Source organism: Hevea brasiliensis, chromosome 16, assembly GCF_030052815.1.
Source record: "Hevea brasiliensis isolate MT/VB/25A 57/8 chromosome 16, ASM3005281v1, whole genome shotgun sequence".
NCBI classification, from domain to species: domain Eukaryota; kingdom Viridiplantae; phylum Streptophyta; class Magnoliopsida; order Malpighiales; family Euphorbiaceae; genus Hevea; species Hevea brasiliensis.
Window position 1 is genome coordinate 9734708 of NC_079508.1, and position 72089 is coordinate 9806796.

Here is a 72089-nt window from a genome sequence, read left to right on the forward strand (position 1 = left end):
TTTTCTCATCAGAAACTCTTTTCTGAATAAATCTATCTTTCCTGGCCAGGAACTTGAAACATCAAGAACAATTAAATGAACATAGGATTTTATCTCTATTTACTTAGAGGAACAGATTCCATCTTGATCAACACCTACCTCCATATATAACTAGTAGGAGCCAACAGATGCCCATATACCCATACACAGTACAAGTATGAAAGCAGTATCAAACTCAAACTACCTATATACAAGATAACTGTGCTATCTCAGGTCTAAAGATTATATGCACTGATATGATTTATGACAAAACATTGACAAGAGTAAACTCCATGTGCTTGTCATAAGTGTCACTGGTTCGGCCTACTTATCATTTATAAGTGCCTATCATATTTGTTATATGGCATGAGACTCACCATTCCATCTTATTTATATCTCATATAAATAACTTGGGAACAAATATAAATACAATCTTTCTGGATAAGTCATGTCCTTATTATGAAGTATCCTCGATTATGAACCTATTTATGATACTTTGTACTAGAAATATTGTCACTCATATTCTTAACAACTTAAGAATAATATTTCTAACAAAATATCAATGGACCTTTTCTATTACACATAAATATATTATGTAAACGGAAAAGTGGAAATGCCTTTTATTAATAAAAATATGTACAAGATACATACTAAATGATATGCTCTAGGGCATACTACTAACAATCTCCCACTAGCACTAGAGCCATTCATTACAATATCTTAGACCTATCTTCTCAAGATGTCGGTCTAACTGAGTCTGTGACATAGGCTTAGTGAATGGATCAGCTGGATTTTCAGCTGATGCTATTTTTTGCATGGTTACATCGTTTCACCCAACTATTTCTCTGATAATGTGGTAGCGCCTTTCTATGTGTTTGGATTTCTGGTGAGACCTTGGTTCCTTAGCCTGTATGACTGCTCCATTGTTGTCACAGTGTAGTGGAACTGCTGACTCAATGGAAGGAACTACTGTAAGTTCTGTCACGAACTTCTTTATCCAAACAGCTTCCTTTGTAGCATCTGATGCAGCAATATACTCAGCCTCTGTAGTGGAATCTGCAGTCATGCTCTGTTTGGAACTCTTCCAACTGACTGCACCTCCATTACAAATGAACACATATCCAGAGGTAGACTTTCTATCATCGATATCTGATTGGAAGCCAGAATCAGTATAACCATCCAATTGCAAGTCTGCACCTTCATAAATTAAGAATAAATCCTTAGTTCTTCTCAAGTACTTAAGGATATTCTTGACAGCTATCCATTGTTCCAAACCTGGATTGGATTGATACATGCTAGTCAAACTAACAGCATATGCGATATCCGGCCTAGTACACAACATTGCATGCATTAATCTTCCAATAACCAAAGCATATGGAATCCTGGCCATCTTATCTCTTTCTTCAGGTGTCTTTGGAGACATCTCTTTAGAAAGGTGGATACCATGTCTCACTGGTAACAATCCTCTCTTGGAATCAAGCATGTTAAACCTCTTTAACACCTTTTCCAAGTATAGACTTTGGGATAAACCAATTATTCTTTTCACTCTATCTCTATAGATGCGAATCCCAAGAATATAGATTGCCTCCCCTAAGTCTTTCATGGAGAATGTGTTTGACAACCATACCTTTATAGTTGTCAACATACCTGTATCATTACCCATCAACAGTATGTCATCCACATATAAGACAAGGAAAGTGATAGCACTGTCACTAACCTTCTTATATACACATGACTCATCCTCATTTTTGATAAAACCAAAGGATTTAATGGCTTCATCAAAATGGATGTTCCAACTCCTCGAAGCTTGTTTCAACCCATAAATGGATCGCTTTAGCTTGCATACCTTGGAACCATCTTGGGATTCAAAACCCCTAGGCTGTTCCATGAAAATGTTTTCTTCAATGTATCCATTGAGAAAAGCTGTTTTGACATCCATCTACCAAATCTCATAATCATAATATGCAGCTATGGCTAATAAAATCCTAATTGATTTAAGTATGGCAACAGGCGAGAAAGTCTCCTCATAGTCGATTCCTAGCCTTTGACGAAACCTTTTCGCTACTAGCCTTGCCTTATAGGTCTCTACCTTTCCATCAGAACCAATTTTCTTCTTGAAAACCCATTTGTTCCCTATAGGTACAATACCTTCAAGTGGGTCAACAAGATCCCAAACTTGATTCTTATACATGGAATCAATCTCGGATTTCATAGCATCAATCCATTTTGAAGAGTCTATACTGATATAGCTTCTTCATAGGTAAGTGGATCATCTCCATGATCTACTTCTTCATGAGTAGACAACTCTTGTTCTTCTTCATGAAGAAAACCATATCTCACTGGTGGGTGAGATACCCTGGTTGTTCTACGAGGAACAGTTGTAGATGTTTCATCAAACGGTATAGGTTGACTAGACGGATCAATATCCATCTGATCTGTTGGTTGGTCAGAATTCTCCAATTCTAACTCTATTTGCCTTCCTTTGCCTCCTTCTTGAACAAACTGTTGTTCAAGAAATGTGGCATCTTTACTTATCACAACCTTTTGTGAAGTAGGCAAATAAAAATAATATCCAAAACTATCTTTTGGATATCCAACAAATCGACCTTTTACGATCCGTCTCCAATTTATCGTTGTTCACTTTTGATATGTCGGACAACCCCAAATCCTAACGTGCTTAAGACTTGATTTTCTTCCATGCCATATCTCATAAGGTGTGGAAGAAACTGATTTTGATGGAATCCTATTCAGAATATACAAAGCTGATTCTAATGCAAATCCCCAAAGGAAGATTGGTATATCAGTATAGCTCATCATACTACGTACCATATCCAATAGGGTACGATTTCTCCTTTCAGATACACCATTCAGCTGTGGCATTCCAGGAGGAGTCAGCTGAGAAACAATGCCATGCTCTCTCAAGTATTCATCAAATTCAGTACTCAAATATTCACCTCCATGATCAGATCGAAGAGCTTTAATACTCTTTCCTGTTCGATTTTCTACTTCAGATTTAAATTCTTTAAACTTTTCAAAGGATTCATGTTTGTATTTCATCAAATACAAATACCCAAATCTTGATTTATCATCAGTAAAGATAATAAAATAATGAAAGCCCCCTCTAGCCATTTCTTTAAATGGACCACATACATCACTATGTATTAGCTCCAAAATATTTTCAGCTCTTTGCCCTTGTCCAACAAAGAGTGACCTAGTCATTTTGCCCTGAAGGCAAGATTCACAAGTTGGAGTAGGCTCAGAGCCCAATGAGGATAGAATCCCCATTTTCTCCAGTTTTGCAATCCTATCTTCTGCAACATGACATAGCCTTAAGTGCCAAATATATTTTGAACTTGAGTTAGTTTTCACCATGGCATTGCATTCTTTTAGATCACTTGCATTCAATTTGTGTTTGTCATTATTATCCAAAGAATAAAGACCATCATTCATATAACCTGAACCAACATATTTATTTCCAAAATAAATATTGCAAACATCATCTGTGAACTGAAATTCATAGTCATTTCTAGTCAAACTAGATATAGAAATGATGTTCTAAAAAGCATCAAGTAACACCCCTAAGTTCGGTAGTGCGTTCTACTGTTCCGGTGACCAGTGTTGTCTGGACAGCTAGGATGCCTAGAACTACACTTCGTTATGATTGAGGAGACATAAAATAATGAAACACAAGAAAAGAAAATACAAGAAAAACAAAGGAAAAATAATAGCAAAGAAATGTAACCAAGTTAAGCGAGCTGAGAACCCTAGCGATGGGTGACCGCACCGGGAAGTCACTACAGATCGTTGACTAGCCTCGGATCATGAGAACCCTGGAAAACAATTTTAAGACTTATAGAGACATCAATTGAAGTATAAATGCCATTAGAAATACCAAAGAAAAATTAATTAATTAGTACAAAGAAAAGTGAGAAATCGAAAAACGGACAAAACCCGATGTTACCGAAAAATCGGGAATGCAACCCGAACAGGGGCATTGTGGTCATTTGACACCCCGAGTTGTCTTTTGACTTAAATTTTCATTAAAAATACATGATATTACACTTAGAAAACGTCATGAAAAATTAAATTGGTGGTACATAAATTAAATAGCAAAAATTAGGAGTTAAATGTGTAAATTGAAAACTTAGGATTATTTTAATGTTAATATAGATTAGTGGAGCACTAAGTGGAGTATAAAATGGTGCTAATGAACAAGAAAGTGCCACTTTCACTTCTTCTTCCTCATTTCCATCTTCAAACCAAATTCATTCTCAAGAAAAAACCTCCATTGCCGTCCATAAGGGAACCTCCATACATCCATGATCCAAGCTCCCAATGGTTAAGGTTTCTTTATTAAACTTGACCACCACACCATGGGCAGTAGATTGGCAGCAAGGAGACCAAGTTTTGGAGAGATTTTGAAAAGTTTCTAAAGTGGTAAGTTTGTGTTTTTGGTTAGTGCTTCATTAAAGTTAGTAAGGAGGTTATGGGTACTTGAATTGTGGAAAGAATTTTGGACTTTAATGTTCTAATGGAGATGTTTAGTTTTGGCAGCCATGGAAACTCCTTGAGGGCAGTTTATTCTTGCTTGTAAATGGTAGATTAAAGGGTTGATTATGTGTTTATATGTGTAGGAATAAATTGGGTGATGTATACTAAGTATATTGTGAATGTGTATTTGAATTTGGAAGCTTGGAAATTAATGGAGTGTGATGTATGAATTGGCAGCTTGCATTGTGAACCAAAAAAATGTTATTTCATGGGTTGGTTTATGAAATTACATGGTTGAATTATGGTACTTGCTATGGCAGATTGTATATGTGTACAAGGGTTTGAGTTTAGGCATGTAAATGAGCTTGTTATGTAGTTAAATTGTGTGTAAATTGAAGTTGGTAAATTCTGGACTATAATGTGCATATTGAATGTGATTGTAAGCTGCCAAAATGATCAACAATATGTGGTAAAATATGTTTAGGTTATGGTACAAACCAGATTGGGTAAGAATGTGTGAATTGGTAAATGCTAAAAGTGATCCTTGATGTGTATGAAAGAAATGCAATAAGGCAGTTTGAGTTTTAGGCCTAGAACCTTAAGAGTGTGGCTCCAATTGGTATGAGACCAATTGGAGGTGAAACTAGGCACAAAATGTGCCAACTTTAATGAAGAAAGCTTGCCAAAATTCTGCTTGCAAGGTAGCTTGAAAAATGACCAAATCCGGATTAAGTGCAATTGAGGCCTGAAAATTGACCATTTGGGCAGCAGTTAGTTTTTAGGCCATAACTCACTCAAAACAGGTCCAAATGACCTGAAATTTTGACCATGAATAGTTAAGACCCATATCGACAAGTCTTATGGAGACACCAAAGCTCAGAAATGACCATAAGCAAGTCAAACAGCTTGTACAAGTTCGGGTCCAAAAACTGGCCGAACCAAAATTAACCTAAAATGACCTAAAGTGACCAATTTTGATACAATTTGACCAGCAATAATAAAATGACCATAAGTTGGTCTAAATAACTCAGAATGACCTGAAATTTTGCCCCACGTTCCATAAGACATAGATATACAAGTTTGTAGTTTTGACCGAAATCCGAAAATTAAGGGAACTAGGTCATCCGGCTTGGTCAAACTAGTATCCCGGAAATTGCAAGAAAATGCAAGATACATGGAAATGAATTTGGTAACATGTACCAACCCTAAAAGACTATCGAATGTGACATGTTAGTAACATTAAAACCTAATTTACCTAGAATGCATCGAGGGTCGACATGTTAGGTTGACTAAGCAAATAATAGAATTCAGTGAATTAATTATCAAGCAGTATCTTTAGAGACAGTTTAAATGAGTACTGAAATACTTCAAATTGTGTTTCTTAGTTAGCAAAGACACAGGGAAAGGGAAGGAAACACTGAGTCAAGACCAGGAGACAGTTATCAGAGGTTTGTGCACAACAGTTATTTCTTTTGAATTTTTCAATTGAAATAAATTATGACTATTTGTATATTATTATTTTCAATTATGGAAATGTGTTTGAATGGATACTTATTGCTTGAAAAGCATTGTAAACGGTTTGAAACTGTCGAAAATTTGATTTAGTGTGATTTGTGAAAATTGAAGTTAATTATGAATTGTGTTGCCATTTTGTGAATGAAATTATGACTTTGAAAATTTATTGGATTCTCACGAATCATTTGAATAAAATGTTTGGAATTGATTTTGTGTTCACACTTAGCATGACAGTATCATATCATTCCTTCTCCATTTATGGGGTTGTGATCGTTTATTTTCCTTCTCCATTTATGGAGTCGTGATCGTTTATTTTTCTCCCTCTCTGGTTTACCAGTTGAGGTGATCGGATGAGTACTCATTATATAGCTAGCTCCCTTCCTCATTGATTTCAATTAGTGGGGTTGTGATTGCTTTGTCGTGGTGTACAACGTGGCATTGATCGAAAATTTTGTGTCATGGCTTAAGTTGTGTATGAATTGGCAACATTGTGTTCGTAAATTATTTGACTAAATTATGTTATTATGAGCTTCGATAATTTGTGAAATGGAGTTTAAATTCTTATTGACATTCACTGTCTTTTGAATTTAAATACGTTTTGATTACTGAGATTTATTGTGATATTGTGTTAAATTCCTTATGACGTTCATTGTCTTGAATTTAACTATGGTTTTACGTATCCATCATTTATATGATTTATGAACTGTGATTTAAAGTTGTATTTGGTTAATGTTGTGCACCACTGAGACATTGTCTCAGCGATAGCTTTTCATTGCTGTCGCAGGTAGACAGATGGACAGGGCAGCAGACTAGGCTGCTAGTACATCCAGCGAGAGATTATCGGGTATAATGAGTATACCACATTTTGCATTTTGTACTATAATATATGACCACTGTATGTACATAGTGTTCTTGGTTTTGAGCAGTTGTAAATTAAACTTGTATATTGAAGTTGTAAAATAAATTATGAGTTATTTTGGCTTGTAAAATTTGTACTATATTTCTTTTATCTCAGCCTTTGAAAAATTATTATGGATTTGAGTTGAAAAATATATTGTGTTGTTTAACTGTTGGAGTTGAGATTGGGAAATATATTTGAAGTGCTTTTTACAAGTTTTTCTGAAGAACTATTTTATCAAAAATACAGATGGCACTCTGCCAAAATTTTTACAGAAGTCATTAATAGTCCAAATGTGTTAGCTGTTTCACTTTAGTTCAAAAAGGTTTTTAACAACTGTAAATTGTGCTTACCACTGTAAAAAGAAGTAAGAAAAGTTTTAAAATCCCTCGTAGTGTATTTAATGGGTTATCAGTAGACGAAGTTGGTAATTCATTAGGTATACTACGGGATCATGTTATGCCTTACAGAGGGGTAGGGTGTGGCATGTTTTAGTGGTATCAGAGCTAGTTTTTAAATTTTGTTTTCACCTGTTATTTGAATATTCTTTCTTCATAGTACAACTGCTCAATATCATTGTTTGATACATACAGTACATTACATTCTAAATATACACTAACGGGAGGAAATCTCCTTGCGTTATTTGTTCAGGAGATCTAAAATCCTCGCATTAACTATGGAAGAGGGTGATCGTTCAGTCAATCAATCTATAGAGGCTGAGGTGCAAGGGGATGCCCCAGGCCTACACAATGTCAGTGGTTCAAGAAGACTAGCCCTCGCAGCATCGCAGCTTTCTCGCTCAATTCGGCCACAGATGGCTGCAATGTTCCAACCAATGGCTGGTAATGTGCCTACACAAGTCCCAATACAGACACCAGTGGTACAACCACAGTCTCCTACTAGGCGGTATGACAAATTGATGAAGTATGGGACTACAGAGTTCAAGGGGACAGTAGATCCTCTAGAGGCAGAACAGTGGTTAGAGAGAATGGATAGGGTATTCAAGAAATTGCATTGTACAGAGGAACATAAATTTGAATACTCAGTATCTTTGCTATAGGGGGATGCTTATGACTGGTGGAAAACCATTCCCCACAGTCTGGTAGAACCTGCAGTGCTAACATGGAATGACTTTCTCAGGGAATTTAGACAAAAATATGTCCCTGATGCTTATGTAGACCAGAAGCTACAAGAGTTTCTAAGTCTGAAATAGGGAAGTAGATAAGTGGCTGAGTATGAAAGAGAATTTTCCCGCCTGAGCCATTATGCAGTAAGTTTACTTGCTACCAGCAGGGAGAGATGCAAGAGGTTTGAAACCGGCTTGAAGCCCAGTATCAGATTACAAGTAGTCGGATTCAAGCACACTAACTTCTCTGAACTTGTTTCTCAAGCCCTAGAGTTGGAAATAATTGAGTCCAAGTCGCTCAAAGAAAAAATCGAGAAGACAGAGAAAGAGGAAAATCAAGAGAATGAGTTCCAGTAGTCCTACTGGAAAGAGGAAGAACTATGGGGGACACAGCAGAGGTGGCAAGAAGTCTGATAGGGGAAGACATTCAGGATAGAAACCTCCTCTATCTAGTCAGCAGAGTACCAGAGGTTCCTACCCTTCGCGCCAATGTGAAAATTGTGGAAGATATCATGGTGGGATATGCTATAAGGCTATTGGAGCCTGTTATAACTATGGAGGCACAGGACACTTTGCCAAGGACTGCACCAATGCTCGCAGAGTTGGACCACCTCCTACTACTGCAGAAGGGTCAGTTCAGAGTCCTGTCACCAGAAGTTCACAACCACCTAGCAGAGGTAGAGGCAGGGGTAGAGGTAGCCCAGCAGGCAGCCAAGGCACAGTGAAACATTCAGAGCAAGACAGTGCTCCGGTCAGAGTCTATGCAATGAGACAGAGGGAAGAGGCCGAGACATCTGATGTTGTGGCTGGTACCTTCTCAACTTTTAACCAAGATGTGTTTGTGTTATTTGATCCGGGTTCTACCCATTCTTATGTGAGTGCTAGCATCATTGATTGCATTGCTGTTCCATGTACACAAATGGACTTTAAGGTGCTAGTAACAAGTCCGCTAGGATAGGAGGTTAGGGTTAATAAAATGTATAGAGATAGTCCTTTAAGATAAGGATTGTGATAATAAGTGAAATTAGTTTTGGAAGAGGTTATCGGTGAAAAGTATTTTCTGACACACCATAAATTATAAAGCTAATTGGCGAGCCTACATAATGTAAGGCAAGAGGACGTAAAAGTAAGATGCAGTAATGGAATTGCCCTAGATGAGGGCAAGGATGTTACTGTTAGTAATTGCTAATGGATATTGTAATCAGAATAAGTTCGGATATCAGTGAATTCGAAAAGGATAAAAGATAGGAAAGTTTGATCTATTGGAATGTATCGTAGTAACTATGCAATGTTCTTGATGTTTATATTGTAAGCTGTAGATTACAGTACTAACTTGAGATTATTGTGTAAAGCTACGTACTACCCGATAGTACACCTAGATGAGAATAGTTGCCAACGGCATCTGTTTTGGTATAGTTATGCCAGGACAGAATTTAATTGTTAGGAATAAGTTTTAAAATCCTACTTAGGGATCTAAAACTCAAAAGTTAGAATATCGAAAGGTTATAATTCAGTACAAAAGGAAGTAAGTTATAGAATATTGACAGATAAAAAGAGTTATGGAAGTAGAGATTTGAACAGTTGATTCATATATAACAAAGAAATATTACGAATGTGAGGAAGACTATGGACTAGAATGGTCAGAGGACCAATGACTAGATAAATGATTCTAACATGACCTCAAGGGTCATTCAAAAAGGAACATGAACCGAAATATTAGACAGCACAACGGTAAGAGGAGATTGATACTATCCAAACAAATTAAACGTTGTATTAGATTGTTAAAAGTCTTATACAAATTTGAGGAAAAGAAGATTATACGATCATATAGAAAGGAGAAAATAAACGTATGACTATTGTAAGATGGCTATTGGGTAAAATTTCGTGGACAAAATTTATTTTAAGGGGGGGGGGGGGGGAGAATTGTAACACCCCTAAGTTTGGTAGTGCGTTCTACTGTTCCGGTGACCAGTGTTGTCTAGACAGCTAGGATGCCTAGAACTACACTTCGTTATGATTGAGGAGACATAAAATAATGAAATACAAGAAAAGAAAATACAAGAAAAACAAAGGAAAAATAATAGCAAAGAAATGTAACCAAGTTAAGCGAGCCGAGAACCCTAGCGGTGGGTGACCGCACCGGGAAGTCACGGCGTAGACTGTTGACTAGCCCTGGACTACGGGAAACCCTGAAAAATATTTTTAAGACTTATAAAGACATCAATTGAAGTATAAATGCCATTAGAAATATCAAAGAAAAATTAATTAATTAGTACAAAGAAAAGTGAGAAATCGAAAAACAAACAAAACCCGATGTTACCGAAAAATCGGGAATGCAACCCGAACAGGGGCATTGTGGTCATTTGACACCTCGAGTTGTCTTTTGACTTAAATGTCCATTAAAAATACATGATATTACACTTAGAAAATGTCATGAAAAATTAAATTGGTGGTACATAAATTAAATAGCAAAAATTAGGAGTTAAATGTGGAAATTGAAAACTTAGGATTATTTTAATGTTAATTTAGATTAGTGGCGCACTAAGTGGAGTATAAAATGGTGCTAATGGACAAGAAAGTGCCACTTTCAGTTCTTCTTCCTCATTTCCATCTTCAAACCGAATTCATTCTCAAGAAAAAACCTCCATTGCCGTCCATAAGGGAACCTCCATACATCCTTGATCCAAGCTCCCAATGGTTAAGGTTTCTTTATTAAACTTGACCACCACACCATGGGCAGTAGATTGGCAGAAAGGAGACCAAGTTTTGGAGAGATTTTGAAGAGTTTCTAAAGTGGTAAGTTTGTGTTTTTGGTTAGTGCTTTATTAAAGTTAGTAAGGAGGTTATGGGTACTTGAATTGTGGAAAGAATTTTGGAGTTTAATGTTCTAAGGGAGATGTTTATTTTTGGCAGCCATGGAAACTCCTTGAGGGCAGTTTATTCTTGCTTGTAAATGGTAGATTAAAGGGTTGATTATATGTTTATATGTGTAGGAATAAATTGGGTGATGTATACTAAGTATATTGTGAATGTGTATTTGAATTTGGAAGCTTGGAAATTAATGGAGTGTGATGTATGAATTGGCAGCTTGCATTGTGAACCAAAAAAATGTTATTTCATGGGTTTGTTTATGAAATTACATGGTTGAATTATGGTGCTTGCTATGGCAGATTGTATATGTGTACAAGGGTTTGAGTTTAGGCATGTAAATGAGCTTGTTTTGTAGTTAAATTGTGTGTAAATTAAAGTTGGTAAATTATGGACTATAATGTGCATATTGAATGTGATTGTAAGCTGCCAAAATGATCAACAATATGTGGTAAAATATGTTTAGGTTATGGTACAAACCAGATTGGGTAAGAATGTGTGAATTGGTAAATGCTAAAAGTGATCCTTGATGTGTATGAAAGAAATGCAATAAGGCAGTTTGAGTTTTAGGCCTAGAACCTTAAGAGTGTGGCTCCAATTGGTATGAGACCAATTGGAGGTGAAACTGAGCACAAAATGTGCCAACTTTCATGAAGAAAGCTTGCCAAAATTCTGCTTGCAAGGTAGCTTGAAAAATGACCAAATCCGTATTAAGTGCAATTGAGGCCTAAAAATTGACCATTTAGGCAGCAGTTAGTTTTTAGGCCATAACTCACTCAAAACAGGTCCAATTGACCTGAAATTTTGACCATGAATAGTAAAGACCCATATCTACAAGTCTTATGAAGACACTGAAACCTAGAAATGACCATAAGCAAGTCAAACAGCTTGCACAAGTTCGGGTCCAAAAACTGGCCGAACCAAAATTGACCTAAAATGACCTAAAGTGACCAATTTTGATACAATTTGACCAGCAATAATAAAATGACCATAACTTGGTCTAAATAACTCAGAATGACCTAAACTTTTGCCCCACATTCCATAAGACATAGATCTACAAGTATATAGTTTTGACCGAAACCCGAAAATCGAGGGAACTAGGTCGTCCGGCTAGGTCAAATTAGTATCCCGGAAATTGCAAGAAAATGTAAGATACATGGAAATGAATTTGGTAACATGTACCAACCCTAAAAGACTATCGAATGTGACATGTTAGTAACATTAAAACCTAATTTACCTAGAATGCATCGAGGGTCAACATATTATGTTGACTAAGCAAATAATAGAATTCAGTGAATTAATTATTAAGCAGTATCGTTAGAGACAGTTTAAATGAGTACTGAAATACTTCAAATTGTGTTTCTCAGTTAGCAAAGACTCAGGGAAAGGGAAGGAAACACTGAGTCAAGACCAGAAGACAATTATCAGAGGTTTGTGCACAACAGCTATTTCTTTGGAATTTTTCAATTGAAATAAATTATGACTATTTGTATATTATTATTTTCAATTATGGAAATGTCTTTGAATGGATACTTATTGCTTGAAAAGCATTGTAAACGGTTTGAAACTGTGGAAAATTTGATTTAGTGTGATTTGTGAAAATTGAAGTTAATTATGAATTGTGTTGCCATTTTGTGAATGAAATTATGACTTTGGAAATTTATTGGATTCTCACGAATCATTTGAATAAAATGTTTGGAATTGATTTTGTGTTCACACTTAGCATGATAGTATCATATCATTCCTTCTCCATTTATGGGGTTGTGATCGTTTATTTTCCTTCTCCATTTATGGAGTCGTGATCATTTATTTTTCTCCCTCTCTGGTTTACCATTGAGGTGATCGGATGAGTACTCATTATATAGCTAGCTCCCTTCCTCATTGATTTCGATTAGTGGGGTTGTGATTGCTTTGTCGTGGTGTACAACGCAGCATTGATCGGAAATTTTGTGTCATAGCTTAAGTTGTGTATGAATTGGCAACATTGTGTTCATAAATTATTTGACTAAATTGTGTTATTATGAGCTTCGATAATTTGTGAAATGGAGTTTAAATTCTTATTGACATTCACTGTCTTTTGAATTTAACTACGTTTTGATTACTGAGATTTATTGTGATATTGTGTTAAATTCCTTATGACGTTCATTGTCTTGAATTTAACTATGGTTTTACGTATCCATCATTTATATGATTTATGAACTGTGATTTAAAGTTGTATTTGGTTAATGTTGTGCACCATTAAGACATTGTCTCAGCGATAGCTTTTCATTGCTGTCGCAGGTAGACAGACGGACAGGGCAGCAGACTAGGCTGCTAGTACATCCAGCAAGAGATTATCGGGTATAATGAGTATACCACATTTTGCATTTTGTACTGTAATGTATGACCACTGTATGTACATAGTGTTCTTGGTTTTGAGCAGTTGTAAATTAAACTTGTACATTGAAGTTGTAAAATAAATTATGAGTTATTTTGGCTTGTAAAATTTGTACTATATTTCTTTTATCTCAGCCTTTGAAAAATTATTATGGATTTGAGTTGAAAAATATATTGTGTTGTTTAACTGTTGGAGTTGAGATTGGGAAATATATTTGAAGTGCCTTTTACAGGTTTTTCTGAAGAACTGTTTTATCAAAAATACAGATGGCACTCTGCCAAAATTTTTACAGAAGTCATTAATAGTCCAAATGTGTTAGTTGTTTCACTTCAGTTCAAAAAGGTTTTTAACACCTGTAAATTATGCTCACCACTGTAAAAATAAGTAAGAAAAGTTTTAAAATCCCTCGTAGTGTATTTAATGGGTTATTAGTAGACGAAGTTGGTAATTCATTAGGTATACTACGGGATCATGTTATGCCTTACAGAGGGGTAGGGTCTGACACATCAGGTACATATAAAATATTATCCAAACACAAAACATGTCCAAACATGTAAAAAGATTTAGATCCTATGGCTAAAGCTTCAACAGTTGAGCCATTGCTAATCCAGACTCTAATATCTTGAGAACGCAAGCTGCTACTATTTGCTAGTTCCTGCATATCATTAGAAATGTGAGAACTGGCACCAGTATCTAAAACCCAAGCTGTAGATGAACTATGAGTATCATCAGAATCTAAATAACAAGATATGGACATACCTTCCGAAGATGTATCCTTCTTGTCCTTCAGAGAAGCAAGATACTCTAGGCAGTTCCTTTTCCAGTGCCCATCCTTTTGGCAGTGGAAACACTTTCCTTTGCCTCCATCAGTTTTAGTCTTCCTTTTCTGTTTAGCTATTTTCTTGGAAGGACCAGGAATCTGAGGTTTCTTTTTCTTATTGCCCTTCTTCTTGTTGGACTTTCCAGCAGAAGAAGATGCAATCAAAGCTACCTCTTTTCCTTTATTGCCCGGCATATTCTTTTAGGCAATAACCAGCATGTTGAGTAAACCAGCTAAGGTGCATTCCTGTTTAGTCATATGGAAATTTGTCACAAAATTCCCAAAAAACTCAGGAAGGGACTGAAGGATCAAATCTATCTGTAGTTAGAAATCCATGTTGAAGTCAAGATGCTCCAACTGCTTAATCAGCCGAATCATCTTGTGGACATGATTCCCAACATTCTGTCCCTCAAACATCCTCATACGGAATAGCTGTCTAGATATCTCATACCTAGCATTCTTGCTGTGCTCACCATACAACTCTTGTAGGTGAAGGAGGATCTCACTTGCACTCTGCATGTTTTCATGCTGCTTCTGTAACTCATTACTCATGGAAGCAAGCATGAAACACTTAGCTCTCATATCATGCTCCTTCCACTTGTCCAAAGTTTCATGTTCCTCTTGAGTGGCCTCTTGAGGTAAGGGACCGGGAACATTTGAATCTAGAACATATCCTATATGTTCAAGGTTCAAAACAAGTTTTAAATTTCTTAGCCAATCAGAGAGATTAGGTCATGTCAACCTATTGCGATCAAGTATGCTTGCAAGGATATTGGATGGTGGTGGTTGTTCTGTGCTCATTTTTATCAGAAAATTAACTGCAGAAAATAACCAGATTAATTAGTAAATGTATTATGTAATTAACTAAAATGATTATGGTCTTTTAATCAAATTGGTCCTCCCACTAACTTAGCGAATCCTACACTTCCAAAGTAGAAAACGGAAATCCTAGTTAGATGGATTTCTAGTGGGTGATTGAATTCTTATAATTCTATTGATCATCCTCAGGTACATCCATTATTGGAATTACAATAAACTATAAGTGAGCAACTCCTTGCCCATCACATCTCATGTGAGGTTCAATCCTTTACCTAGCCCCTAATGCTCAAAATCTCAGGTACATCCATTATTGACTTATCTTGCATTAATTAAGTTGATCCCATTGAGCCAGTAATTATGCAAATAATTTTAATGACCTCAGGTACATCCAATATTGGCCACCAAACTATTTACATATTTACAACATCTCATGCTTAACAATTATTCTTAAGAAAATTTCTTAAATTAATTGCATCTTATGCAACTATTTAAAATTTCTTAAAATAATTGCCCCAATGGAGGGCCTATGTTATAATTACTTTAATTATAGCATTTCCAACTTAATCATTTGTTTGGAAGATTTTATGGTCATTCTAATTACTATTAAGGTCTCACTTTGCACATTATCTATTTAGCATGCATATATCATATAATTGCATACATTCCCATACATCTCATGCATTCATGGATAAGCAGTAAATATGGTATGATCATGGACTTTCTAAGGGATTCAATTCTGAGCCACCAAGAATTGAATCAGGGCATTCCTAAGTGCATTTCATTCATTCATTCATTTTACAAGAGTTGCTGAAGGAGTACATAATCAACACTTGATCTTGAATTTCTCCCACTGGTCCCACCAATGCTCTTGACCTCCTTGAACTTCTTGCAATCCAATATTACATAGTAATCCTTGGCATACCAAGGCGAATTTACAAGAACTTAAATAAATGAAATTACAATCCAAAATTTATTACAAACTTAATAATACATGCCCAAAATAAATTAAAATAAATTAATTAATTTACAATCCCAAAGAAATATAAAAGAAATAAATCCAATCACATTGGTCTTTTATAGTCCATGATCATCCATCATGCATATCACTATTTAAAAATTAAATAAAACATACATACTTAAATTAAATTGAATATCTCATATTCAACTTAAAAATCTAGATTTGAATATGATTCAAATAAATTTAAAATTCAGATTTGAATCTCATTCAAACAAATTTAAAAATTCAGATTTGAATCACATTCAAACAACTTTAAAAATTCAGATTTGAATCACATTCAAACATTTTTAAAAAAATCAGATTTGAATCACATTCAAACATTTTTTAAAAATTCAGATCTGAATTTTATTCAATTAATTTTAAAAAATCAGATTTAAATATGATTCAAACAAGTTTAAAAATTCAGATTTGAATCACATTCAAACAACATTTAAAATTTAGATTTGAATCACATTCAAACAATTTTTAAAATTCTGATTTGAATCATAATTTAATTGTGTGATAAAAATTATAATTAAACAATTTAATTAGATATAAAATGGATCTTAGATCATACAACAATTGCACATTCACCATCCATTTACCTTTGCACACCATTGTGGTGCATCAACCATGTGCACCATGGTGTTCATCATTTGTGCCGCCACCTTGGCTTTGCAACCAGCAATGAACTTTTGATCTCATGATCAAACACACAATTAAATCATATAAACATCAATCTAAATGGCAAATATAGTGGCTCTGATACCAATTGAAGGAACGGAAGCGTGAAAAACACAAGTTTATACCATTGAATTCAAAATTTTCACCTAGGGTCACATGCATCATGCAAGATTTATTTTTATTTATTTGATTTCAATGATAAACAACATATTAAAACTCTTTTAATATGTTTTTGGATCTATATTTTCTATTTAAGATTTTAAAATTAATCACATTAATTTTAGAACCCTAGATTAAATCAAGAACGATTACACTAACCTCTTGATGCACTGCAGCGTGTCTGCGCCTTTGAGATTCGTCTTCAGGACACCAGATGTTGCCCCTCTAGCTTGTCCACACCAAGAACACCTATGGCAGCCCTTGAACAGCTTCTAAAGCTTTTTCTATTAATTAGAAATTCAAGTTCTGCCTTTTAAGATATTAGAGATGTAAACAGGACACTAGAAACAATTTCTAGAGTTCTTAATTCAAGAGATTGATGGCTAATCTCTTTGAATTGATGAGAGATGAAGAAGAATAGATGAAGAGCTTCAAAATGGCGTGACAAGGAGAGGAGTGGCTGCTGGTTGTTTTTCTTTTTCATAACAACACTTATATAGCTAGGTTAACACATTAAACCATTGCCACATGTCACCCTTTGATTAGCTCTAGGTTTAAGTGACCCAATCACATTGTGCCAAGTGTCAAGCCTATATTTAATCTTGATTTTAATCATCTTACATGATTAAAAAAACCATTTGGCAAGCTTATGTGTAATCCCATATGTCACCATCTCATGGTGCCACGTGTCACACTATGAAATGACCAAAATGCCCCTGTGTTTTAATTTTGAGTTCTTAAACCAAAATAATTATTTTTCTTCTTCTAATTAATTTATATCAAATATAAATTAATTAATTAATCTCTATTAATTAATTTCTCATTAATTAAATTCATATTTAAATACTTTAAATATAAATTTAACTTATATTATACATCCAATAATCTAGATTTGGTTTCAAGTCATGCTAGGGACTTTGCAATTTAATTGCAAACCAAACCTATTTAATTAATCAATCAATTAAACTCTTTAATTAATTAATTAAATCATATTTAAATAGGTGATAACTTGTGTATGTGTGTGACTTACTAGGCTCATCACTAATTGGCAATGAGACATGATATCAACTCTTAATATCATCAGAACTCTTTCTTACCATAAATGATTTCTCTAAATCATTTTATGAACCTCATAGACCATGGTTAACACCTAGCATAGCATGCCATGGCCACCCAATTAGTAATAAGGTCTACCTTAAATGAACCTATAATCATATGTTACCATGCACTAGAATCTCTCTGTTACAAAATCCCAACTCAAGCTAGAGTCATGGTTTATGTCAAACTCCATTTGCTATGAATATTATGTTCTCTTTTAATTCCAGTTCTTGATTAAAAGATTTTCTCATCGAAACTCTTTTCTCAATAAATCTATCTGTCTGCCAGGAACTTGAAGCATCAAGAACAATTAAATGAACATAGGATTTTATCTTTATTTACTTAGAGGAACAGATTCCATCTTGATCAACACCTACCTCCATATATAACTAGTAGGAGCCAACAGATGCCCATATACCCATACACAGTACAAGTATAAAAGCAGTATCAAACTCAAACTACCTATATACAAGATAACTGTGCTATCTCAGGTCTAAAGATTATATGCACTGATATGATTTATGACAAAATATTGACAAGAGTAAACTCCATGTGCTTGTCATAAGTGTCACTGGTTCGGCCTACTTATCATTTATAAGTGCCTATCATATTTGTTATATGGCATGAGACTCACCATTCCATCTTATTTATATCTCATATAAATAACTTGGGAACAAATATGAATACAATCTTTCTGGATAAGTCATGTCCTTATTATGAAGTATCCTCGATTGTGAACCTATTTATGATACTTTGTACTAGAAATATTGTCACTCATATTCTTAACAACTTAAGAATAATATTTCTAACAAAATATCAATAGACCTTTTCTATTACACATAAATATATTATGTAAACGGAAAAGTGAAAATGCCTTTTATTAATAAAAATATGTACAAGATACATACTAAATGATATGCTCTAGGGCATACTACTAACAAGAAATTCTATTCTTAAGTTGTTAAGAATATGAGTGATAGTATTTCTAGCACAAAGTATCATTAATTGGTTCACAATCGAGGATACTTCACAATAAGGACATGACTTATCCAGAAAGATTATAATCATGTTTGTTCCCAAGTTATTTATATGAGATATAAATAAGATAGAATGGTGAGTCTCATGCCATATAACAAACATGATAGGCACTTATGCATGATAAGTAGGCCGAACCAGTGACACTTATGACAAGCACGTGGAGTTTAATCTTGTTAATGCGTTGTCATAAATCATATCAATGCATATAATCTTTAGACCTGAGATAGCATAGTAATCTTGTATATAGGTGGTTTGAGTTTGATACTGCTTTCATACTTATACTATGTATGGGTACATGGGCATGTCTTGGCTCCTACCAGTTATATATGGAGATAGGTGTTGATCAAGATGGAATCTATTACCGTAAGTAAATAGGGATAAAATCCTATGTTCATTTAATTGTTCTTGATGTTTCATATTCCTGGCCAGGACAGATAGGTTTAATCAGAAAAGAGTTTCTGATGAGAAAATCATTTTAATCAAGGACTGGAATTAAAAGAGAACATAATATTCATTGCAAATGGGGTTTGACATAAACCATGACTCCAGCTCGAATTGGGATTTTGTAACAGAGAGATTCTAGTGCATGGTAACATATGATTACAGGTTCATTTAAGGTATTCCTTATTACTGATTGGGTGGCCATGGCATGCTATGCTAGGTGTTAACCATGGTTTGTAAGATGCCTAAAATGACTTAGAGAAATCATTTATGGTAAGAAAGTGTTCTGATGATATTAAGAGTTAATATCATATCTCATTGCCAATTAGTGATGAGCCTAGTGAGTCACACATATACACAAATAATCACCAAGTTAAATGTGATTTAATTGATTAATTAAAGAATTTAATTGATTAATTAAATAGGTTTGGTTTGCAATAAGATTACAAAGTCCCTAGATGGCTTGAAACCATATCTAGGTTATTGGATGTATAGTATAAGTTAAATTTATATTTAAAGTGTTTAAATATGAATTTAATTATGAGAAATTAATTAATAGAAATTAATTAATTAATTTATATTTGATATAGATTTATTGGAAGATGAGAATTAATTATTTTGGGTTGAGAACTTAAAATTAAAGCACAAGGGTAATTTGGTTATTTCACAGGGTAACATATGGCACCATGAGATGGTGACACATAGCATCATGGTTTGTCATTTGTCTTCCTATCATGCATGATGATCAAAGTCAAGATTAAACCTAGCTTTGACACTTGGCTTAATGTGATTAGGTCAATTAAAATTAAGATGCAATCAGAAGATGACATGTGGCAAGGGTTTTAAGTGATGACCTAATTATAAAAGGGAAAGAATGAAAGAACAAATATAACATTCTGATTTTTATCTCATAGGTGCTACCACCTCTATATCTTCTTCCTCTCTTCTTCTTCTTTTCTCATCAATTCAAAGAGAATTGCTCATATTCTCTTGAATTAAAATTGCTAGAAATTGTTTCTAGTGTCTTATATACATCTACAACCTCTATAAAGGCAAATCCCTAATTTCTAATTGGTTAGCAAGGCTTGATAATCTGTTTAAGGGGCTGCCATTGGTGATCTTGGTGTGGACAAACTAGAAGGACAACATTTGGGGTTCTAGGTGCTTCACAAAGGTACCAATCACTTCTACAGTGCATCAAAAGATTAGTGCACATATTCTTGTATCAATCTAGGGTTTTAATGAATTAATTTGTTAATTCTAAAATCTTAAATGGCAAATGTAGATTCTAATACATATTAAAAGGGTTCTAATATGCAATTAAACATTGAAATCAATTAGGTATATACTGAATCTTGCATGATGCATGAGACCCTAGAAGAAAAATTTTGAACTCAATATTCTAATCTAATAATTTTCATGCTTCCAGTTCTTCAGGGAGGATGAGGTTTTATGGTGGTTTTGGATAGAAAGCATGCTTGGGATCATGGCTTCCATAGAGGTTTTCTCTCTCTTTCTCTCTTCCTATGTTGGCCGACTGGTTTGGGGATGAAGGAGTAGAATTTTGTTTTTCATTTTATCCCATTTTATCTCTTTTTAATGACTTTAAGTATGCTTGTTCTGTTGTGATTGGTGGAGGCATATTAATGGCATCATAGTGATGTTAATGACATCATAGTGATATCAAAATTCCAATTTTCTTCATTTTCTCTTATTTTCTTTTCTACTCATTTTTAATTTAATTTTTAACTATATATATATATTCATATTTTATGTCATATAAATTATTTACTTAATTGGACAAGTTGGCAAAAATCATCTCTGAAGATGAAATGACCAAAATACCCTCCGTTTGACTTAAGGAGCCAAAACTGTCTGTACCGATCTTAAAAATTCTCCTAACCTTTTCTTGGCATTTAATGCTACTTAGGGCTTCGTAACTCTTCTCTGACATCCCAGAAATTATTTCACGAGATTCTCCTCAGGTTTAGGGTCACTAGCTGCCTTCACCGCAACTTCCCGTTAGGGTCACCAATCACCGGGGCACCGGCTCATTTAACTTCTTTATATTTCATTTCTAAAATTTTTCCTTAATTTTTCTTATCATTATTTAGTCTATTGATGACTCCTCACTCTAGTCTAAATACAATTCCAGACATTCTAGCTGTCTGGACAGACCTTGATCACCAGAATAGTAGAATGCATGGATTATCTAAAGTGAGGGTATTACAATTCTTTCCCTCTAATAAAAATTTCGTCCTCAAAATTTACCTGATGTACGTAGTCAAAGATCTGCATTAGTGTTACCTCAGCTCATATGAATGCAATGCATGTTATGCACACAATCTTATTCTATCTATTGATGCCTAGGAACGCCTAAACCGTACTCTGATACCACTAAATGTGACACCCCCCCACCTGTTTACAATGTAGCCGAGCAAGGCATGTCACACTCGGTGCCGGAGCACCCTAACTTATTTTACTTTATTCCTTTAATAATTTGAACTCATTATATTGTAATATCAATTATTTATCTAAGGAGAAACTGATAGCATTTCCCCTATTTTATTTTTAATTGGCATATGTCACTATTCACCAGCTTGAAATTTTTGCTAATATTTTACAATAATAATCTCATCATTTCATGCATCATCTATATATTTTAATTCCGCATTCAAATCCATACTATTTCATTGATGCTCAAATCACATAAGCAAAATTTTCAAATTTCATTAATTTACCTAGTTTACAAAATAATTACATAATTTCTTAATTTACATGATATATAAATTAATTACATATGAAAGAGCTAATTTATTAATTTACATCACATACCTAGTAATTACATTTTCATAATCTATATTACAATACTATAACTAAGCATTTTATACAAAATACAAAATATGACCTATATGGGCCCTATCTACATGCATTGCTGAGGAGGTGGTAACCTTGAACACTTATGCAAATCTGGACTCCAAAAATCCCAATTAAATGTCCACTGGATTTTAGCTTCAGTACCTGTGCGAAAGAAACAATCCATCGCGCTAAGCATTGCTGCTTAGTGGTGCAATAATATAATAAGAAAATAATATATACGACATTCATTTATTTAACAATATTAAATTTAGTCTTAATTTATTATGAGAGACACATTTGTAATATTTATTTTCGTTCCACTTCTTTTGCAAATCTTCTTATCATTTCACTAATTTATTTCCAGCTATTTTGAATCATTGCATAGTAAATAAAATTTTAAAGCAAATTATAGTTTCTTTCTTATTCATTCATTTAATTCACATTATTCTTAGCAAATTTCACTGCCCAAGTAACCTATGACAGGTTGACCAAATTGGATAACAGGTCGTTGGCACTGGACACTGCGGTGCCTCAGACCATCATACCATGGGATGCAAAATGTCAATTACATATGCAATCAGTATGGCTAAAAAGCCATGATAATAAATTAGTATGGCTAAAAGCCATGATAACAAGTAATCGGGCATAAAAGCCATGAGTGCAGGCATAAAGCCTTGAATATAGGCATAAAGCCTTACGCAGTATTGCTAAAACAATACCCTATTAGCATGCCAATCTATCTAATCTAATACACGTGTCTAAGTAATACATGGGCACATAGTACCATTAAATGTTAATATATTATGTTTTATGACCTCATTATTTCATGACAAATTCTAATTAAAATTTATACATTCATTTGATCATTCATATGATCTCAATTCACAACAATTATCCTTTTATACCATTGTATTCAAAGTATTAGTCCTTTCTATAATAATGAGAACTAATTTCTCATTCATACATTAATATGATTCATTTATTCATTCATTATGTCATTCATATTGATCACAATTTATAATAATTATTTCATTAATCACATTATCTATATTAACCATCCTATTAGTTTTTCTAATTTATAATATCATTTCCTATATCATTGGGGTTACTATTCACTTAACTATTTCCCTTCAAAGGTTGACTTTTTAATTTATAATAGATTTGTTAAGCCTAAGTTTACCAAGATACCACATTTTGCTTTTTATTTTGTTAGCATTGATTGCCAAACTCAATTCCTAGCCTCTTAGGTTTTATTTCAAATTTTTAGTTTTTGTGTCTTATGTTTACTATTCCATTGGTCTAAGCTACAGTGATAATTTAACTAACTTGTCTTCATCAAAGTTGTTCCTTTAAGTGTCTTCTTTAATTCTTATTTTGAATCACTCCATTTAGAGTTTTCTAGAACAAGTTATGGCCATTTTACCATAACTGGCCGAATTGACCTGTACCCAGAATTTCTGAGCAGAATTGGTTATGCCAGATTTGGTGTCTTGAATTTGGTGGACAACTCTATTAAGTTCTGGTCAAAATTTGGAGTTATGTTCTTCATGAAAGTTGTTCTAAATTGTATAATATTTCCATTTATATAAAATTTAGGTCATTTGGATATTTCTACACTGAGTAATGACCATTTGAACAAATACTATTTATTTGGTCAATTTCTAGGACCAGCAGGTTGGCTACTTGTATTTGGTTAATTTTTAGGATATCCTAAGTTTATTTTCTGGGTAAAGTTTCTTCACCAAACATGTTGCATTATGTGTCTAGTTTCATGTCCAATTGGCCTTGCACCCATTGAACCTACACCACTCAAGTTACAGCTACCCAAATTTGCTGGACTTACATCCAGCCCTACAGGTCCTATGAGGCAGCATACCCAACCTCAAATCCAAAGCCACAATTCACTTCAATTCCTCATAAAACACAGCTAAATGGTCACTAATTGACCATTAGGACTTTCATTCACCAACACATGAGCAAAATCGTAAGTTTTGCCCCAAACCCTAACTCTAAAATTTCAATTCATAGCATACACACACCAATCAAAATCTAACTTAAACATATTCATCAAAAACCATTTCTAAGCAAATTTAATTCAACTAAATCAAAAAATTTCAACCCTCTCTCATGGCTAAGAAATTTTCTTAGTCTTCATACACATACATTTTCTTTAAATTTCTTGCAATTTCTTACTCATTTAAGTCTCTAACATGGAAAAGAAAGAGAGAGATGTGAAAATAAGCACTAACCTTGTTAGAGCTCCAACTTGAGCTTATAAAACCTTCCTTTTCTTTCTTCTTTTTTGCTGTCCAAGTCTTGGTCTAGTTGTAATTGTAATTTTTAGGGAAGGGAGAATGAGGTTTTATGGTGGTTTTGAGTGGAAAGCAAGCTTGGGATCATAGCTTCCATGGAGATTTTTTTTTTCTCTCTCTCTCTCTCTTCCTATGTTGGCCGGCTGGTTTGGGGATGAAGGAGCAGAATTTCATTTTTCATTTTATTCCATTTTATCTCTTTTTAATGACTTTAAGTATGATTGTTGTGCTGTGATTGGTGGAGGCATGTTAATGACATCATAGTGATGTCAAAATTCTAATTTTCTTCATTTTCTCTTCTTTTCTTTTCTACTCATTTTTAATTTAATTTTTAGCAATATTTATTCATATTTTATGTCATATAAATTATTTACTTAATTGGACAAGCTGGCCAAAAATCATCTCTGAAGATGAAATGATCAAAATGCCCTCCGTTTAGCTTAAGGAGATAAAACTGTCTGTACCGATCTTAAAAATTCTCCTAACCTTTTCTTGGCATTATAATGCTACTTAGGGCTCTGTAACTCTTCTCTGACATCTCAAAAATTATTTCACGGGATTCCCCTCTGGTTTAGGGTTACTAGCTGTCTTCATCGCAACTTCTCATTAGGGTCACCCAACACCGGGGCACCGGCTCATTTAACTTCATTGTATTTCATTTCTAAAATTTTTCCTTAATTTTTCTTACCATTATTTGGTCTATTGATGACTTCTCACTCTAGTCTAAATATAATTTCAGACATTCTAGCTGTTCGGAAAGACATTGGTCACTAGAATAGTAAAACATATGGACTATCAAAAGTGAGGGTGTTACACTATTCACATCACTATTCATGCAAATTTTTGAATTTTTCATAATTAATTGGTATAAAATTTCTAAACACATGGTCATACCACATTTTAGGTCACAAATTTGTTAGCATTGGTTGCCAATTACAATTCAAGGCCTATTAGATGAAATTCCAAAATTTCAAATTTGGTCTTTTAGGTTTACTATTCCATTAGACCAATCTATAGTGGAAATTTAGCTAAACTTTCTTCATCAAAGTTGTTCCTTAATGTGTCTAGTTTAATTCTCTTTCTGAATCACTCATTTTAGAGTTTTGTAGCTCAAGTTATGGCACTTTTACCATAACTGGCCGGATTGGTCATTTCCAGATTTTCTGGGCAAGTTTTTGGTTCTGGCAGTTTTGGTGGCCTAATTTTGGTTAGCAATCTGACTAGGTTATGGTCTAAATTTGAGTTTCTATTCTTCACAAAAGTTGTTCTACTATGTCTAAGCTTTCCAATAGTTTAAAAATCAGGTCATTTGGACCTCTATACACAAAGTTATGACCATTTGAACAAATACTGTTCATTTAGTTATTTTCCAGGTTAAGAATTGGGATACCCGGATTTAGGCAAATTTTAGGTCATCGTAAGTTGGTTTTCTGGGCATGGTCTCTTCATAAAAAATTTGGCACTATATCCCTAGTTTCACCTCCAATTGGCCTTGCACCAATTGGAGCAACGTAATTCAACTTATGGCTTGTTAACCTAGCTGGACTCATTAGTCCAGAATTCCACAATTCCATATCCACAACTCAACTCAATTCCAATCATCAATTCTCAATTCAAAACACCCTAAATTACCAAAATTGATCATCATACACATTAATTGGTCAATAATTTTTAAAATCTCCAATTTCTCCCAAAATCCTAATCACCAAGAACCCTAATTTTTTTTTAATTGTCACCAATCTTGCATACTAAATATCTCAATCATGTCTACTACTCCCAACTAGTTCAAATTCATGTTTAATTAGATTGAAACACTTCAAAACCCTAGAATTTCATGGCTAGCCAAAATTTCATCTCTTCCCAACATGCATAATTTTTCAATTTTTAAGTTAATTTCTACTTGCTCACATCATTTTCATAAGTAATAATTAATTTAACTTAGGAAAAAGAGACTTACCTCTATGGTGCTTTTGAATTCTCAATTCCTTCTCCAATTTCTTCAAATTTCTCCCTTCAATTATTCTCTTCTAGGGTCAATTAAGAGTTTTCTATGGATTATTGTTAAAGTTTATGGGATGAAATCAAGCTTTGAAAGCTTGGTTTGGTTTGGTAATGGTGGAAATGGGAAAGAACTTTACAGAGAGAGAGGGTGGCAATACTAGAAGAAGAAGACCAATATTTGCTTTTAATTTTTGTCTTATTTTTTTGATATTTATCCCTTAATTTTCATAATTTAAAATTATAATTTTAATTAGATCATGCTTGCATCATTATTATGTCATAAATCACTTAATTTTTTGAAATTTTCTTTCCCTTTTTCTTTTCTTCCATACACCATTTTATGTTTTTAATTCTTTTTCAAAATTTTAATGGACATTTAGGCCAAAAGTCACCTCTAAGGTTGAATTGACCAAATTGCCCCTTATTGGTCTGATCAATTTTTCTAGTAGCACTGAGTTACTTCCTAAACTCTGATTCAATTATTTAAGCTTGTTCTCTATTATTTTTTGTGGTTTTCATAATACCATTAGCTTCACAATTATCCTTAGGCCTGGGGTGTCTTAGGGTTCCACACGAAATTACGGCAGCAACTGAGCTCATAATCACTTTCCAGTTCGATCACCCATCGCCGGGACCTCGGCTCATTTAACTGATTATTCTTTATTTTTCTTATTAGTCTTTCACCTTCATATAATTTCTATTAATTTTTGTTCATGACTTTTCTAGATAACACAGACATAGTTCTAGACATCCTAACTATTTAGACAGACACTAGTCACCAGAACAGTAAAATGTACAAACTACTTGATATGGGGGGTGTTACAATTCTCCCCCCCTTAAATAAATTTTGTCCCAAAATTTTACCTGGTTTTAGTCTCTGAATAGTTGTGGGTGCTATCTCCTCATATCTTCCTTGCGCTCCCAAGTGGCCTCCTGGCCTGAATGATGTTTTTATAGCACCTTAACCAGTGGTATCTGCTTGTTTCTCAGCTACTTCACCTCATATGCCAGAATCTCTATAAGCTCTTCCTCATAAGTAAGGTCTGGATTCACCTCAATTTCTTCTACTGATAGAACATGAGATGGGTAAGATCTATACCTCCTCAATATAGAGACATGAAAGACATTATGTATCTGTAACACCCCTCACCCGTCTACAGTGTAGCAGAATAAGGCGTGTCACACGGAGTGCCGGAGCACCTGATTTTTATCTGATTTCTTTACAGTTCTTGATTTACTTGTTCAAAAATTTTATCTAAAGTTTAGGCTATTTTTACTGTTTATCAAAATCTGACTAATTTGGAAATTTCAAAAATTTTAACGACAATCTGGCAGAGTGCCGGCTGTAATTTGGTCTAACAGTTCTTCTGAACCTGCCAAAAACAATTTCAATATATACTCAAATTCATAATTCAGATTATCTCAAAGCATTCTCAACAGATTCTCAAACTCAGATTCAGTCTCAAAATTTCTCAAACTCAATTTCATTCAGAATCATTATGATTAGAAAATCAATTCAGATATCAGAATTCTTATATTTCATTAACTTATATAATTTGCCAATTAAGTACATAAATTTATCAAGTACAGGATATACAAATGAAATTACAGTTACTAGTTCACATTACAATATAAGCAGTAATTATAATGTACAGATTAGAAAACATGCTTAAAATGAGCCCTATCTACATGCATTGCTGAGGAGGTGACAACCTTGAACTCTTCTGACACTTTTGTAGATCTAGACTCCAAAATCAAGTAGAAGTACCTGCGCGAGGAAAACAATTCCATCGCGCTAAGCATTTCTACGTAGTGGTGTAATAGTATAACAAGAAATAATATATACACATAAAGAAAGAAATAAATCATAAATTTGACACTCAGGAATCAATTTAATTTGGTATGGTATTTCTAGTATCAACTATCTTATATACTAGTTTGTTCCTCTGTGGAAGTACTAAGTTATAACCTTTCAGTAACAATACCTAGTATACAAATTATTCTAACTGTATTATATTTTAAGTCTCTACGGTTCTACAAATTGTATTTTTGTTATGTTTCTATCGCTAATCTCTTTTACTCATTTCATTCAATACTTAATTTAATTGTACTGAAATTTCATTATATTTAACTTAACTTAACTGATTGAATTGAATAATGTTTTAATTGACTGCCCGTGTAGCCTAAACACTGACTAGACTGGATAAACAGATATACTAGCACTGGGTACCTAGTACCTCGGGCCATCACACCATCGATCTCAAAGTATCTCCCGGTGTGCAAACAGTATGGGTAAAAAGCCATATAATTAATCAGGCATTAAGCCGAATATAATAACACATTCCGTATAACCATACGCTATTAAAATCATAGTATGGCATAATAAGCTAGAAAACACAGTACGATGTGAAGCCATTTACAAAACAGCTGTCAGAATCCTATTGGCATGCCAACCTATCCAAACTAGTCAACTAGGCAAACTAAGGCATATTACAAGATTAAATATTTAATTCTTTATTTTTAGGGTTGATAGGTCATTATGCCTTTCATTGGTCAACAAATTTATTGACCTTTTTATACATCATGGATAGGTTGATTCTAGTATCAACATGCCACAATTATTCAATAGAACATCAAACAGATCACATTTCATATCAATTGTTCTGAAGTACCATTGTGCTTAAAGCATCTTTCCTATCACTGATAATAAGGACTAATGTCCCATTCATACATTCATATGATTTATTAAGTCATTATATTTCTTATTCACATTACTAGTCAAACATAAATGTTGACTTTTCCACACTGAACAGATATGTTGGTTCTAGTTGCACTAGGATTCCTCATTTTGAGTTTATACTCATTGGCATTGATTTTCAAACGTAATTCAAGGCTAATTATATGTGATTCCAATTTTTCAGATTTCATAGCCAATGGTTACTATTCCATTGGGTTAGCCTATAGGGTGAAATTAGAAAAATTCTTTTCGTCAAATTGTTTCTTATTGTGTCTTCTTTAATTCCCTTTTTGAATTACTCCATTTTGAGTTGTATAACTCAAGTTATGGTCATTTAACCATAACTAGGTCAAATCTAAATTTTGACTTCCTTATTAGGCATTTTCAGTTATGACTTTACTAATTTATTTAGACTGTTTGTAATAATATTGAGGTCTAGTATTCTTCATAAGTATTGTTGCCCTATGTCTTAGGGTCAATAAAAAATTTTACTTGTAATTTATCATGTTTTATGGAATTATTTATAGTCAAATTGTTAACTTGGACTCAAAGGTCCTATATTTGCATTGTCCTCAATTAGGTCTATGGCTTTAACCTTAAATTCTGGCCTTATACATTTATAATTTGAGGAAGTTGCTTAAAACAAAGCTTTAGGTCTCTTTCTTATCTTTCCAGATTGGTATGGCTCATTACATTTGGAGACTTCTTGTGGGAGATACGCCTATTTGAAATTTTCTAGACTTAATAGTCAATTGTACCAATTCCAAATTTAGTGTGTCAACTTAATCAGCTTAATTGGCCTAGTTCTCTTGATTTCTGGGTTCTGGTCAAAATTTCAATATTGTAGGATTATGTCTTATTGAACTTTTGGCATAGATTTCAGGTCATTCTCAGTTGTATAGACCAAGATATGGTCAATTTACTAAAGCTGGACAGATTGCATTTTCAATGCAACTTTAGGTCATTTTTAGGTCAAGTTCAATTCTGGCAGATTTGGTACCCTAACTTGGGCAAGCAAATTGATTTCGTTCTGGTCATTTCTGGGCTTTGGTGTATTCATAAGAGTTATAGCTCTATGTCTAATCTTTCTATTGATATAAATATCAGGTAATTTTGGACCTATTTTGAGTGAGTTACGGTCAAATGAGTGACTACTGTTCATATAGTCAAATTCTGGGTTGCAATGGTTCTGGACAATTTTGATAGCTCAAATTTTGCAAGCAATTTGACTTAATAAATGGCATTTCTAGGTTCTGTGATCTTCACCAAAGTTGTAGCCCTATGTCTAAGCTTTTCGTCAGTATAAATTTTAGGTCATTTGGAGTTGTGTAGAGAAAGATATGGTCATTTTACTATGGCTGGTCAAGTTGCACTTATATTGCACAATTAGGTCATTTTTAAGTCAAAGTCAATTCGGCCAGTTTTTGTAACCCAACTTGGGCAATCAATTTGACTTGCTTAATGGCATTTCTGGGCTTGGTGGTCTCTACCAAAGTTGTAGCCCTATGTCTAAGCTTTCCAATGATATAAATTTCAGGTCATTTGGACCTGTTTTGAGGGAGTTATAGCCAAAATACTGGCTACTGTTCATATGGTCAAATTCTGGATTTGCCAAGTTACCTATTCCAGATTAGGTCACTTTTTGAGTCACTTTCTGGATAGAATTTAGGCAAGGTTCCTCCATGAAAGTTGGTCCCTATTGAGTCTAGTTTTACCTCCAATTGGCTTCATACCAATTGGGGTCACATAATTTAGGTTAGGGCTCAAAATGCACACTGCCCTCAATCAATTCTCAATTGCACAAACAATTTCACTTCTAACAAAATTCCTCCAACTTCCAAACATCCAATTACATAAAAGCACTTCTAATTGTCATAAAATAAATCTTATTTTGGTCACTTTCCAGCAGTATACACAAATCCTCAATAGTCAAAATAATACCTTAAATCAATTGGTCAATGTCAACATAGTACACATTCCATCAAATTTTGGCATAATTATTTCCATCAATCTATAAATGGCCTACATTTACTTATTCATCAACAACACAAATCACCATTTAAATTCATGAAATTGATAATATCCCATATCCTCAAGACTGCCCATTTTTAGACAATTACGTAAGTCCCTCATATTTGTTCATAACCCTAGTTCAAACTTATTAACATCATAATTACACATACCATTAAATCCTATTACTTATAACTACTTAATTAACCTCATTAATCCTCAATTACATGTAAAAATCAATCAAAATTTCCTAGCTTCCATGGCTGCCAAATTCTTGACTCTTCAATACTTATCAATTTTCTCAATTTTACTTAGCAATTCAACTTACCCAAAGCTCAACACAAGGATTAGTGAAGGAAAATGGAAAGATTAAGCACTAACCTTTATTTGGAGCTTGCTAAACCTTGAAGTTTTCTCTCCTTTTTGCTGCCTATGTGTTGCCCATGGTGTGAAGATCACTTTTAATGAAGAACAATTGCAGAAATTATGGCTTGATCATTAGGAGTGGAGCTTGCATGTAAGGTGCGACCATAGTGGTTTTTAGGGAAGGAAATGAATTCGGCAAGGTTTTAAAATGGGAAGAAGATGAAGTTTTAATGCAGATTTTCTGGTCCTCATGTGGCTTATATAGTCCACTTAGTGCTCCACTAACCTTGTTGAATTAATTAAATAATTCAAATTCTCCATAATTGCACTAATGCCCTCTTTTTCCTTAAATTACATTTTATACTTAATTTCATTTTTCATTAAATTTTCACAATTTAATACTACTTAATTTTAATAGAGATTTAGGTCAAAAGTCCGCTCTAGGTGTCAAATGACCAAAATGCCCCTCTTCGGGTTGTATTTCAAATTTTTCGATAACACCGATTAATTCCTTATACCGCCAATTTCTTTAATTTTCATTTTTTATTTATACTGACTTACTAATTTTTGTTTGATATTTTCAATGTCAATTACACCTCATTAGACCTTTAATTAGGTCTCGAAAATATTTCTCGGGGTTCCCCGTAGTCCAGGGCTAGTCAACGGTCCTCGCCGTAACTTTCCGGTGTGGTCACCCATCGCTACGGGTTCGGCTTGTTTAACATACTCACATTTTATCTCTTTTATTTTTTCTTAATTTTTCTCATTACATATTTCATTATTTTATACTTTCTCAATGTCATTACAGTGTAGTTTCAAACATTTCAACTTTTCGGGATAAGCATTAGCCGTCGAAATAATAGGACGTACAAACTACAAAAATGAGGGTGTTACAGTATCCTTTATAACTCTAGAGGTAGTGCCAGTCTATATGCCAAAGGACCCACTCTTTTCAGAAACTCATACGGCCTAATAAAGCAAGGACTCAATTTCCCCTTTCTGTAACACCCCTATTTGTATAGCCTGATATATTTTACTGTTCCAGTGACCGGAGTCGGTCCGGACAATTAAGGAGATTAGAACCACGCTTAAGACAACTAGAGAAGCCATAAACACAAATAATTAGTAATGTCCAATTAGTTAAGTATAAACAAGAAAAATGGAACATAAGAAGTTAAACGATCCGAGAGTCATAGCGATGGATGACCTTCTCGGGAACGACTGCGAAGTCATTTTAAACTCAAATTTCGAACTGTAAAATGTGACGCTGCAGTCCTTAGGACCCTTATAAACATAATGGAAAAGAGAAAATCATGAAAAAGAACTGTTAAGCCAGTCAAATAATTAGGTCAGGAAGCCAGAAGAAATATGGAATTAATTGCAAACTGGGATGAACCGGCAAGGGGCAATTTGGTCAATTGACCCCGAGAGCTGACTCCTGACCTAACTGTCAAATAAAATTGGAGAAAAGAAAATTTCGGAATCGAGAATTAAATTTAAGAACTAATAGAAAAATAAATAGAAAAAAATTGAAAAAGTCAAAAGGTGATGACATCATGCATGACCTCATGCATGATGCCATAAAAATAAGAATTTGTGAATTTAATTAATTGAATTTTTGGGTCTTCCATAAGGATAAAAAAACAAAAGAAAAGAAACAAAAAAATTCATTTGGTCATCATTTTTTTTCCTTGTTGCCGCCTCCCATCCTTCTCTCTCCCTCACCATTGCAAACTCCATTAAAGCTTGTCTTCAAGCTTTGAAACCACCATTAAACCTCAAATCCTTCCATACTTGCTTCACAAAAACTTGTTCAAGTCACTTGGGAAGGAGCTTGACAACAAAAAGAAAAAGAAAGGAAGAAGTTTTGAAGAAAAAGAAATTCTACATAAAAGGTTAGTAATCAAATTTGATAATTTGAGTTTGATTTTTACATTTCTAACTTATTGAGCTTGTAAATAAACTTAAAATTGAAAGAAAATTTGTTGAGGGATTATGTAGAATTTTGGACAGCTAGGGTTTGGTTGGACAAAGTATAAATTTGTGCGAGCTAAACATGTTAGAAAGCTTAATTGAGTTAAGGAAGCATGTTTATAAGTGTTTAATTAGCTAAATGCAACCAATGACATGAATTAGGGTTTTGAACATTAGGGTTTAGAGACAAAAAATGTGAAGAAGTGCTAAATGATGTCTTTGACATAGTTTAAGGGAAGAAATGGTCATTTGTGACCTAATTAAGTGTGTTAGAAGTGTTTAAATCAAAGCCAAATTCGGATTGGGTATGAAGCATGACCAAAAGTCAACTTTGAGGGATCAAAAAAGGAATTTTACAAGTCCAATTGGCATGAGACCGATTGGGAATGAAAATAGGCACTAGATGACACAATTTTCATTTAGGAAGCATGCCCAAAAAGTGATCAAAACCTAGTGAACAAATTGACCAAAGTTGGAAAATTACAGGCTGCCCTGTATAAACTGACCAAATGAATAGTATTTGTTCATTTGGTCATAACTCGAGCTAGGCAGGTCAAAATGGCCTAAAATGTTACTAGTGGTTAGATGGAATATAGACCTAAAACTTTCATGAAGAACACAAACCCAAATTATGCCATTAACCCAATCAAATTACTGAGCAAAGTTGAGTCACTGAATCTGCAGAACTGCAGATATGCCATATGAACAGTAAAGTTTCAATGGCTATAACTCTTTCTAGAAAACTCCGATTTAGGCGATTCTTGAACCGATGGAAACCTAAGACATAGAAGAACATTTCATCTGAAGAAAATTAGATCAAATTATGGACTTAACTTGATCAAATTGCTGAACGAATTTAGAGCAATAAATCTGCAGAACTAAATTCTGCAGCATGAACAGTAACTGTATTTTGGCTATAACTTGAGGTACAAAACTCTAATTGGAGTGATTCAAAAAGGAGAATAAACTTAAGACAATAGGGAACATTTTCTATGAAGAAAGTTTTGCCAAATTCCAACAGTAAAAGGACCAATGAAATAGTGCAACTTAGGACTCTAAAACTAAAAATTGGCAATTTTGCCTAAAAGACCTAAGTTTTGAGAAAATGACCAAAACCAACAAATTTAGTAACCAAAATGTGGTATGTCGGTGAAGTTGGAGTTCCCATACATATTAAGCCTTAGAAAGTCAACAAATTGACTTGAATAGTGAAGTGAATAGTAACTCCAAATACAAAAATTTCAAGAACGTCGAGTTTAGCACTTTAAAGTTAGGTAAAAGTGACGTTGAATTTATTTTTAGATTTATGCTAAGTTATGGCACTGAAACACTATGAAATTGTGTGTTTCAGTGGAAAAGAATACCGGGACAGAACCCGAGGAGTCGAGTCAAGGCCAACAGGCGAATTGTTTGAGGTTTGTGCACAACGTATACTTTTTATAATAATCTTTTACATACTGTTTTGAATAATGTGAAATATTGGATTATGGAATTCATTTGATGTTTGATTTAAATTGTGAAAGTTACTGTATATATTTCAAATGAAAATGTTTAGCAAATTGTTAAGATAAGTTTTGAAACCACAGTGTCATGACCATATATTTGAACACCTCACTAGCACGACTAGTGGGGGTAATTAGTTTTGATTTTTGATTCTTTCTCTGGAGAAGTGTTGAGGTGTGCCAGTAGAAGATGATGTGAATGGATATCCATATATTTGAGCTAGCTAGCCTTGTGATGTGATTTCTCTTTAGCCTCTGGCTATTGAGATTCTATTTGTTTCGAATGGCATGATCTAACTGTGTGTTTTATGAAATGTGATTTGATACTTCAAAATGAAATTGTTTGGGATTAAAACCTCATAATGCATGATTTGTATTTAATTCTCATATTCAATCAAATTTTCTAATAAATGTGATTTAAGTTTTGCATAAAGATTATTTTAGTATGTTGTGCACCACTAAGTGCTAGTACTCAGCGATAGCTTTTATTGCTGCTGTAGATTTAGAGACTAGAGGAGTAGCAGACTGAGCTGCTAAAGATTAAAGATCATTCAGCTTGAAGTCATCAGGTATAATTTATACCCTAATTGTAAATATTTCTTTTGATGTATGTATTGCACATAAATGTATGAACATGTAAATTCGGTCTTGAGCAGCTTGTACTAAGTTGTATAAAGTTTGTAATAAAAATTTAGTTTGAATTTCCTTTGATATGAATTTTGTAATGATGTATATATAAATTATTTTGTCTCTAATGAAATATGAGTGGAACTATTTTATTTAATTTGAATGAGATGTATTGCTAGTATTTTGACAATTATTGAATTTTGAGCTTGAGAAATTGATTGAATTGATTATGGAGTTGTTGAAATGGATTGAGTTTGATTGTGAAATTGAAGTAGTTGTTGAGAAAACATTTTTAGAAGTGCTTTTTACAGGTATTTGAAGAACTGGTTTCTCAAAATGCAGACAGAACTCTGTTAAAATTTTTATAAAATTTGCTGAAAAATAAAATAGACCAAAAATATTAACTAGATTTACTTTTAATCATATATTTTAAATACCTATTAGAAAATGCTCACCACTTGTCAAAAGTAAGAAAATTGTTTAAAATCCCTTGTAGGGTACTTAATGAGTTATCGGTAGGTGAAGTTCGGTAGTTCATTAGATATTCTACGGGATCATGTTATGCCTTACAGAGGGGTAAGGTGTGACATGTTTTAGTGGTATCAGAGCAAATTTTTGAAGTATGTTTTAACTTGAGAATTTGTGTCTTTTCTTTGTTAAGTACAACTGCTTAATGTCCATAATTGTTACATACAGTGCATTACATCATGAATATGAACTAACGGAGGGAAATCTCTTTATGTTACTTGTTCAGGAGATATCCTACTCTAGACTATTATGGAAGAAGGGGATCGCTCAGTCGAGCAATCTGTTGAAGCTGAGGCACAAGGGGAAGCCCCAGCTCTACAAAATGTTAGTGGATCAGTAGCATTGGCCCCGCAAATGCCGCAGTTTCCTACACAATTCGCACAGCAGATGGCTGCGATGTTTCAATAAATGGCTGGGGGTATGCCTGCTCAAGCTCCACCCCATACACCTGTGACATAACCACTGCCTCCAGCCAGGTAGTATGATAAATTATTGAAGTATGGGGCTGCAGAATTTAAGGGTACAGTGGACCCTTTAGAGGCAGAGCAATGGCTCGAAAGAATGGACAGAGTATTTAAGAAGTTACACTGCCAAGATGAACTGAAGTTTGAGTATTATGTGTCTTTACTACAAGGGGATGCGTATGATTGGTGGAAGACCATCCCCCACAGCTTGGCTGAACCACCAGTACTGACCTGGGATGACTTCATCAGAGAATTCAGACAGAAATACATCCTAGATGCATATGTTGATCAGAAATTGCAAGAATTTTTTAGTTTGAAGCAAGGGAACAGATCAGTGGCAGAGTATGAGAGGCAGTTCTCCTGCTTAAGCCACTATGATGGGAGTCTGCTTTCTACCAGCAAGGCAAGATGCAAGAGATTTGAGAGTTGTTTGAAGCCCAGTATAAGGATGCAAGTTGTGGGATTCAAACACAGCAATTTTTCATAACTTATGTCTCAAGCACTTGAGCTGGAGAGAATTGAATCAGAAGCAACCCAGTGAAAGAAAAATCAGAGAAAGTTGAGAAATCAGAGAAAGACAAAGGGGAAAAGTCAGTAGAGCCGAGTTCTGGTGGTACCTCTGGAAAGAAAAAGAAGTTTAGTGGACCCAACAGGGGTCGAGGTGAAAGATTTGGTAGGGGCCGATTCTCTGGACAGAGACCCCCTAGGTCTGGTCAACAGTCAAGCAGGGGTTCACATTCTGCCCGCCCCTGTGAGACTTGTGGCAAGATTCATGGGAGGGAATATTATTGGGCCACTGGAGCCTGCTTTAACTGTGGAGGTAAGGGCCATATAGCTAAAGACTGCACTAGTGCTCCGAGATATGGTCCAGCTCCTACTACTGCCGAGGGATCTATTCAGAGTCCTGCTCCCAGAGGTTCACAATTAGTTAGCAGAGGAAGAGGCAGAGGTAGAGGCACTGCTTCAGGCAGTCAAGGCACAGTTGGTCAGTCAGGGTTTATTCAATGAGACAATGAGAAGAGGCTGAAACTTCCAATGTAGTAGCTGGTATATTCTCTATCTCTGAGCAAAATGTATTTGTGTTGTTTGATCTGGGTTCAACCCATTCATATGTTAGTGCTAGCATAGTCTGTTCACTTACTGTTCCATGTGTACAAATGGGTTTTGAAGTGCTAGTAACTAGTCCGTTAGGACAAGAGGTCCGGGTCAACAGAATTTATAGAGACTGTCCTTTGGTGATCCAAGGACATGTTTTCCTGTCAGACTTGATTGAAATGCCCTTTAGAGAGTATGATATCATCTTAGGCATGGATTGGTTAGCCAGGCATTACGCCATGATTGACTGTAGACTAAAGACAGTCACTTTTGGTCTCCCTTTATACGGGGATGTGGTAATACATGGGGAGAGGCATTTACTGCGATCAAACATCATTTCGGTTGCACTAGCCAAAAGGATGATCAGAAAGGGGTGTGAAGCATACTTAGCACATGTGATAGACACCCAAGTGGGGAGTCCAAAGATCGAGGACATCCTCATCAGATGTGACTTTTCGGATGTGTTTCCTGATGAATTGCCAGGATTACCACCAGAAAGAGAGGTACAGTTTGAGATTAATGTTATGCCTTATGTGGATGTCGACACCATATTTTGGCCGATCCCCAGAATTAATAAACTCTGAAACTGATCCCCTGTACTAAATCTCTTTGTGCTAGATAACCACATTTCCGATCTCTCCTCATAAGGAATTGAATCAATGCTAAGCCCTCACATCAGTCAAGGCCTTACCGGTCTATTAAATCACTCACCGATCTCTCAAACCCATTGTCGAATCTCCTGACCAGTCAAGTATATTCCTGATCTCTGTTGACAAATGAAATGAACTGACACTAGATCTTTTCTTACCAGTTTTATTGCCGATCTCCCTTTCAAAAGTTTAAGAATAATCAAAGGTTCCGTTCCGATTTAAGGATGATTCCGATCTTAAATGTTTAAGCCAAATTTCTAATTTTAAACAAGTTCCGTTTAGCGTTGGTTCTCTACTGATCTTATGCTCATTATTTCTTCCGATCTCTCACACTTGGGTTGATAATCACTTTCAGTTCTTTCAAGATACTCAAACAATCAAGTGTTTAATAATTTAGAAATGTTCCGATCACAACCATTCATCGAACAAAAGAGGCATTCCATTTCATTTCAAAATTTGTACAAGTTATTCAGCTGGAGGATCACCCCCAGCCTGATCTACATTTTGTCCGTCTTCTCCCTCACCCTCCTCCTCATTATCCTCACCCTCGCCTCCGGGAGCCAGGTCGGCCATCCAAGAGAAGTCCTCCTCTGGGTAACGCTTCTGGAGCTCGGCCAAGAGATCCTTGTGAGCATTCACATAAGCACTGGCTATTCCTGTCACCATCTCTTCATCTTTTGCCTTAAGCTCCTCAGTAAGGTGAGCGACTCGAGCAGCTTCATTGGCCCGGAGCGCTTGGACTTCTCCAAGAGCACGATCCTTTTCAGCCAGAACATGAACCTGTTCGGCCAGCTTATCCTCATAGTACTTCATACGCCCCTTAATTTGAGATATGTAATCCTGAGCGGATGAGAGTTGGGATCGGAGGGATGCCACTTCTTGACTCTTCTTCTCGACCTCCTTACCCAGGCGGTGAGCCTTTTCCCGGACTATGTGCTGGTTCACCAGGCACTCTACATTCAGACTCACGGATCGGGTCAAAATGTCATCGAGATTGTCCGGAGACAGCCGGTCCCAATCCTCCCGAAGGCAGATGGAAGACCCTAAGACTTTGGCAAAACCTGGGTTCTCCCGAACAGTCCGGTTCTTCTCCAGGGAAGCGATCAGCACTTGAGCGCCACGAGGAGGGGGCCTCGCAGAAGGTTGAGAAGGACCCCCTTCTGTGCTTGGAGCAACTGGAGGAAGTGAAGGCGGCTCTTCTCGTCGAGGAGGAGATCGGACAGCTTCTGCGATCGGCGGTTCCGAAGGTCGAGGCGGGCCTCTTTGTATCTCCCCAGGTTCATGGCTGGGTGTTTGAAGCAGTTCCGAACGCTTCATCTCTTTTATCTTCCGGGAAATCTCATCTGTATAGTCCAATGATGCAGCTCGGCAGTCACCGCATCTAAACAGGAGAACTTCTCCCTAGTCGCTTGATCATTCAGTTCCATCACTACGACTCCCTCTTCCCTATTCAGAGTGAGATGCTTCGGAATCAAGGGCCCCTGGTGCCACCAGCTACGGGGGAAGCCCTCAAAGCAGTTCGGATTTTTGCTCCTCAGAATGAAGAAGCAGTTCTTCCAATTCTTAAGGGAGGAGGGCAGATCGGTAAATAGCCCACAATGAGGCTTCACCTGAAAGAACCAGTGCTCGTCGTCCTTTCGGCGAGTTAGCCTGTGCAGTTCGACGAACACCTTAGCCGTAGGACTGATTCCCTTAGCTCGGCACAGGCCTCGGAAGGCTACTAAGATCTGCCACGAGTTAGGGTGAATTTGGGCAATGCACACTTGGTGAAATTTTAAGACCTCTTTGAAGAAGTCGTCCAGAGGGAACCGAAGACCGGCCTTTAATTGTTCTTCATAGACCATGATCATATCGTTTTCTTCGAAGAAGTGATCGGCACGAAGATCGCCGTGGCATTTAATTAGCTCATACGAGTCAGGCTGAATGTTGTATTCTTGGCTGAACGACGGTAGATCGGTTTCTTGAAGGACCGATGGCAGCTCGTCCAGGGGGAGGTTCTCTCTCCCTGAAGAAGGCGCATGCCATGATAATGTCGCTTGTCCCAGAGCTGGAACGGAGACCCTAGGAGGTTCAGGTCACGCGCTTGGCCCGACTACCTCTACCTCATCGGACGACCACGAAAACTGAATAGAAGGAGGGCTCGTAGCTCTCTGACCTTCGGCACCGCTCATTTTCAAAGGAAATAAAGATTTTAAACTAAAAAGAAAGATCAAAGCCCTTACCGGAGTCTGATCGGTGTCGGAGGAACTTGAGAAAATGAGAGGATTTCGGGGTTGTTCACGAGAGACTGAAAATGACAAAAGAGAGCGAATGGCTGGCCCCTCCTCTATTTATACTGATCCGAGCATTTAATGCTCACTCTATCCTAGGCGGCGCATCGGTCAATGGGATTCGCCAGCTGTTTCTGACATTTCCCAAGAATATTCTAGATACCTCACAAAGAGATCGGCTAGGTAAGGATCGATGGATTAAAAGGGATATTTTGAATTGCAGATCGGATAAGTGTCATTCAGGTAAAGAACCAGATCGGATAATCACATTAGAGATCGGAAAATAATCAATGCAATAATAATAAGATGATAATCGACAAAATAAAGTCTTTATTTTCAAAAGATCGGATTACATCATTTGGGCGATCTCTAGGGATGGATTACATTAAAATTGGATTACATCATTTCTGTGATCTCTAGAGATGGGATTACATTGAAAACAAAATACATCATTTGGGCGATCTCTAGGGACCGGAATGTCACATTGTGACTGATCCAAAGGGGTGTCACCGACCAGAACCGAGGCGCTATCGGAACACCCAATGTGGAGGAAAGCCGCTGTCGGAACACCCAATGTGGTGAGAAGCCGAATAAACTTGGAAAAGCAACCGTCAATGGTAGGCGGAACATCAGCAATTTGCTCAGCCAAAATCGGTTCGCCGATTATGCTAGTTGAACGACTTGAGATCGGCACAACCGAGGTCCGCAATCCAGATCGGTTAATTGATTCAGTTCTCTCACCATCATCAGATAAGGTCATCACGATTATTCGATCACCAGGGTCGGGGAATAAAAAGGTCCATCGAAAAAGATCAAAAACCACAATCTCGCGAACAACAATGAACGATCATTTAATAACTAGAATAGGAAAGTAAAGAAGAAAAGAGGAAAATCGGATGGAGAAAGTTTTTGAGTCAGGGGGTAAATATAGGGGGAAATCAAGCATTTATTGCTTAGCAGAAAACAAAGCGGACGCTTCGGGAATCGAGGGGAATTAATGCTTTGACCGGACCGGGCCTGGTTAAGGGAAGTATTGGAATAATAGAGATCGGAAGAGGGGAGATCGGTATGAAAGATCGGAGAAGGACCATGTTAAAAAGGTCGAAAAGGAAGAGAGAGCAGAAAACGAAAGGGCGCCTATTGCCGTCACCATAATCAGAGCCGAGGTAGTTAAAGCATTGCCAGGTAAAATCTCAACCGCACGCCCCAGAATCGCCCACATTTCTGACATGCGTACATTAGGACGGCACTATACATCCTAATCTCCACCATTGATCCAACTTGTAAGGACAAGCCCAGAGCCCTTGGATCAAAGAAGAAGACGACAAAACCAGCGCCTTTCACTCCTAGCCCTTGGATCGCCCCGGGCAAGAGAAATTGGGGCCGTCAGATTAGAGGAGGAAGAAGACAAATATTCTGAAATAGATCTTGGCCGTCTGTTCTGGTTCTCTTTAATTCTTGAGCTTAGGATTATGTCCCTTCAAATCTTGACCCTCCATCTCCCTTAGGATAAATCCTGACCCTTCAAGGAGAACACCCGGTCCCTATAAATACCTGCATGAAAAACTATTCAAGGGACGGAAAAAAAGATAAAAAAAGGCAGTGAACATAGTGGAAGAACTCTGAAACTTAATTTAGTTCGTTACTCTGCTATTTTAGCTTTCATAAGAAAAACTTTGGAAACCAGTTTTCTGAAGTGTTTTCTTGCAAAGGGATTTTTGAATGCTGAAATTCTTTATTTTCAGTCCGTTCATTATCCTGTGACACTCTCACCTTTTGTCTTTGTTATCTCCTATTTCCATTCATGTTGTCCAAGTTCAACTCCATTCAAGATTGGTTATTTTGACCTGTTTACATTTTAACAAAGAATTTTTCATTTCGAGGCGAACCTTGGTCCTTCAGCTATCAACCTGCAGTCCTGTTACATTCTGTGATTCCATAGTTAGTTTAGTATATTCGACTCCCAACAGGTGAGTGCTATATCGTTATTTTATCAAATGTTCTTCTTTATTCACGTATTTCATTTATTCTTTTTCTGTTTGTAATTTTCACCAAGTTTATACATTATTTTAAACACGGAGGCAGTCATTCTCGAGTTTACTTCTTTGTTAATCAGTTTATTCTTTGATTTATCTTCATTACTTCTTAGCACAGGAGTTCTGGTCCCGAATAGCTTAGAAGTAACTAAACAAAATGTAGGTAACGGCAACTTAAAAGTCCTTTTATAATGATAAAAAGTCTAAATAATAAGACAGGAAAATGGTGAAGCCAAATCACGAGGAAAATTCAATAGGTCATTAAGCGAGATGTCATAAGACAAAATGAAACCAAACCTTGGATAACTAAATAGAATAGATCGGGCATTAATAAGTATTGGTAAGGCGACCACATGGGAGGTCGGTACATTCAGTCTAGTATCCCCCGTCTAGTTATAAGGTATCAATTAGCTAAAAGAAGCCTTATCCCCAGCACCTTTGAATGCCAGAATCCTTAGCTTTAAGACATGTAGCTGAAATTAAGATTCGGGAGATCGAAAAAGTCCCTTTCAGGCCCCTGTTAATTTAAAAGAGATCGGAGGAGAGTTCTTATCCGATTCTCAACTTAAAATTCCAATAGACACTTAAAAGAGATGGGAGGAGAGTTCTTATCCGATTCTCGGTTTAAAATTTTTAATAAGTACTTAAAAGAGATCGGAGGAGAGTTCTTATCCGTTTCTCGATCTAAAATTTCCATAAACATTTAAAAGGAGATCGGAGGAGAGTTCTTATCCGATCTTCGAGCTAAAATTTTAATAAATACTTAAAGGAGATCGGAGAAGAGTTCTTAACTGATTCTCAATCCTAAAACTCTAAATACTTCAAAAGAGATCGGAGGAGGGTTCTTATCCGACCTCCAATCAGAATTTTAATAAATATTTAAAAGAGATAGGAGGAGAGTTCTTATCCGATTCTCACACCAAATTTTAACCTGTGCGTAAAAATAATCCCAAAACCAAAAATGATATACGACGTCAATTCACTGAGGTTGTCTCATTTACTTATGTATCTGGGTAATCCAAATTTAGTGAAAAATCAAATATTCCTTTGGTCAAAAGGATTAACATTCCCATTCAAGCCCTCCTAACTAATGCAAAGTTAAATCTACTTACCCTTATTAAGGGACGAGGCGGGGTGCCTAACACCTTCCCCACCCGTTTACGGACCCCGAACCTAGAATCTCTGCCTTGAAGTGGTTTCATTTCAATTTATCTTCATAAACGGTTTTCTTTAATTTCCCTCAAAATTAAAGTGGCGACTCCTCACTCTTTCCCACTTCGGTGAGGGTTCGTTCAGGCGATCGCAAAATACCTTGCGACAGCTTGGCGACTCCACTGGGGATGTATTGAGATTTAACCCCGGTCTAGAGGTCCAAAAGTAGATTTAATTTTTCAATCAAATTATAGTTAGGTGGGCTCACCCGGCAATATTTTATGTGTTAATTTTTGTTTATTCCTACTAACTGTTCCGCTTGTTTTGCTTGTTTTGCTTGTTTTATTCAGTGCCCTCCGTTTCGAAAAAAGGAAAAGGGAAAAATGGGAAGAATAAAATCCCCCAGAATTGGGAAGAGGTAAAGGTGTCCCTGCACACACTGAACACTCACACGATGTCCTCACACACTTCGGCCCTATACCCGGGCTTTCTTACCCTTTTAGGAAAGTAGGAGGGGGTCATGTAGCGGTACCCGTGGGTTTTACCCCGTTAGTATCCGTGAAGGCTTCTGCTCAAATTGAAACTCGTTCTACCCACTGTGATACTCGTGGAATTTTCCCGATAATATCATGGTTATAGAATGGGGCTCTACTGTTACAGTAGGGGCAATTTGGGAACCTGTGGCTTTTAGAAAATTAGACCTTGAGCTAAACTATCATAATAGCTGAAAGCCGTAGTAAGCTACCTTATAAGATAGAACTATCCAATTAGGTAGCACTCATCCGGTATCAGGAATCTCCCTATGTTAGGACAAAAGGGACATACTTACTCTTACCCTATTCTGTTTATTTTACTTTGTTCTTACTTTTAAGGGTAATCTTGAATTATATCGTTAAGAAAACCTGCACATTTTCCTACTTTGACAAATGTGTGGGTACCACTCTGCCAACAATATAATACAAGATTACTCCGAATTTATCCTCGCTAACGAAGTTTTTCCGCAGCATCACCAAACCAAAAGTCCGTAAAAGGATAGGCATCATTTTTATCATGGCATCCTCGAGTCAATCGCGTAAGAAGTTCGTAATGCTAAACTTTGGTCCAAATCAACTCATACTCCAAGACTTCCCGCAAAATGATGTTTCCAAGGCACATGCTAGCTTATTACCTTCATGGGATCTGAATAAAATTGAGGTCAGAATGAACAGCCTCGAGGGTCTGTCTAATGGTTGGAGGTCGCTTCCTGATCAGGTCAAGGCACGATTTGAAAAGAAGTACGGGAAGATTGCAACCCTTATGCGAGTCAAGGTCCAAATCCCGGCATTAAAGGCCATGTCGCGCTTTGGAGTCCTAAGTACGGGGTATTCTCTTTCAATGACATTGATACAGTTCCCACTATGGAAGAATATCAGGCATTACTAGAGATTCCTTATTCAACACAGAATCGGATCTACCTACACCTTGAGCATAGGCAGACCTGGAAACGATTAACACATTTGTTGGGTATTCCTTCGGAGGAGGCAAAGTCAAAAGAAATCACAAAGGGAACACGCATGGATGGTACTGGACCTACCTCGAGAAGCGGTTAGATCAATACCTCCAAGAGAAACGGTGGGATCAAGCTTCAGTAGCACTCGCATTAGGAATCTATGGCCTGATTTTGTTCCCGGGCCCATTAGGAATCATAACCTGCAGCACGGTGGAAGTATTCTGGGCAGTAGAAAGGCAGGAGGTCAATCCGATACCGGCAATTCTTGTGGAGACCTTATTAACCCTTACCTACTGCAGACAACAGGGCAAAGGGTCCATTAAGTGTTGTTCTCAATTGTTATATCTCTGGATTATCAGTCACATATGTCCTGTGGAGACAAAGGGATTGACTTGGTACCTTGACCAGCCTCCCATCGAGAAGATGACCCGGTTAGTAATCAGTCCGAAGAATGAACAGCATGGAACAGATTTTGAGTTTCAATAGCCATGATTATTGTTGGAGGAAGTCAGGTGTCGTGCCAATCCGCTTTGATCAACACGGAGGTAATTAGTCGGTGTCCCTAATCGGAGTAACCGGATACACAAGTTACACTCCGCATTGGTAATGAGGCGCTTTGGCTCAACATACCCGTAATCGACATTGAAGAATATCACCAAGGTCATTTCTACCATGAGCTCAAGGAAGAGGAAGGGTTGAAAATGGCTCGCAGATCCTGGGAAAACATCTCTCTGATGGAAAGGTCGCCTAAAGGTCCAAGTGCCACACGCGATTATCTTGAATGGAGGGCTGGCAGGGACCGAGAACACTCAATCGTAGAATTCAAGATAGCGACCCTCGCCTAACGCCCTATTAGAAGAAGTCGATAGCCATTTGATAAACTCACTACAAAAGGCAACATCAAAACTCGAATCGCAAGAACAAATAAAACAGTTGGAGGACAAACAGCAGATTCTCAAGAGGAAAGTAAGAAGGCTCAGGGAAGAGGCAAGGGTCGAAAAGATGGGTTTTGAAGAGCAAGAGATACGGTGGGAAAAGGAAAAAAACTCTCTCCACGCTGTAATGAAAGAAGTAGAAGCACAGAATAATAAGCTTTTGGAAAAAATGAAATACCAAGAGATACTCGTTGAAGAGTATAAACAAGAAAATAAAAAGAAGAAGTTCGAATTGAAAGAACAGGCATTACTCATTAATGATATTCTGAAAGAGTGTGCTGAGGAAAGGAAAGAGAAGGAAAAACAAGCTGCTCTCTATCAAGAGCTGAAAAAAGAACGTTGACCAGCTGGAGAGAACGATAGCACAGGGAAAACAAGAGCTATTACCTGAATCCGAGTATGCTCTGAAAGCATTCAACCCTACCAAACAAGAAGAAAGGATATATGAGTATCTCAGAAAATGCCATCTCATTATAAAGAACCTCCTAGAGCCTAGGCCGATGTAAAGAATACGGTGTACGAATTATTCAGTTAATGAAATGATTTTTGGACCATTGTTTAGCAAATTTGTGAATGAATAATATGACTCCCGTAGGAACTTCCTCGCTAGGGTTATGTGAAAAATTGAGTGCGCTATATGGACAGGTATCATAAATGCGCATTCAATCCAGTCATTCACGGTTAGACTATCGAACGATGCCATGATAAAGTTAATGCAATCATCCTTTCGCAGATTTCATTCTGGCTCCCAAATGCCACTGTATCCTTCGTCCGAACCAGGGCTTTTAGTTTTTTTTTACAAAATTCAAAATTCATTAAAAACCTTTTTTTTCCCAATAGGAAATCAACATTGCTTCAAACAAGGCAAGTCTGACCAAGCACACGGTACAACCCAAGCAAGTGTACTTAACAAGGTCCCGAACAAAGAAGATAATGGAAGATCAGGAACAAGTACAGAACCTACAAGGGCAGGTTTCCGAATTGAAAGATCAGGTCTCAGAACTTATGAGACTGATGAGGGAAATGTCCCAGAATAAACATGCTTCAAAACCAAACTTACCATTACCTCCACCACCACCTACAACAAATGATCCGCACCAAGCTTCAACTTCTTTTACCTTTCAGTCACCTATTCCGGACCCGACAATCACTGTTAATCCGGCTACCATGAATAATGACCTACCTTACTCTCATTACCCAACCGTTTCAAACACCGATCCATACCCTTCAATTCTAATCCCTCCGCCACTCCACCCTTCATCTCCCACTGGGAGCATTTCATGCAAAGTGGGAGGAGAAAATAAGACGAGAGAAAACGAGAAACTATCTGCTCTAGAAGAGAGATTGAGAGCGATAGAGGGGCTGAATATGTATGGCTCAGTTGATGTGGCATCACTTAGATTGGTTCCCGATGTGGTGGTGCCACCCAAGTTCAAGGTCCCTGATTTCGACAAGTACACTGGGAATTCAGACTCAGATTCACTTGGCCACCTATATCGCCAAGATGTCCGCTTCCGACAGAGGACGCATGCATCGCTGGTCCACTTCTTTCATGAGAGCCTCTCCGGGGCAACTTTGAGGTGGTGTATTCAGTTGGACAGGAGCAAGCTACGGTCCTGGAAGGATTTAGCTGATGCCTTCCTAAGACAGTACAAATTTAACTGTGATGTGGCCCCCACAAGGAGAGATCTTCAAAACTTGGTGCAGAGGGACAGGGAAGGCTTCAAGGAGTATGCCCAGAGATGGAGAGAAAAGGTGGCAGAAGTACACCCTCCTGGATCGACAATGAGTCAGGCTCTCTGTTCATTGAGACTCTGAAAGCTCCCTACTTCAACTTGATGATTGGAAACACTTCCAACAGCTTCTCTGACATCATCCAGGCCGGTGAAAGAATAGAGGCCAACTTAAGAATGGGGCGACTGCAGGAGTTGGCTAAGAATCCTGCAAAGAAGACTGCCAATTTTGGCAAGAAAAAAGAGGGTGATGTGCATTCCGTCACCCGGCAGAATAATTACTCCCCACTCCCCCAAAATAATTACCGACCATACCCTTTTCATGGCCAAACCATCGCAAACATTCCACCTCCTTTTCCTAATTATCCACACCCACGCCCACAATATCCCCCACCTACAAATTACCAACCAAGACCACCTCCTCCTCCTGCTCAACCAAGACCACCACCAAACAACCCAAGACCCCCAAGAAACCCTGATCCACCTCTTTCCCTCCCACTCAGTGAAATATACCGATACCTTGTCGGTATAAACCAAATTGTACCAGTTTCCCTAGACCCAATTCAGCCTCCATATCCCAGGTGGTATGATGCCACTGCCCGTTGTGAATATCATGGAGGAGCACAAGGGCATTCAACTGATAATCATGGGCACACTGTGAGGGAGAGTGCACGCTTTAATCCGAAATGGGTGGTTGAAGATTGAGGGAAATGGTTCCCTCCCCAATGTTACCTCAAACCCACTGCCCAACCATAATGCGGGTAATGGAGTAAATATGATAGAGCCAGATGGAGAGAGGTTGGCACCAAAGATGGATGAGTTAGTTCCTCACTTTGAGGAAATTTTTGCCATGGCAATGAGTGAAGGTTATCTTTGCCCTCAGATATCCGAATCAGGAAACGGCACGGGATGTCCTTACCATGGAGGGGCAGGTGATCATGAGTTATAAGACTGTGTGGGATTCCGTCGAGAGGTATAGAATTTGCTGTCCCTCAAAATTTTAAGATGCCAAAGGAGATTAAAAGTGGAGGGCGAAGTAAACACCGCCAGGTTTGGCCAAAATACCTCTACCCCCAACCCTAAATTAACCTACTGTGTCCCCAATCCCCAAAGAGCCTCGCCGCCAAGAACTGCTATCCGAGCCCCATCTCGCCTCCCTGCTACTAACACTCCACGCCATACCTTGGAACTACAATTTCCAAGTCTTCACCCAAGGAGCGCTACAAGACATCGCCTCCTAATCTTGCCTCACCTCCAAGACCACCAAAACCATGTTTTACTCCTCATGAGCATTTTAGAATGACTTATGCCGACCTACCACCAGATACTCCCGAACTATCCTCAACCCGTCACTACCACAAAATCCTCCTCGCTTGAGCAAGAAGTCGAGTTCAGAATCTCAAGTGGGAGGTGTTACGGAACGAAGAGAGAGAAAAGAGGAAAGGAAAAGTAAAAATGGGAGAGTCACTAAAGAATACGTAAGAGGAGGTTGAGAAGGCAGAGGAAGTAGAGCTCACTGACATAAAGAAGAGGAAGAATCACGCTCCAAATAATGAAACAGAGTGAGTATAATGTAGTGGAGCAATGAGAAAGACACTGCCCGAATTTCATCAAGTATCACCGATCCTCGAGCTCAAGTCCACCAACAAGCCTTGCAGAGAATCATGGATCGTGCCTTTGTAAACCTGCACATCACACCGGGCGCTTTGAAAAGATAGTAGGGTAAATCCAAGCATCCAGCTTTGTTACTTTCTGAAGATTTAGATAGACTTCGCGGGTTTAAGGCACAATAAAGCTCGCACGTGATGCTGAAATGTAAGGGTTGTATAGTAGCCAAGGTACTTATTGACAACGGATCCGCTCAATGTATCGCTTAGTGCTACCTTGGCTAGGCCGCCGCTTGACCAATCGATATACGCCAAAGTGCTATGGTAGTAAGAGCCTTTGACGGTACAAGAAGAGAAGTCCCGGGGATATTGACTTACCACTTCAAATCGGTGCATGTACTTTCAACGCCACATTCCGTGTGATGAATATTGAGCCGCCTACACTATGTTGTTGGGGAGGCCGTGGATCCATTTCGCAAATGCTGTTCCTTCAACTTTGCATCAGAAAATAAAATACATCATGGACGGCAAAATCATCACGGTGAAAGGAGAAAAAGCCATATTAGTCACCAAGCCACAATCACTTCCCTATGTAGAAGTCACAAGAGTCGTTGGAAAGTTCTTTCCGTGCCCTCGAATTACAAGACACCGAAGGAGGGGGCTATGGCTATGGTGGCCAAAGTAATGTCAAGGAATGGGTATCAAGAGGGCAAAGGCTTGGGGACCGCTTTGCAAGGAATCGTGGAACCAATATCGGCTATCCAGAAGGTAGGCCGTTGCGGATTGGGTTATGAGGAGGACGCCCTTATGGATGGGCGATTCTGGATGAGGAATAGACTTCGGGATCAGAGGTTTGATCAGAAAATGGGAAAAAGGGAGGTAGTCCCGCGGATCACAGATGTCTTCACTAAACCGGTCATCAAAAATCGGACAGAGGTTGAAGAATCACCTGATGAACCATCCATTGACGTCATCCACCTAGATTCCTTGTATGAGGCTCTGGTCTCACCAATAGCTGAGGGGCAAGAGTTGGACAACTGGACGGCAGAGGACATCCCTGTACTCAATTTCGAGTAAAGTACCTTTGGTTATCTACACTTGATCATTTTGTCCATGGTGGCAAGTGTAACGTTGTAAATGGACCCTTTTCTTATGACATAAATTTTTAATGAATTAATAGCGCATTTATTTCCAAATCCTTTTTACGCTCTTCATTTGAATTCCATCTTTATAATATATTTTATTTTCGTTCATTCAGGACCTTTCATCTAACACCTAATAATCCAATAGACTCAGAGATTCCTCTGGTTAATTTTGAAATCCCCATAACTGCCATTACTTCAAGTGATTCTGAGGTAGAGCTCACAGAGGAAAGCAATGAAAACGATGAACCTTCCCTCGTGCCTTATGGAGATGAAACACGCACCATAAACTTAGGCACGGAAGAAGTAAAGAGGGAACTTAAGGTTGTGGAGAGTGAGGAATTGGGAGATATGATCAGTTTGCTCAGAGAATTCCTGGACGTATTTTCCTGGAGCTATGATGATATGGTTGGTTTGGACCCCCAGATAGTGGCGCACAAAATTCCCCTAATTCCAGGGACAATCCCAGAAAGGTAAGCTAAGAAGAATGAATCCTGACACACTGCTCAAGGTTAGGGATGAGGTCAAGAAACAGTATGACGCTGGGTTCATAGAAGTAGTCAAATATCCCCAATGGATAGCTAACGTTGTCCCGGTAATGAAGAAGAACGGGAGAGTTAGGGTGTGTGTTGATTACAGGGATCTTAATAAAGCAAGTCTAAAAGATGATTTCCCTCTCCCCCACATTGATGTGTTAGTAGACAATGCTGCGGGATTGGGCAGGTGCTCATGCATTGATGGGGCATCTGGGTACAATCAAATCCCAATGGATGAGGAAGACAAAGAGAAAACCGCTTTTATCACTCAATGGGGAGTATTTTGCTATCGGGTCATGCCCTTCGGTCAAGAATGCCGTGCCACCTATCGACGCTTATGGTCACATTATTCCATGATATGATGCATAAAGAAGTGGAGGTGTACGTGGATGATATGATCATCAAATCCCGGGGAGAAGAAAGCCATGTGCAGGTGCTGAGGAAAGTATTTGAGAGACTCAGGAAATATCAGTTGAAACTGAACCCTGCCAAATGCATATTCGGAGCTAGGTCAGGGAAATTGTTGGGATTCATAGTGAGCGAAAAGGGAATAGAGGTAGATCCGCATAAGGTTCGAGCTATTCAAGAGATGCCATCCCCAAGAATGTAAAGGAGGTGCGTAGTTTCCGGGAAAGTTGAACTACATCTCGAGATTTATTTCCAATCTCACCTCTAAGGTCGAGCCTATCTTTAGACTTCTTCGAAAAAATAACACCACCCAATGGGATTCAGTTTGTCAAGAGGCTTTTGAGACAATCAAGCAGTATCTATCAAACCCACCAGTGTTGGTTCCTCCTGCTATGGGAGGCCTCTCGATCCTCAGATATGGCAGTCCAACAGAACTCGATGGGATGTGTTTTGGGACAACATGACGACACTGGCCGAAAAGAGAGGGCTATCTATTACCTGAGTAAAAAGTTCAATGATTGTGAGTCAAGGTACTCTTTCTTAGAAAAGACTTGTCACAAGCTAGCTCGACAAAGAAACCGCCTCAAGCACTACATGTTGAATCACAAGACATGGCTCATCTCCGTGATGGATCCTATCAAATATGTATTCGAAAGCCCATTCGTGTGTGCAGATAGCCAAATGGCAGGTTATACTCTCCCAATATGACATAGTCTATATGACTCGGAAGTCGGTGAAAGGTAGCGTGATCGCTGATCTCCTAGCAGAAAATCCTATCCAGGATTATGAAGCTCTGGATTTTGAGTTCGCTAATGAGCACATTAATGAAGTGGATCATGAAGAAGAGGGGCCACCGATGTATGGGAAATGTATTTCGACTGAGTCACAATTTGTCCGATAATGGAATTGGAGCTGTGTTGATATCCCCGGATGGAAAACATTTTCCGATAGCTGTCAAGTTGAGATTTGACTGCACCAACAACGTCGCGGAATACGAAGCTTGTGTGATAGGTCTACAGGCGGCCATCGAAATGAAAATCAGGTTCGTACATGGAGACTCAGCCCTGATCATTTATCAAGTCAAGGGGGAATGGCAAACTAAGGATCCGAAGCTAATACCGTATCAGAAGTACTTGTTGGAGCTGATTAAGAAATTCGAAGAAATCTTTTTCACTCATCTTAGTAGAGACAAGAATCAATTTGCTGATGCCTTAGCTACTCTAGCTGTTATGGCTCAAATCGAAGAGAGTCAGATGATTCAGATATTGAAGATTAAAGCAAGAAGTGAGCTAGCATATTGCTTCATGATTGAGGAAGAACCCGACGATAAACCTTGGTATCATGACATCCTGGTCTACATCAGAACCAGAGAATTTCCTCCAGGGGCCAGCAGAAACGAAAGAAGAATGATCCAAAGATTAGCATTGGGATACTTCCCCAGTGGAGAAACCCTATACAAGAGAAGCTCCAACGGCGAATTGTTGAGATGTGTGGATGCAAAGGAGGCAAAGAAAATCCTTTTCGAGACGCATGAGGGAAACTGTGCAACCCATGCCAATGGGCACATGATGGCTAAGAAAATCATGCGACGGGGATATTTTTGGACTACAATGGAAAAAGATTGCATCGAGTATTTCCGAAAATGCCATAAGTGTCAAATCTATGTAGATCTGATAAATGTGCCGCCTCACAAATTGTTCAACCTCGCCTCACCATGGCCTTTCGCAATGTGGGGCATCGATGTGATTGGTCCCATCAACCCTAAGGCATCTAATGGGCACAAATTTATCCTAGTAGCAATCGACTATTTTTCTAAGTGGGTCGAAGCCACGTCATACGCCCATATCACACAGAATACGTTTCTCAAATTCTTCAGAAGCAATATCATCTGTCGGCATGGTCTCCCCAATGAAATCGTCACTGACAACGTTAAGAATCTCAATGGCCCAAAGATTCAAAAATTGTGTGATCAATACAAAATCCGACACCTCAATTCCTCCCCATACCGTCCTCAGATGAATGGAGCGGTGAAAGCCACGAACAAAAATCTCAAAAGGATAATCCGGAAAATGACAGTCACATATAGGGATTGGCATGATATGCTTCCCTATGCTCTTCACGCATACCGGACTTCTGTAAGAACCTCAACTGGGGCAACTCCATACTCACTGGTTTACGGGATGGAAGCGGTATCACCTATTGAAGTTGAAATTCCTTCCCTAAGGATTCTGAAGGAATCAGGGATTGATGAGTCGGAATGGATCCAGTTAAGGTTGGATCAGTTAAACTTGCTGGATGAGAAAAGGTTAGCAGCAGCATGTCATGGGCAGTTATACCAGATGAGAATGGCTAGAGCATTTGACAAAAGCATTCGCCCACGCAAATTCCAACCCGGGGACCTAGTTCTGAAGAAAGTGCTGCCGAATCAAAACGATCCCCGGGGCAAATGGTCACCAACCTACGAGGGACCCTATGTGGTTAAAAAGGCATTTTCTGGAGGAGCCTTGATCTTGACCCACATGGACGGTGAAGAGTTTCCGAGGCCTGTGAACGCTGACACCGTCAAGAGATACTATGCCTAAAAAAAAAAAAAAAAAGTAGGAGTGAAAACCCGAAAGGGCGCTCCTAGCAAAATGTGTGAAAAAAGGCGAAAACCCCGAGAGGGCGCCTTCTGCAAAATGAGTGAAGGATGAAAACCCGAAAGGGCATCCTGAAAAAGTGAGTTATCCAAAAAAAAAAAAAATCTAGGGGTGAAAACCCGCAAGGGCATCCCAAGAACCAAAAGGGAGAAATAAGGAAAGAAGCATGAGACCGAGAAGGGAAATAAACCATCGTGACATGAGGCTTCAGAGAATTTGAAATAATGGCAGTTAAGGGATTTCAAAGCCAGCCACAAGGAATATGTGAGATCTATCCTTGTACCCTTCTTCTTTGAAACTCTATCTTTGTTTTTATTAAAACCGTAATAAAGTCATACTTCATTCCCTATGCTTCTATCTTTCTCTTATATTTATTCTTTAACATTATCCTTCTGCAATCTCGTTACTTAATGCGCTATTAATCAGTTAAAATTTTTGCCATAAGATTAGAATTTAACAATTGATAACCTCACATATTTTACTATGAGATTTGCAGGGAATGACCAGGAAAAGGGTACACAAAAGGAAAATAGGGATGAAAACCCGAAAGGGCATCCTTAAAAAAGAAAAAAGGAGTGAAAACCCGAAAGGGCGCTCCTAGCAAAATGTGTGAAAAAAGGCGAAAACCCCGAGAGGGCGCCTTCTGCAAAATGAGTGAAGGATGAAAACCCGAAAGGGCATCCTGAAAAAGTGAGTTATCCAAAAAAAAAAAAAAAAACTAGAGGTGAAAACCTGGAAGGGCGCTTCTAGTCATATAGACGAACGGGAAGTGAAAACCCGCAAAGGTGCTTTTCGGGAGAAAGTAAAAAAAAAACAGAAATGGGGCATTTGAAGAAATGAGGCCATAGGTCAAGTCTTGCAACTCGTCCTCCATTCATCATTGGCCTTCGGAATTCTGTTAAGTACACTTCATTGGGGAAGAACTTCTTGTGTCCGGATTAGGCTTGCTTTGTAAGTGCAATTTACATTTCCTGTTATCAACCTCTGGTTCCTTGATCTAAGTTGATTTTAATTTTCTTGCAATTTACATTTCCTGTTATCAACCTCTAGTTCCTTGATCTAAGTTGATTTTAATTTCTTGCAATTTACATTTCCTGTTATCAACCTCTGGTTCCTTGATCTAAGTTGATTTTAATCTAAGTTGATTTTAATTTCCAGCAATTTAAATTTCCTGTTATCAACCTCTGGTTCCTTGATCTAAGTTGATTTTAATTTCCTGCAATTTACATTTCCTGTTATCAACCTCTGGTTCCTTGATCTAAGTTGATTTTAATTTCCTGCAATTTAAATTTCCTGTTATCAACCTCTGGTTCCTTGATCTAAGTTGATTTTAATTTCCTGCAATTTAAATTTTCTGTTATCAACCTCTGGTTCCTTGATCTAAGTTGATTTTAATTTCCTTCCATTTAAATTTCCTGTTATCAACCTCTGGTTCCTTGATCTAAGTTGATTTTAATTTTCTTGTAATTTATATTTCCTGTTATCAACCTCTGGTTCCTTGATCTAAGTTGATTTTAATTTCTTGCAATTTACATTTCCTGTTATCAACCTCTGGTTCCTTGATCTAAGTTGATTTTAATTTCCTGCAATTTAAATTTCCTGTTATCAACCTCTGGTTCCTTGATCTAAGTTGATTTTAATTTCCTGCAATTTAAATTTCCTGTTATCAACCTCCGGTTCCTTGATCTAAGTTGATTTTAATTTCTTTGCAATTTACATTTCTGTTATCAACCTCTGGTTCCTTGATCTAAGTTGATTTTAAATTCTTGCAATTTACATTTCTGTTATCAACCTCTGGTTCCTTGATCTAAGTTGATTTTAATTTCCTGCAATTTAAATTTCCTGTTATCAACCTCTGGTTCCTTGATCTAAGTTGATTTTAATTTCCTGCAATTTAAATTTCCTGTTATCAACCTCTGGTTCCTTGATCTAAGTTGATTTTAATTTCCTGCAATTTAAATTTCCTGTTATCAACCTCTGGTTCCTTGATCTAAGTTGATTTTAATTTTTTTTGCAATTTACATTTCCTGTTATCAACCTCTGGTTCCTTGATCTAAGTTGATTTTAATTTTCTTGCAATTTACATTTCCTGTTATCAACCTCTGGTTCCTTGATCTAAGTTGATTTTAATTTCCTGCAATTTAAATTTCCTGTTATCAACCTCTGGTTCCTTGATCTAAGTTGATTTTAATTTCCTGTAATTTAAATTTCCTGTTATCAACCTCTGGTTCCTTGATCTAAGTTGATTTTAATTTCCTGCAATTTAAATTTCCTGTTATCAACCTCTGGTTCCTTGATCTAAGTTGATTTTAATTCCCTGCAATTTAAGTTTCCTGATATCAACCTCTGGTTCCTTGATCTAAGTTGATTTTTAATTTCCTGCAATTTAAATTTCCTGTTATCAACCTCTGATCCAAGTTGATTTTAATTTTCTAATGTTTTAACTTATGTTGCCGATCTCTAGGTCACTAACTTAGGTATGCCTTAGTTCCCTAACTTCGAACACCTAATCGTCCAAAATTTGGGTCTGAATCTTTACATAATTCCTACACGGGAAAATTTTCCCTTTAATAGAAATTATGTAAAGAGGGGCAGCTGTCGACACCATATTTTGGCCGATCCCCAGAATTAATAAACTCTGAAACCGATCCCCTGTACTAAATCTCTTTGTGCTAGATAACCACATTTCCGATCTCTCCTCACAAGGAATTGAATCAATGCTAAGCCCTCACATCAGTCAAGGCCTTACCGGTCTATTAAATCACTCACCGATCTCTCAAACCCATTGTCGAATCTCCTGACCAGTCAAGTATATTCCTGATCTCTGTTGACAAACGAAATGAACTGACACTAGATCTTTTTTTACCAGTTTTATTGCCGATCTCCCTTTCAAAAGTTTAAGAATCATCAAAGGTTCCGTTCCGGTTTAAGGATGATTCCGATCTTAAATGTTCAAGCCAAATTTCTAATTTTAATCAAGTTCCATTTAGCGTTGGTTCTCTACTGATCTTATGCTCATTATGTCTTCCGATCTCTCACACTTGGGTTGATAATCACTTTCAGTTCTTTCAAGATACTCAAACAATCAAGTGTTTAATAATTTAGAAATGTTTCGATCACAACCATTCATCGAACAAAAGAGGCATTCCATTTCATTTCAAAATTTGTACAAGTTATTCAGCTGGAGGATCACCCCCAGCCTGATCAACATTTTGTCCGTCTTCTCCCTCACCCTCAGCCTCCTCCTCACTATCCTCACCCTCGCCTCCGGGAGCCAGGTCAGCCATCCAAGAGAAGTCCTCCTCTGGGTAACGCTTCTGGAGCTCAGCCAAGAGATGCTTGTGAGCATTCACATAAGCACTGGCTATTCCTGTCACCATCTCTTCATCTTTTGCCTTAAGCTTCTCAGTAAGGTGAGCGACCTGAGAAGCTTCGTTGGCCCGGAGCGCCTGGACTTCTCCAAGAGCACGATCCTTTTCAGCCAGAACATGAACCTGTTCGGCCAGCTTATCCTCATAGTACTTCATACGCCCCTTAATTTGAGATATGTAATCCTGAGCGGATGAGAGTTGGGATCGGAGGGATGCCACTTCTTGACTCTTCTTCTCGACCTCCTTACCCAGGCAGTGAGCCTTTTCCCGGACTATGTGCTGGTTCACCAGGCACTCTACATTCAGACTCATGGATCGGGTCAGAATGTCGTCGAGATTGTCCGGAGACAGCCGGTCCCGATCCTCCCGAAGGCAGATGGAAGACCCCAAGACTTTGGCAAAACTTGGGTTCTCCCGAACAGTCCAGTTCTTCTCCAGGGAAGCGATTAGCACTTGAGCGCCACGAGGAGGGGGCCTCGCAGAAGGTTGAGAAGGACCCCCTTCTGTGCTTGGAGCAACTGGAGGAAGTGGAGGCGGCTCTTCTCATCGAGGAGGAGATCGAACAGCTTCTGCGATCGGTGGTCCCGAAGGTCGAGGCGGGCCTCTTTGTATCTCCCCAGGTTCATGGCCAGGTGTTTGAAGTAGTTCCGAACGCTTCATCTCTTTTATCTTCCGGGAAATCTCTCTTTCTTTCTTCCGCTTCTTGGAACCCTCGCCACCCGCCATACCTGCACAAAGAAGAGGTCAGTGAGATCACTAAGGTCCTGAGATCTGAGATGTAGAAAGTACCAATGCCGAGGTCAGAGAGCGGAAGCTCGCAATCTTGGCCGGTGATCAGCTGTATAGTCCAATGATGCAGCTTGGCAGTCACCGCATCTAAACAGGAGAACTTCTCCCTAGCCGCTTGATCTTTCAGTTCCATCACTACGGCTCCCTCTTCCCTATTCAGAGCGAGATGCTTCGAAATCAAGGGCCCCTGGTGCCACCAGCTACGGGGGAAGCCCTCAAAGCAGTTCGGATTTTTGCTCCTCAGAATGAAGAAGCGGTTCTTCCAATTCTTAAGGGAGGAGGGGAGATCGGTAAAGAGCCCACAATGAGGCTTCGCCTGAAAGAACCAGTGCTCATCGTCCTTTCGGCGAGTTAGCTTGTGCAGTTCGGTGAACACCTTAGCCGTAGGACTGATTCCCTTAGCTCGGCACAAGCCTCGGAAGGCTACTAAGATCCGCCACGAGTTAGGGTGAATTTGGGCAATGCACACTCGGTGAAATTTTAAAACCTCTTTGAAGAAGTCGTTCAGAGGGAACCGAAGACCGGCCTTTAATTGTTCTTCGTAGACCATGATCATATCGTTTTCTTCGAAGAAGTGATCGGCACGAAGATCGCCGTGGCATTTAATTAGCTCGTACGAGTTAGGCCGAATGTTGTATTCTTGGCTGAACGACTGCAGATCGGTTTCTTGAAGGACCGATGGCAGCTCGCCCGAGGAGGTTCTCTCCTCAAGAAGGCGCATGCCTTGATAATGTTGCTTGTCCCAGCCGAACGGAGACCCTAGGAGGTTCAGTCGCGCTTGGCCCGACTACCTCTACCTCACCGGACGAACACGAAACATGAATAGAAGGAGGGCTCGTAGCTCTCTGACCTTCGGCACCGCTCATTTTCAAAGGAAATAAAGATTTTAAACTAAAAAGAAAGATCAAAGCCCTTACCGGAGTCTGATCGGTGTCGGAGGAACTTGAGAAAATGAGAGGATTTCGGGGTTGTTCGCGAGAGACTGAAAATGACATAAGAGAGCGAATGGCTGGCCCCTCCTCTATTTATACTGATCCAAGCATTTAATGCTCACTCTGTCCTAGGCGGCGCATAGGTCAACGGGATTCGCCAGCTGTTTCTGACATTTCTTAAGAATATTCTAGATACCTCACAAAGAGATCGGCTAGGTAAGGATCGGCGGATTAAAAGGGATATTTTGAATTACAGATCGAATAAGTGTCATTCAGGTAAAGAACCAGATCGGATAATCACATTAGAGATCGGAAAATAATCAATGCAATAATAATAAGATGATAATCGACAAAATAAAGTCTTTATTTTCAAAAGATCGGATTACATCATTTGGGCGATCTCTAGAGATCGGATTACATTAAAACTGGATTACATCATTTCTGTGATCTCTAGAGATCGGATTACATTGAAAACAAAGTACATCATTTGGGCGATCTCTAGGGACCGGAATGTCACATTGTGACTGATCCAAAAGGGTGTCACTGACCAGAACCGAGGCGCTGTCGGAACACCCAATGTGGAGGAAAGCCGCTGTCGGAACACCCAATGTGGTGAGAAGCCGAATAAACTTGGAAAAGCAACCGTCAAGGGTCGGCGGAACATCAGCAATTTGCTCAGCCAAAATCGGTTCGCCGATTATGCTAGTTGAACGACTTGAGATCGGCACAACCGAGGTCCGCAATCCAGATCGGTTAATTGATTCAGTTCTCTCACCATCATCAGATAAGGTCATCACGATTATTCGATCACCAGGGTCATGAGTTTTCAGTCGGGGAATAAAAAGGTCCATCGAAAAAGATAAAAAACCACAATCCTGCCGAAACAACGGTCGGAACAATTGCCGAAATAACTAGAATAGGAAAGTAAAGAAGAAAAGAGAAAAATCGGATGGAGAAAGTTTTTGAGTCAGGGGGTATATATAGGGGGAAATCAAGCATTTATTGCTTAGCAGAAAACAAAGCGGACGCTTCGGGAATCGAGGGGAATTAATGCTTTGACCGGACCGGGCCTGGTTAAGGGAAGTATTGGAATAATAGAGATCGGAAGAGGGGAGATCGGTATGAAAGATCGGAGAAGGACCATGTTAAGAAGGTCGGAAAGGAAGAGAGAGCAGAAAATGAAACGGCGCCTACTGCCGTCACCATAATCAGAGCCGAGGTAGTTAAAGCATTGCCAGGTAAAATCTCAACCGCACGCCCTAGAATCGCCCACATTTCTGACATGCGTACGTCAGGACGGCACTGTACATCCTAATCTCCACCGTTGATCCAACTTGTAAGGACGAGCCCTGAGCCCTTGGATCAAAGAAGAAGACGACAAAACCAGCGCCTTTCACTCCTAGCCCTTGGATCGCCCCGGACAAGAGAATTTGGGGCCGTCAGATTAGAGGAGGAAGAAGACGAATATTCTGAAATAGATCTCGGCCGTCTGTTCTGGTTCTCTTTAATTCTTGAGCTTAGGATTATGTCCCTTCAAATCTTGACCCTCCATCTCCCTTAGGATAAATCCTGACCCTTCAAGGAGAACACCCGGTCCCTATAAATACTTGCATGAAAATTTATTCAAGGGACAGAAAAAAAGATAGAAAAAGGCAGTGACCATAGTGGAAGAACTCTGAAACTTAATTCAGTTCGTTACTCTGCTATTTTAGCTTTCATAAGAAAAACTTTGGAAACCAGTTTTCTGAAGTGTTTTCTTGCAAAGGGATTTTTGAATGCTGAAATTCTTCATTTTCAGTCCGTTCATTATCCTGTGACACTCTCACCTTTTGTCTTTGTTATCTCCTATTTCCATTCATATTGTCCAAGTTCAACTCCATTCAAGATTGGTTATTTTGACCTGTTTACATTTTAACAAATAATCCTTCATTTCGAGGCGAACCTTGGTCCTCCAGCTATCAACCTGCAGTCCTATTACATTCTGTGATTCCATAGTTAGTTTAGTATATTCGACTCCCAACAGGTGAGTGCTATATCGTTATTTTATCAAATGTTTTTCTTTATTCACGTATTTCATTTATTCTTTTTCTGTTTGTAATTTTCACCAAGTTTATACTATATTTTAAACACGGAGGCAGTCATTCTCGAGTTTACTTCTTTGTTAATCAGTTTATTCTTTGATTTATCTTCATTACTTCTTAGCACAGGAGTTCTGGTCCCAAATAGCTTAGAAGTAACTAAACAAAATGTAGGTAACGGCAACTTAAAAGTCCTTTTATAATGATAAAAGGTCTAAATAATAAGACAGGAAAATGGTGAAGCCAAATCACGAGGAAAATTCAATAGGTCATTAGGCGAGATGTCATAAGACAAAATGAAACCAAACCTTGGATAACTAAATAGAATAGATCGGGCATTAATAAGTATTGGTAAGGCGACCACATGGGAGGTCGGTACATTCAGTCTAGTATCCCCCGTCTAGTTACAAGGTATCAATTAGCTAAAAGAAGCCTTATCCCCAGCACCTTTGAATGTCAGAATCCTTAGCTTTAAGACATGTAGCTAAAATTAAGATTCGGGAGATCGGAAAAGTCCCTTTCAAGCCCCTGTTAATTTAAAAGAGATCGGAGGAGAGTTCTTATTCGATTCTCAACTTAAAATTCCAATAGACACTTAAAAGAGATCGGAGGAGAGTTCTTATCCGATTCTCGGTTCAAAATTTTTAATAAGTACTTAAAAGAGATCAGAGGAGAGTTCTTATCCGTTTCTAGATCTAAAATTTCCATAAACATTTAAAAGGAGATTAGAGGAGAGTTCTTATCCGATCTTCGAGCTAAAATTTTAATAAACACTTAAAGGAGATCGGAGAAGAGTTCTTATCCGATTCTCAATCCTAAAACTCTAAATACTTCAAAAGAGATCGGAGGAGGGTTCTTATCCGACCTCCAATCAGAATTTTAATAAATATTTAAAAGAGATCGGAGGAGAGTTCTTATCCGATTCTCACACCAAATTTTAACCTGTGCGCAAAAATAATCCCAAAACCAAAAATGATATGCGACGTCAATTCACTGAGGTTGTCTCATTTACTTATGTATCTTGGTAATCCAAATTTAGTGAAAAATCAAATATTCCTTTGGTCAAAAGGATTAACATTCCCATTCAAGCCCTCCTAACTAATGCAAAGTTAAATATACTTACCCTTGTTAAGGGACGAGGCGGGGTGCCTATCACCTTCCCCACCCGTTTACGGACCCCGAACGTAGAATCTATGCCTTGAAGTGGTTTTATTTCAATTTATCTTCATAAACGGTTTTCTTTAATTTCCCTCAAAATTAAAGTGGCGACTCCTCACTCTTTCCCACTTCGGTGAGGGTTCGTTCAGGCGACCGTAAAATACCTTGCGACAGTGGACCCAATCTCCATAACACCATATAGAATGGCACCTGCAGAATTGGAAGAGTTGAAAGTGCAGTTACAAGAATTGCTTGACAAGGGCTTTATCCGCCCTAGTGTGTCACCTTGGGGAGCGCCAGTGTTGTTTGTAAAAAAAAAGGATGGCACTCTCCGCTTGTGTATTAATTATCGGCAGTTGAATAAGGTGACAATAAAGAATAGATATCCATTGCCCCGCATTGATGACTTGTTCGATCAGTTAAGGGGTGCAACTGTGTTCTCCAAAATTGACCTGAGATCAGGTTATTATCAGCTGAAAGTACAAGAGCAGAGTATTCCTAAAACTGCCTTCAAAACCCGCTATGGCCATTATGAGTTCCTAGTCATGCCATTCGGGTTAACTAATGCTCCGGCTGCTTTTATGGCTCTGATGAACACTATCTTCAGACCATACCTCGACCAGTTTGTTGTGGTATTTATAGATGATATATTGGTCTATTCGAGGAATGCAAAAAGAGCATGATAAACATCTGCGGAATGTACTACAGACTTTGAGGGAGAAACAACTATATGCCAAATTGTTGAAGTGTGAGTTTTGGCTGAAGGAAATATCTTTCTTGGGGCATGTAGTATCAGAAGAGGGCATTAAGGTAGATCCAAGTAAGATTGAAGCTGTCCTTAATTGGAGGCCACCTAAAAATGTCACAGAGATTCACAGTTTTCTGGGTTTAGCTGGATATTACCGTCGGTTTGTGAAGGGATTCTCCATGTTGGCATCTCTATTGACCAAGCTGCTTAGAAAAGATGTAAAATTTCAATGGACGGATAAATGCTAACAAAGTTTTGATGAATTGAAGAAATGTTTGATTGAAGCTCCAGTCCTTACTTTACCTACTCCGGGTAAAGAATACACAGTTTACAGTGATGCTTCTCACAATGGGTTAGGCTGTGTATTGATGCAAGATCGAAATGTTATTGCCTATGCATCACGCCAACTAAAACCGCATGAGAGAAACTATCCGACACATGATTTGGAGCTTGCAGCTATTGTGTTTGCTCTTAAGATCTGGAGGCACTATTTGTATGGGGAAAAGTGTTACATCTACACAGATCATAAGAGTTTGAAGTATTTGGATCATAAGAGTTTGAAGTATTTGGGCGCCCAGAAAGAGCTGAATTTAAGACAGAGGAGATGGTTAGAGTTGATAAAAAACTATGATTGTCTAATAGACTATCAGCTAGGGAAAGCTAATGTTGTAGCTGATGCCTTAAGTCGCAAGACTATGGCAAGTCTACGGGTTGCTCCTTTATCTATGGTACATGAGTTAAGATCATTGCATGCCAGCTTAGAGATTAATGATGATGGGCAGACAGCAGTTGCATGGCATGTACAGCTAGTGTTGATTGATCAGATCAGAATGGCGGCTCAGAAAGACCAGAAGTATCAGAAATTATTAGAAGAAGTCTGGTAGGGCAAGAAACTAGAATTCTCAATCAAAGATGATGATCTACTACTACACCAGGGTAGAATATGTGTTCCTAATGATGTTGATGTGAGACAAATCATTTTGAAGGAAGCACATGAGTCTCCTTTTGCCATGCACCCTAGTGGCACAAAAATGTATAGGGGGCTAAAGGAGCATTACTGGTGGATGGGTATGAAAAGAGATGTGGCAGAGTTTGTTTCTAAATGCCTAACTTGTCAGCAAGTAAAGGCAGAGCATCAAGTACCCGCTGGGTTGTTACATCCACTACCAGTACCAGAGTGGAAAATGGGAAATAATAACAATGGATTTTGTGATGGGACTTCCGAGGACACAAAAGAGTCATGATATAGTATGGGTCATTGTTGACAGACTAACCAAGTCTGTTCATTTTCTGCCAGTTCGGATGGACTACAGTTTAGAAAGATTGGCCAAGTTGTATATAGATGAGATTGTGAGACTACATGGAGTGCCAGTATCCATTGTATCAGATAGAGATCCTAGGTTCACTTCTAGATTTTGGGGTAGTCTTCAGAGAGCCCTAGGAACTAGATTGAACTTCAGTACTGTATTCCACCCACAGACAGATGGCCAGTCTGAGAGGGTAATTCAGATCTTAGAGGATATGCTACGGGCTTGTGTGATTGAGTTTGAGGGTAGTTGGGATACACATTTGCCTTTTATTGAGTTTGCTTACAACAACAGCTACCAATCAAGCATTGGGATGCCTCCATATAAAGCTTTGTATGGCAGAAAATGTAGAACCCCGTTGTGTTGGGATGACGTGGGTGAAAGAAAGATGATTGGACCCGAAATTGTTCAGCAAACTAAGGAGAAGATCAGGGTAATCAGAGATCGACTTAAGACTGCATCAGACCAGCAGAAGTCCTACATTGATCTGAAAAGAAGGGATATTGAGTATGCAGTGGGTGAGAAAGTTTTCCTCAAGATTTCTCCTTGGAAGAGAATTATGAGATTCGGCAGAAAAGGGAAACTGAGTCCTCGTTTCATAAGGCCATATGAGGTTCTGGAAAGAGTGGGTCCTTTGGCATATCGTTTGGCACTACCTCCAGAGTTGGAGAAGATACATAATGTCTTTCATATGTCTATGTTAAGCAGGTATTGATCAGACCCATCTCATGTACTACTAGTAGAAGAAATTGAAGTGAATCTAGACCTCACATATGAAGAAGAACCCATAGAAATTCTGGCTTATGAGGTGAAGCAGCTACGAAACAAGCAAATACCGTTGGTAAAAGTGCTGTGGAACCATCATTCGGGCCAGAAGGCTACTTGGGAACGAGAGGAGGACATGAGGAGACAGCACTCACATATGTTCAGAGATTAATACCAGGTAAAATTTCGAGGCGAAATTTATTTAAGGGGGGGAGAATTATAACACCCCTATTTGTATAGCCTGGTATATTTCACTGTTCCGGTGACCGGAGTCGGTCCGGACAATTAAGGAGATTAGAACCACGCTTAAGACAACTAGAGAAGCCATAAACACAAATAATTAGTAATGTCCAATTAGTTAAGTATAAACAAGAAAAATAGAACATAAGAAGTTAAACGAGCCGAGAGTCACAGCGATGGGTGACCTTCTCGGGAATGACTGCGAAGTCATTTTAAACTCAAATTTCGAACCGTAAAATGTGACGCTGCGGTCTTTAGGACCCTTATAAACACAATGGAAAAGAAACAATCACGAAAAAGAACTGTTAAGCCAGTCAAATAATTAGGTTAGGCAGCAGGAAGAAATATGGAATTAATTGCAAACCGGGATGAACCGGCGAGGGGCAATTTGGTCAATTGACCCCGAGAGCTGACTCCTGACCTAACTATCAAATAAAATTGGAGAAAAGAAAATTTCGGAATCGAGAACTAAATTTAAGAACTAATAGAAAAATAAATAGAAAAAAAAATTGAAAAAGTCAAAAGGTGATGACATCATGCATGACCTCATGCATGATGCCATAAAAATAAGAATTTGTGAATTTAATTAATTGAATTTTTGGGTCTTCCATAAGGATAAAAAAACAAAAGAAAAGAAACAAAAAAATTCATTTGGTCATCATTTTTTTTCCTTGTTGCTGCCTCCCATCCTTCTCTCTCCCTCACCATTGCAAACTCCATTAAAGCTTGTCTTCAAGCTTTGAAACCACCATTAAACCTCAAATCCTTCCATACTTGCTTCACAAAAACTTGTTCTAGTCACTTGGGAAGGAGCTTGGCAACAAAAAGAAAAAGAAAGGAAGAAGTTTTGAAGAAAAAGAAATTCTACATAAAAGGTTAGTAATCAAATTTGATAATTTGAGTTTGATTTTTACATTTCTAACTTATTGAGCTTGTAAATAAACTTAAAATGGAAAGAAAATTTGTGAAGGATTATATAGAATTTTGGACAGCTAGGGTTTTATTGGACAAAGTATAAATTTGTTTGAGCTAAACATGTTAGGAAGCTTAATTGAGTTAAGGGAGCATGTTTATAAGTGTTTAATTAGCTAAATGCAACCAATGATATGAATTAGGGTTTTGAACATTAGGGTTTAGAGACAAAAAATGTGAAGAAGTGCTAAATGATGTCTTTGACATAGTTTAAGGGAAGAAATGGTCATTTGTGACCTAATTAAGTGTATTAGAAGTGTTTAAATCAAAGCCAAATTTGGATTGGGTATGAAGCATGACCAAAAGTCAACTTTGAGCGATCAAAAATGGAATTTTACAAATCCAATTGGCATGAGACCGATTGGGAATGAAAATAGGCACTAAATGACACAATTTTTATTTAGGAAGCATGCCCAAAAAGTGATCAAAACCTAGTGAACAAATTGACCAAAGTTGGAAAATTGCAGGCTGCCCAATATAAACTGACAAAATGAACAGTGTTTGTTCATTTGATCATAACTCGAGCTAGGCAGGTCAAAATGACCTGAAATTTTACTAGTGGTTAGATGGAATATAGACCTAAAACTTTCATGCAGAACACAAACTCAAATTATGCCATTAACCCAATCAAATTACTGAGCAAAGTTGAGTCACTGAATCTGCAGTACTGCAGATTTGCCATATGAACAGTAAAGTTTCAATGGCTATAACTCTCTCTAGAAAACTCCGATTTAGGCGATTCTTGAACTGATGGAAACCTAAGACATAGTAGAACATTTCATATGAAGAAAATTAGATCAAATTATGGACTTAACTTGATCAAATTGCTGAACGAATTTGGAGCAATAAATCTGCAGAACTAAATTCTGTAGCATGAACAGTAACTGTATTTTGGCTATAACTTGAGCTACAAAACTCCAATTGGAGTGATTCAAAAAGGAGAATAAACTTAAGACAATAGGGAACATTTTCTATGAAGAAAGTTTTTCCAAATTCCAACAGTAAAAGGACCAATGAAATAGTGCAACTTAGGACTCTAAAACTGAAAATTGACAATTTTGCCTAAAAGACCTAAGTTTTGAGAAAATGACCAAAACCAACAAATTTAGTAACCAAAATGTGGTATGTGGGTGAAGTTGGAGTTCCCATACCTATTAAGCCTTAGAAAGTCAACAAATTGACTTGAATAGTGAAGTGAATAGTAACCCGAAACACAAAAATTTCAAGAACATCGAGTTTAGCACTTTAGAGTTAGGTAAAAGTGAAGTTGAATTTATTTTTAGATTTATGCTAAGTTATGGTATTGAAACACTATGAAATTGTGTATTTCAGTAGAAAAGAATACCGGGACAGAACCCAAGGAGTCGAGTTAAGGCCAACAGGCGACTCGTTTGAGGTTTGTGCACAACGTATACTTTTTATAATCATCTTTTACATACTATTTTGAATAATGTGAAATATTGGATTATGGCATTCTTATGATGTTTGATTTAAATTGTGAAAGTTACTATATATATTTGAAATGATAATGTTTAGCAAATTGTTAAGATAAGTTTTGAAACTACAGTGTCATGACCATATATTTGAACACCTCACTAGCATGACTAGTGGGGGTAATTAGTTTCGAATTTTGATTCCTTCTCTGGAGAAGTGTTGAGGTGTGCCACTAGAAGAGGATGTGAATGGATATCCATATACTTGAGCTAGCTAGCCTTGTGATGTGATTTCTCTTTAGCCTCTAGCTATTGAGATTCTATTTGTTTCGAATGGCATGATCTAACTGTGGGTTTTATGAAATGTGATTTGATACTTCAAAATGAAATTGTTTGGGATTAAAACCTCATAATGCATGATTTGTATTTAATTCTCATTTTAAGTCAAATTTTCTAATAAATGTGATTTAAGTTTTGCATAAAGATTATTTTAGTATGTTGTGCACCACTGAGTCCTAGTACTCAGCGATAGCTTTTATTACTGTTGCAGATTTAGAGAATAGAGGAGCAGCAGACTGAGCTGCTAAAGATTAAAGATCATTCAGCTTGAAGTCATCGGTTATAATTTATACCCTAATTGTAAATATTTCTTTTGATGTATGTATTGCACATAAACGTATGAACATGTAAATTCGGTCTTAAGCAGCTTGTACAAAGTTGCATAAAGTTTGTAATAAAAATTTAGTTTGAATTTCCTTTGATATAAATTTTGTAATGATGTATATATAAATTATTTTTTCTCTAATGAAATATGAGTGGAACTATTTTATTTAATTTCAATGAGATGTATTGCTAGTATTTTGAGGATTATTGAATTTTAAACTTGAGAAATTGATTGAAATGATTATGGAGTTGTTGAAATGGATTGAGTTTGATTGTGAAATTGATGTAGTTGTTGAGAAAACATTTTTAGAAGTGCTTTTTATAGGTATTTGAAGAACTGGTTTCTCAAAATACAGACAGAACTCTATCAAAATTTTTATAAAATTTGAGAAAAAATAAAATGGACCAAAAATATTAACTAAATTTACTTTTAATCATATGTTTTAAATACCTATTAGAAAATGCTCACCACTTGTCAAAAGTAAGAAAATTGTTTAAAATCCCTTGTAGGGTACTCAATGAGTTATCGGTAGGTGAAGTTCGGTAGTTCATTAGGTATTCTACGGGATCATGTTATGCCTTACAGAGGGGTAAGGTGTGACACTTTCTACCAAATCTCATAATTTTCTTCCAAGGAGAAACCTTGAGGAATACCTTGTCACCTACTGCATACTCAATGTCTCTTATTTTCAGATCAATATAGAACTTTTGACGGTCTGATACAGCCTTGAGTCTATCTCTGATAAGCTTAATCTTCTCCTCTGTCTGTTGAACAATTTCTGGGCCAATCAATTTCCTTTCACCCACTTCATCCCACCACAAAGGAGTTTTGCACCTCCTGTCATAAGAAGCTTCATATTGAGGAATCCCAATGCTTGATTGATAGCTATTATTGTAAGCAAATTCAATCCAAGGTAAGTGTGTATCCCAACTACATTCAAACTCAATCACACAAGCTCATAGCATATCCTCCAAAATTTGAATTACCCTTTCAGACTGGTCGTCTATCTGTGGATGGAATGCAGTAGTAAATTTCAATCTAGTTCCCTGGGCTTTTTGCAGACTACCCTAGAATCTAGAAGTGGACCTTGGATCTCTGTCTAACACAATCGATACTGGCACTCTATGAAGTCTCACTATCTCATCAATGTACAGTTTAGCCAATCTGTCCAGGCTATAGTCCATTCTCATTGGCTGAAAGTTAGCAGACTTGGCTAATCTATCCATAATAACCCATACTGCATCATGATTCTTCTGTGTTCTAGGAAGTCCCATTACAAATTGAAGGAGCAGAAGCGTGAAAAACAAAAGTTTATACCATTGAATTCAAAAATTTTCACCTAGGGTCACATGCATCATGCAAGATTTATTTTTATCTATTTGATTTCAATGATAAACAACATATTAAAACTCTTTTAATATGTTTTTGGATTTGTATTTTCCATTTAATATTTTAAAATTAATCAGATTAATTTTAGAATCCTAGATTAAATCAAGAACAAACACACTAATCTTTTAATGCACTGCAGTGTATTTGCGCCTTTGAGATGCGTCTTCAGGACACCAGATGTTGTCCCTTTAGCTTATCCACACCTAGAACACCTATGGCAGCCCTTGAACAGCTTTTAAAGCTTTTTCTATTATTTAGAAAATGAAGTTTTGCCTTTTAAGAGATTAAAGATGTAAACAGGACATTAGAAACGATTTCTAGTATTTTTAATTCAAGAGATTGATTGCTAATCTCTTGGAATAGATGAGAGATGAAGAAGAAGAGAGGGAGAGCCTCATGGTGGCGGCACAAATGAGAACAGCAGCTGGTTGTATTATTTTCTTTTCATAACAACACTTATATAGCTAGGTCAACACATTAAACCCCTGCCACATGTTACCCTCTGATTGGTTCTAGGTTTAATTAACCCAATCACATTGTGCCAAGTGTCAAACCTATATTTAATCTTAATTTTAATCATCTTACATGATTAAAAGACATTTGGCAAGCTTATGTGTAATGCCATGTGTCACCATCTCATGGTGCCACATGTCACCCTATGAAATGACCAAAATGCTCCTATGTCTTAATTTTGAGTTCTTAACCCAAAATAATTATTTCTCTTCTTCTAATCAATTTATATCAAATATAAATTAATTAATTAATCTTTATTAATTAATTTCTCATTAATTAAATTCATATTTAAACACTTTAAATATAAATTTAACATACACTATACATCCAATAACCTAGATTTGGTTTCAAGTCATGCTAGGGACTTTTCAATCTAATTACAAACCAAACCTATTTAATTAATCAATTAAACTCTTCAATTAATTAATTAAATCATATTTAATTAGGTAATTACTTGTGTATGTCTGTGACTTACTAGGCTCATCACTAATTGGCAATGAGACATGATATTAACTCTTAATATCATCAGAACTCTTTCTTATCATAAATGATTTCTCTAAATCATTTTATGCACCTTGTAGACCATGGTTAACACCTAGCATAGCATGCCATGGCCACCCAATTAGTAATAAGGTTTACCTTAAATGAACCTATAATCATATGTTACCATGCACTGGAATCTCTCTGTTACAAAATCTCAACTCAAGCTGGAGTCATGGTTTATGTCAAACTCCATTTGCTATGAATATTATGTTCTCTTTTAATTCCAGTTCTTGATTAAAAAGATTTTCTCATCAGAAACTCTTTTCTGATTAAATCTATCTGTCCAGGCCAGGAACATGAAACATCAAGAACAATTAAATGAACATAGGATTTTATTTCTATTTACTTAGAGGAACAGATTCCATTTTAATCAACATCTACCTCCATATATAACTAGTAGGAGCCAACACATGCCCATATACCCATACACAGTACAAGTGTGAAAGCAGTATTAAACTCAAACTACCTATATACAAGATAACCGTGCTATCTCAGGTCTAAAGATTATATGCACTGATATGATTTATGACAAAACATTGACAAGAGTAAACTCCATGTGCTCGTCATAAGTGTCTATTAAACATAAATATATTATGTAAACGGAAAAGTGGAAATGCCTTTTATTAATAAAAATATGTACAAGATACATACTAAATGATATGCTCTAGGGCATACTACTAACAATCTCTCACTAGCACTAGAGCCATTCATTGTAATATCTTAGACCCATCTTCTCAAGATGTTAGTCTAGCTGAATCTGTGACAT